This window comes from Ceratotherium simum, chromosome 11, assembly GCF_057802395.1.
Source record: "Ceratotherium simum simum isolate JZ-2026a chromosome 11, ASM5780239v1, whole genome shotgun sequence".
In the NCBI taxonomy this organism is placed as follows: domain Eukaryota; kingdom Metazoa; phylum Chordata; class Mammalia; order Perissodactyla; family Rhinocerotidae; genus Ceratotherium; species Ceratotherium simum.
The window spans coordinates 50,917,672-50,989,760 of record NC_141910.1 but is presented as its reverse complement, the minus strand read 5'-3'; the positions used below and the strand labels follow the sequence as shown (position 1 = coordinate 50,989,760).

General features: G+C 43.1%; 1 protein-coding gene across 2 annotated transcripts; it reads left to right on the top strand.

Annotated features, from left to right (window-relative positions):
* Window positions 1-33,076: 33,076 nt before the first annotated feature.
* YPEL5 (yippee like 5) lies at window positions 33,077-48,497 on the top strand. Of its 2 annotated transcripts, none has more exons than XM_087436963.1 (3): window positions 33,077-33,199; window positions 44,879-45,043; window positions 46,598-48,497. In XM_087436963.1, the coding sequence occupies exons 2-3, from the start codon at window positions 44,903-44,905 to the stop codon at window positions 46,820-46,822; spliced, it is 366 nt and encodes a 121-aa protein (XP_087293089.1). In that variant the 5' UTR covers window positions 33,077-33,199; window positions 44,879-44,902; the 3' UTR covers window positions 46,823-48,497. The 2 variants fall into 2 exon arrangements, with proteins under 2 accessions (XP_087293089.1, XP_087293090.1); XM_087436964.1 differs by lacking the exon at window positions 33,077-33,199 and adding an exon at window positions 34,234-34,384.
* The last annotated feature ends 23,592 nt before the right edge of the window (window positions 48,498-72,089 follow it).

Below are 72,089 nucleotides of genomic sequence, written 5' to 3'. Positions count from 1 at the left end.
GCTTCACTGCCTGAAGAATAGTCCCTTTTCCCTCAAAGTAAAACAGCATCCAAAAGACCAAAATTTAATATTTATTCTAACGCGGTTTGCTTCCTATAGATATATACTTGTAGCTTAAGACAACCAAAAATACAAGTATATACAAAATTTTTTTTTTTTTTTTTTGGTGAGGAAGATCAGCCCAGAGCTAACATCTGATGCCAATCCTCCCCCTTTTCGCTGAGGAAGATCGGCCCTGGGCTAACATCCGTGCCCATCTTCCTCCACTGTGTATGGGACGCCGCCACAGCATGGATTGACAAGCGGTGTGTTGGTGCGCACCCGGGATCCAAACCCACAAACCCTGGGCCGCTGAAGCAGAGCGTGCACACTTAACTGCTGCGCCACCCGGCCGGCCCCCTATACAAACATTTTTAAAAACAAAATAATTGCCTGATTTTTATCTTATACAATTAAAAATATGACAACGTAAGGGGCACCAAAGCATAAAATTACATTACAAACTGGAAGACTCTGGTTTACCAATTTCCATTGCCGATCAGGTGGACCCCTGAGAAAATCTCTTTCTATGTTTCTGTCTCCTCATCTATGAAATGGAGAAAATAATTATTCTGCACCTTTCACAGAAGGTTGTTGTTTCACAGGAATGATGTGCATGAAAGTGCAAGATCAACAGAATGCTATGTTAACATTATTTTGTTCCTTATTTATGCTCCCCTTATTTCACAGAGGGAGAATTAACTAGTATTAAATATTTGCTGCTTCAAAGTTTATTGAATAAATCTTCCTTCTTAAAGAAAGTCTATCAGAGAAAGTGTGCCAGTCAGTGAGCTGTTTTCTCTCGGCTTCAAACTCATCTATCTTTCCTGCTTTGCGATGCTAGGGCTGGGGCTCTGCTTTGCCGTTAGGCTCTGGCAGTGGGAACTCTGGAGGGAATCTGGAAGACTGGGGGAGGAAAGGGGACGGCTCCTTGCTGGCTGCTTCCTGTTTGTGCATTAGCCTGCTATGCTGCGTCACCCGGGCAGCAGCAGTTGCTTGCAACAGCAGCAGCCAAATCCAGTTTGCAGTTCTTCCAGCACCTGGAGAACCAGCTGGAATGGTCATGCTGCCTCAGCGACGCCGGCACCGGCCTGTGGCGCTCCCTCCTCAGAGATGTGGCTCCCGGTCCGTGGGGCCGCTCCTCTGAGCTCACAGACCCCAGCGCCAGCTGAGCAGTGTCCCTTCCTCTAAGCTTCTCAATGTTAATCATCCTCTTTTCAATTTTTTTTCAATTTTTCATCACCCTTCTCTTGCCCCCAAGATGGAGGAGTGATAAGTCCTCCCTCCAAGTTTATACCCTCTTCCTTTTCAGTTCTTTAATACTTGGTAAACAATTCTTTATATTAAATCTTCTCTCTTAAATGAACTGGTGTGGTTTCGTCTCTTGACTAACCAGTACTGCAAGTCCCACACTGGATGCCCTGAGACCTCTTAGCCTTCCACCAGCTCCGTGTGGTTGTTGCTAACGTTGACTGGGTCCTGTCAGGAGCTGGGAGGCACCCTTAAGACGCCATGAGATGAGAGCCTTATAAGCAACCAGTTCAAAGAAAGTTCACCTGAGCCAGGCAGCAGGCGATGATCCAGGACCTTGTTCAGACCCCCTCTACCTGGCTGTGCCGTCCCTGGGTCCTGCTGCCTGCCTGGCTCTGGATTATGGGCTTCTTTCTTAGAGCCTCCTGGTGAACTCCTTTTCCGGCTCTTGCTTCCCACACCTGACATTTCCTCCAATCACCATCTGGCCCTGACTGTCCCGTGGGGCATGCCTGCTGTGAACCCTGGGTTTCCTTTCTGCCTACCTGCCATGTTGGAACAGGCAGAGCATACACATCACTAGGAAATTCTGTACGTTGTCTTCTTTTTGTATCCATGTCTACTGTGATAACCATTAGTGTTGTTTATAATATTTCAAGTTCTCCTCCTGCCTGGCACACGGTAGAATTATACCTCCCCGCCCCTTATGTGACTCATTTTGGTCAGTAAAATGTGAATGAAAGTGAAGTGTGTCATTTCCAAGCAGAAGCATTTAAGAGTTGGTGCACAATTCTCCCTTTTCCCACTTTCCTTGCTGCTGGCAACCAGGGATGCTCCAGAAGGTCAAGCTTCCTTCCACCTTGTCCCTGAGTGAGGTGACATGGAACAGAAGCCCCCACCTACCTCAGTGAACGAGTAGAAAAAGCAAAAAATAAACCTTTGCTTTAAATCCCTGGAATTTTGATCTTTTTTTTAACCACAGCACAGCACAGCCTGTCCTAACCAATACTTAAGATGGCTGAGAGCACTCATGTCTTGTTAGTAATTTTGAGTTTGATGCTTTCTGGTTAAAGTCAGCATTGAGGATTAGGGGATGGTTAAACACTGCTTGCACATGATGGTCCATACCAGTACAGTGTAATGGCACCGCTGGGAAAACGACACTCCCCTGGGAAGTGAATTAATGCTCCTGTAGGCTTGAGGAGGCAATAATGAGGCTTCTCAGAACTCAGGGTGGTAACTTCCCCCATTGAGAGTTAAAGTACAAACCAACACAAAATAAATAGGAGCAGAGATAAGCAGTCACCTTAAAAGACAGAACGGCTCCTGAAACAGAAACACTAGTACTATCATTTGTTTTATTCCATTAACATACCTAAGGAAAGAATGTAAATTGAAAAAGGAGTGTTCAGAAAGGGGAGCATAGAAAGGAGTGTCAGAGAGACAAACTTATTCAACAAATGTTTGTTAAGCATTCACATGCTTGGCACACCACTAGATGCTAAGGATACAGCAGTGAGGTTGACATTCAAGGCCCCTGCCTTCAAGGGGCTTACAGTCAGAAGGGAACACAGGGCTTTCGTGTGCACTTCTAAGCAAGCAAATATAATGAAATGGGATATTGACCATAATATAGAAGTACCTAGTATTCTGAATCTAGAAAAGGATAGGAGTTAAACAGAATGGGTGGGATGGGCTCAGGGGGATGAGGTATAAAGTTTCAGTCATGTAAGATGAATAAGTTTAGAGATCTGCAATACAACGTTGTGCCTATAGTTAACAATACTGTATTGTGCACTTAAAAATTTGTTAAGAGGGTAAATCTCAATAGTTAAGTGTGCTTACCACAATAAAGTAAAAAAATAGAAATACATATGTGAAGAAGAGTGTTCTAAGCAGAGACCACTATGCTCAAATTTTCAGAGACTAAACACAACAGGTCCAAAAATGGCAAGACACGGAATTCAGCATGAGCACCACCTATGCTGTGAGGGGAGAGTGGCCAGAGGAGAGGTTGAGATACAAGAAGGGTCCAGATCTTTCGTGGCTAGAAAAGCTGGGTTAGGAAGTTTGGGCTTTGAAGTAACAGAGTCAGATTTACTTTTTAGAACAGTTAATTTGATTACTGGGAGGAGAATTGACCGGAGGTGACCAGGTCCAGACACAGGAACAATTTAGGAGGGAGATGATGGTGACCTGACTTGGGTAGTACCAGTTGGATGGAAATAAGTGATAAATATGCAGTGAAGGTGGCAGGACTGGGTGACTGACTGGCTCTAGGTGTAAGGGAGAAGAAAGACCTAAGCATGATCCCCAGGTAGATGGCGATGCCAATTGCTGAGTTGGAGAACCCAGGAGGAGGATGGGAGTATAGACAACGAGTTCTGATTCAGGTGTGATGACTTTGAGGTTCTACAAGATATCCAAGTGTCTCTATGGGTCCAGAGTTCAAGAGAGGGGTCTGGGCTCATTTAAGCACTGCCCAGATGAGAAGGTGCCCAATTTAGGCAGAAACAAAATCCAGTCTTCAGGTGTTGCAACTGTGATTGTCTTAGTCATCTTGGGCTGCCATAACAAAACACCACAGGCTGGGTGGCTTAAACAACAGACATTCATTTCTCACAGTTCTGAACTGGAAGTCCAAAGTCAGGGTGCCATCGTGATGGAATTCTGGTGGATTCTCTTCCTGGCTTGCTGATGGCTGCCTCGTTGCTGTGTCCTCACATGGCAGGGGAAAGGAGAGAGAGAGAGATCTTCCTCTTCTTATAAGGCCATAGTCCTATCGGATTAAGGCCCCACTCTTATGACCTCGTTTAACCTTAATTACCTCCTAAAGACCCTATCTCCAGATACAGTCACATTAGGGGTTAGGGCTTCAACATATAAATTGGGGGGGCGGGGGGGACACAATTCAGCCCATAGCAGTGGTGGAATGGTGGGTTGGGTTATCTCAGCCTAATATCATTAAGCGTTCAAATGAGACAACTAGTTCTCCGTGTCTGGAGTCCATGCTCTCCAAGCCACCTTCTGATAATCTTGCTTCCTGTGATCTCTAAGGAAAGAATGCACTGGTCTGGCCAACATGGAAGCCTGGCATACCTGATGTACATTAAGTATTGTGGCTTAATCAGTGTGGTCAGAATGCTCAAGACTGAAAATTTCTGGCCCACTGAAAGATTGGTTTTGGACCTGCAAAATTGAGAACCAGATTTTGGACCTTGGTGAATTCACTATAATACATACAACTGCATGAGGTGTCCTAATGGGTCAGCCAGCCTCTCCCAAGGAATATTCCTCTGTACCAGTAGTTTCCGTCTTGCCTCGGTCATTTAAAAGGAGGAAACAACAACTTCACTTATGTAGGCAAAGTAACAAAGTACAAAGAGAAAGGGCTTTGACGCAAGCGAATGAGACCCCCTGGAGTTGTGCAGTGCCCAACCTGTGCTGCTGCACACAAAAGACCTGCTTGCAGTCACCAAAGCAAAGTTCAAATGCCAGGGCCTCTACTTACCAATTGTGGGGCCCTAGGCAAGTCACTAACTTCTCTGTTAATATCTACCTCAGAAAGAGCAGATTGAGAAAAAATATCCACCTCAGAAGAGTGAATTGAGTGGAAAATGCTATGCAGAGCCTTTAGCCCAGTATCTTGCATTTGGGAGGCAATCAAAAATTATGGCTATTTTTATTTTTAGTGGGGAAGAAGACAAAGGATAAATAAAAGGCATGGGCGAGGCATTGCGTGTTTTGTATCAATGTATAATTGCCACTGTTGCCAACCTAATATTGGGATGAAACGGTTACTCAGAACCACTCCCTAAATTCTGCAGGGGCCATGGGAGGTAAAGGACGGGGAGTGGTAGATGGAATTTCTCATGAAATGGCACGGAGTCCATGTTTCTGCCCAAAGGGCATCCATTTTCTATTCTGATCACCACTCCCCCGTCAGGAAGATACTCTTACTGCAAAATGCAGCTAAAAATTCCCCCTAATTGGCATGAGGAAACTTCCAGGGATAATGTATACGTTCATTATCTTGATTGTGGTGATGGTTCTATATATACATATGTCAAAACATCAAATTAGACACTTCAAATATGTGCAATATATTGTATATCAATTGTACTCCAATGAAGCTGTTTTTTTTTTTTTAAACGCTCTACAATCATTGCCACAGTTTGCCAAATACTAATCCAGGATGAGAATGCCACACAAATGGGGGCGGCAGCGGGGAGGGGTCTAAGATGCAGGATAAAATGTACATAGGTTAGAAAGAGATTGTCAGCATTTTGAAGCACGTATTAAAAGGAACAAATTTCTGAGAAAGAGAGTGATTAAGACTGCAATTAAAATAAACCTGGAACTACTTTTATATGGGATTAAAGGTCCTGAAAAGCAAAGTGCCACCCTCCCCACAGAATGGGACAGAAATGACACGAGACACAGCAAAGCCTTAAGAGAAGTCCCTTAGCAGTCTCCGGTCTGTGTAACCCATCCTGGATACTGCTGTCAGAATAATCTTCTCAGAGATCATTTTCATCACAAGCGCTCACTCTCCCATTTCCTGTGGTCCCCCACAACTTACAGGGACAAATACAATACCTACCTTTTCTTCTCTCCAATTTTTCTAATGGGTCTCACAGGCCCACTGGCTGCTCTCCCAGGGCTTCCTCAGCTCTCCTCAGGTTACACGTTCCCCCCCACGCCGCCCTCCCCCTTCTCGGTTAGAATCCAAGTCCTGCCCATCTTTTTAGGCACAGCTTAATTTTACATCCTCTGCAAGTCCTTTCTTGGCTTCACCACTAGACGATAATTTATCTTTCCTTTCATTAAAAACCTATCTATAGAGACTATATTTCTAAACCCAAAATTGGGACATGTAGATGTAGAATTTTGTGCTGTTGACAGTTTGGGAAACATTGCTTGAATGCTCAAAAATTGGACTTTGGCGGACATCTTGATAGTGTATGGAACCAGGGAACAAAATATTTGAAATGGTGGTTATATAGGGCATCCAGGGTGCAGGCTGTGTCTGTCATTTGGCTTTTGGCATGAGCTATAAACAGTGCATTATTAAGTTCCTTTATTCATATTGTTTTTCTAAAACTAAGCTTTAATTACCTTGGGGACAGGAATTGTGTCAATACCTAAGACATACTCCCAACACATAGGCAGGTCCCAGCAAATGCTATAAAGCAAATAAATGGTTATGATTTAACAACTTCAAATCCGTAATCTCCATGGGAAAATGACTCCCATAAAGTGTCATCATCATCCACACTTCCTCATCCATTCTCCTGTGAACAGCCCCCCACTCCTGGGATGCAGCTCATATGAGTAACACAGTGGAGAGACAGAGTCAGGAGGCGACCCTCAGGATCCTCTGTCATTTACATCATCCTCTAACCAATACTTTAGGGAGGGTAAAAAAAATGAGGCACTGCTATAACGTAGAGTGAGTTTCTGAAATTTAATATGCAGAAGAATCTCCTGGAGAGCTTGTCAAAATATGATTCCAGGGCCCCACCCCTACAGATTCAGTAGGTTTGGGATGGTGCCTGGAAATTTGCTTTTCTCAGAAACTCCCAGTTAAGGCTGATGCTGCTGATCTTTGCACCACACCTTGAATAGAAATGACGCAGAACACATTCTGAAGGAAACAAGCATAGGAAGACCTCTTCGTGCAAGCGGTGGTCGAAACCCAAATCAAACCATTCTAAGTCAGAAAAGGGATTTGTGGAAGGAAACTGGAGTAAGTAGCTCCCAGTGTGAGTGGAAAAGCCACAGAAGCAGATCTGAGGATCTCAGGGACTGAATTTGGGGACATCACCATCACTGGAACTCTGTCTCTCTTTTTCACTTTTATCTCTGCTTGGCATTGTTCTCCCCTACCACCAATAAATTTTCTTCATATAGCTGACACGGCTGCTGGAAATTCCAAATTCTTATTACCAAGTTCCATGTGTCGGTTATTTATTGCTGTATTACAAACCATCCTAAACTTGGTGGCTTAATGCAACAACAATCATTTATTTTGCTCACGAATCTATAATACTTATTACCATTATAATTTGGGCAGGGCTCTCATCTTTAGTCTTTGTGGCATCAGCTGGGTCTCAAAGGCTAGGGGTGATGACAGCTGGGATCTGGAATCATCTGAGGGAGCCCTCACCCACTTGTCTGGTGATTGATGTTAGCTGGTGACCGGGATCTCAGCTAGGGCTATCAGCCCAGAACACCTATCCATGTCTCTCCATGTGGCTTCTTGGGCTTTCTCATAGCACAGTGGCTGGGTTTCCCAAGAGCAAATATCCCAAGAGAACCAGGTGGAAACTGCATTGTCTTTTATTACATAGCCTCAGATATCACAAAGCATTATTTCCACTATAGTCCCAAACTTATGCCAATTCAAGGAGAGGGAACATAAACCCTACTTCTCAATAGGAGGACTGAAAAAGTCACATAGTAAAAAGAGCTGTAGTCTGGGAGATGTTGTTGTGAGCATCTTTGAAAAGTACCATCTACCACACTCCATAACCTGCGATATCAGATTTTCTTAATTACTGTATGAGAAGTCCCAGGGAAGAACTTTGACTGACCTGGCCTTGGTCAATGCTCATTCCATTGACCAATTATTGTGGCCAAAAGGGTGAAGTACAATGAGGAGCCTAGCCTGACTCACGTGCTCATTTTGTGACTGACTAGAGAGAACAGTCAAAATGACATACATCCACTATAAAATAGAACTTCCCAGGTTTGAGTCATTCTGGACACCAGAGTCTTAACTATAATAATCAAGAAGCATTCTCAGAGTTCAGATATCTGTATGTGAAAACATCTGGAGAGGAATATTCTCAGAAACGTGTAGGTGTTATGGGATGAATGTCTGTGTCCCTCCAGAATTTATATGTCGAAATCTAATCCCCAGTGTGATGGTATTAGGAGGTAGAGACTTTGGGGGTGATTAAGTCATGAGGGTAGCACCCTCATGAATAGGATTAGTGGTCTTATAAGAAGACACCAGAGGGCTAGCTCTCTTTCTTCCATGAAAGGATACAATGAGAAGTTGGCAGTCTGCAACCAGGGAAAGGACTATCACCAGGTTTTGATCCTGATCTCAGACTTCCAGCCCCCAGGACTGTGAGAAACAAATGTTTGTTGTTTGTAAACCACCCAGTCTATTTCTCATAGCAGCCTGAACTGACTAAGAAAATCTCAACAAGAAAGACAGAGAAGGAGGAACTAGGACTGGGTGGTGGGTGAATGAGAAGAGTGCTGACAGACGTGTAAGTCAGGTGTGTCAGGCCAAGTCCTGGAAGAGGCTACAGGACCAGAAGGAATCAGCCACGACAGATGGGGACAGACATATACCATGGGCATGGCAGGCGAGAGACAGAGTTCAGAGAAGTCAGGATGGAGAGGTTGTTGGGTTTTGTGGTGGGGAAGGGGAGGCTCCAAGGCAAGTGGGTACTGTGCAATGTGCTTCTCCTTATGTTATCTCACTAATTCTCACAGCAACCCTGTGATGTAGATATCATTCCCACTTTCAAACTAGGAAATGGACATTCTGAGAGCCTGAAAAGTTCTCCCCAGGTCGCCCAAGAGGTAAGCAGTAGGGTTGTTTGAACAGGGACAAGTCCAGGTTCTAGGAGCAAATTGGAGATCACACCAGTAAACAGGAGACCCAGGTGTGTGCTCCAGTCCTAGAGCAGCTCTTGACCACTCTCATCCTAGCACTGCTCACAGTGTGTGGTCCCCAGACCCATGTGCAAACCCCCGGGCTCCACCCCAGACCTACTGAATCGGAATCTCTTGGGGTGGGGTCTGTGGACTTTTTAACAGCCTTCCAGCTGATCTTGAGCACACTCAAATTTGAGCAGCTCTGCTCTACTCCATGTTTTACCCACAAATAGCCTGGGTCAACCCAGGCAAACTGTGTCCAGTTTATGAGACCTGCAGAAAACCTGAGTAAACAAGGACAAGACGTTAGGATTATCCATGGTTTACCTTACGTGATTGCCTTGAGGGGGACAAAAAAATCAAACGTATGGACATAAAATTGACTTTCCAAAAAATCTTCCTGCCCTGCCCCTAGCTGGAAGTTACTTCTCTCCTTACTCTAAATTCCTTAAAATATATAAAGTTTGGATCACTTACCTGTTATTTTTTACGGACAGCCTTATGTTAGTGATCTGCCCACGTTTATGTCTTCCCTCCCAATTAGGTGGGACACACTTCAAGGGCAGATGCGAGCACAAGGCCCTCTTGATGGCAATATATCCCTAGTGACTAGGAAAGAACGCAACAGAAGCTCACAAAAACGTATGCTTTATAAGCTGATATTTGTAGGCAATTGATAAGCAATTTTGCTAAATGTTTTATATGCATTATCTCATCAAATCTGTACAACCACAATCCTATAAGCCGTTGGGGAAACTGAAACTCAGAGGTGTTAAGAAATCCATTCAGCCTCACACAATGGTGTGGAACCAAACCCAGGCCTGTGTGATACCAAAGTCCCTGCTCTTAGCTAGTACAGTGTAGGACTCCCACATTCATTGTGTTAAGGTCTCATTGATTCTTACAGGTCCTTCTGCGAGAACTGGATGGTAAAGTGCTTAATACAGCAAGTGCTCAAAAACTGTCAGCTACTTTTAACGTTCAACTTTCTATTTTAAAACACCTGGTCACATCCATCATTTGATTTGTTTCTCAAAACAACCCTAAGTGGTAGATAGAATCCCTATTATTATCCCTAATGTTATAGGTGAAGAAACTGAGTCTCAGAGGTGTTAAAGGGTCTAGGTCTCTTTTCCTCCTGTTCAGCAATCTTTCCACTCTACTACCCCCACGACTTATGTCACATTTCTATCCAGTCTGGGACATTCCCAGCAGCCCTGCAGCAGAGAGTTGTCCTCAGCTCATACCCTATCAGACTCCCACCACCAGGGCACAAGAGTGAAAACCTTCCTCCAGTGCCAAAGAATCTAAGAAAAAGCAGATACGACTTCATTAGGCATCAAACTCCCAATCTCTGAAGGACGAGAGCATCTTCGACGTCTGAGCTGAAGCACCTTTGGTGACGCCTCTACAGAACTCTCTCCTCAAAACTTCCTCATCTCTGACACTGGTGACTCCATTCCAGGCTCACAACTTGGAGACCTCTTTTGACTTGTTCCTCTGAGTTCAAAAGACTTGGGATCCAGGACAGGAAAAGTGTATCTTCTGATGGGGCTCTGCCAGGAACAGCCGTGTCCACTTGGGTTTACTCATCCTGCATCATCAGCTCTAGGGAAGGCCGTTGTTTGACTTCATCCCTCTGGGCCTAAAAAATTGATCTGCGATCTTCAAACTTGTATTTTTTAATAAGGGATTTTTTTTCAAACTAAATTTTTCCAGAGCCCATAATAAAAGTGGTAACAGTTTCTTCAGACATTTTAAATATTCTATGTGCAGAATCAAACGTATCACTGTTTACTGTTACCTTGGGGTAACCCCGTGGAGAGCTAAGACTCTCCAACAGTTTGAAAAGCCCCTGGACCGCTGGGCCACTGAGGGCCGGTCCAGCTCCACCATCCTCTGAGTTAACGAGTATGGCTTGTGAAGGGCGGCGTGTTAATCCTTCACTCAAATAAGTTTTGAGGGGGGTGGACAGTAGCGTAATTTGTGGACTTCATACATTTCATATTAGTATTTACTGGGATTTATGGGGGGGCAGATGCTTAAAGAGAAAACTAGAGTTGCTCAGATAATACTTTCTCCGTGAAACGTCCCTTGGGCTCACTCACAAAGCCCTTATAATGTGGCTCCATTTAAAACCAGCTGGGACTCACCCCAAGATCATGCCACTCTCCTTTCTCATCTCCTCCCTGCTCCCTCCTGCCAGCTCCAGCACCACAGTGTTCTTTTCTCAGAATATAAATTTAGCTCCTCGAGGAGGATGAGCAAGCTCATAGCAACTGTGCTCTCTGCAGGTGGTATGAGTCATTCAGCCTCACAAGGGGCCTCTGCCATAAGCTTGTCAGCCTGTCTTCAGCCAGTCGGCCCAGCCTGGTTAAACCCACCTGAAGGGATCAAAGTCCCCCTTATTGTGCTGTTCTCTCACCCAGAGAACCAAAGGTATAATTAAGTTGGCCCAGAAGATCTTCTGTTCCATGCATCTGGCTTCTCTAACTCCAGTTAGCTTTTTTCCTCCTTTATACAATTTATTCACAATGGACATGTTGTCTGGATCAGATGGTGAAAGTAGACCCACTTTGCAGTGAAATAGCATGCGTTTCTTCCCACTCTAAATTCTAAGTGCTTGAATTTTAAGCCAAATCTGATATATTTCACTTTTTACCACTTTCCATTTCACTAATCTGCTTATCCCAGTCTGTCCCATAAACATATATATTTCACTTCTCTCTCTCTCTTTTAATCCTCTGGCCCGTGGTTTTCCCAGATGGTTAGCACTTTTGAAAGGCCTGTTGAGTGATATTGGCCCTCTTTGTTTCAACAAGGGGGGAGATGCTGCCATCTAGTGTCCGCAAGGGGACATGCGGGCATGAAACAAGTGAAAACCACGTCTGAACAAGTCAATTTTTTGCTCTTAACCTGCTAATTTCTGGGACGTTGGTGAAAGTTTGCCACGCAGTCAGACAGGCTGCATATATTGAGAGCTAAAGAAATGGTATGTGGATGAGAAAAAATATTCCTCTGCCCTCTTCTGGTGTAGAAGGACCACCCGCCCAGGTTTACTTGGGACTGAATGGGGACATAGGACAGAGGACTTCCAGTGCTAAAACCAGGAAAGCCCCAGGCAAACAGGGATGAGTTGGTCACCCTATCTGGAGAGATGAAATGGCTCAGGAAGCAGAAACTGTAGGAAAGAAGAGCCCTTGGGCACGTGGCTGGGGTAGAAGACTCCATTTGAGAAAAAGAATTTTTGCTTTTATGGAAGAGGCTGGGCTTTGTGGATATCAGAGGGCGGAGGCTCAGCCACGAAGCAGAGAAATTACTTGGGGCACTAGCCCAAAATATCTTGGATCAAGAGATCAGGCTGAGCTCAAGGAATTCTCTGGGGACCTCCAAACTGAGGGATCTCAGTTAAAATTGTTGGTCCCCTACTGGAACAAAGGAGGGTTCTACATTGCCCTTACAGACTTGGATTTGCGATCTGGGCAGTATATCGTTTGTATAAATCCCTAGTATAGCCTCAGTGCTTCAAGTAAATGCGTTCGGCTACACTCAAGAAGTGAACGAGAACTTGGTGCTTCATTGACCATCTAGGAATCCCCAATAAGCAAGTGGACTTTGGGGTTGCTATGGAACTAATGGTCATGTCCCCTAAGATTCACATGTTGCAGCCCTAATCCCCAATGTGATGGTATTCGGAGGTAAGGCCTTAGGGAGGTAATTAGATTTAGATGAGGTCATGAGGGTGGGGTCCCCATGATGAGATTAGTGTCCTTATAAGAAGAGGAAGAGACCAGCGCTCTCAGTCTCTCCACCATGTGAGGACACAGCAAGAAGGCATGAAGGCAGCCGTCTGCAAGCCAGGCTCTCACCAGAGCCTGACCATGCCAGCACCCTGATCTCAAACTTCTCAGCTTCCAGAACCGTGAGAAATAAATGTCTGTTGTTTAAGCCACCCAGCCTATGGTAATTTGTTATAGCAGCCGGAGCTGTCTAAGTTAGGGGTCACTTTGGGCTCAAGTTGCAGCTCTGCCACTATCCAGCTGTGTGACATGGAGCAGATGACTTAACTGTTCTGAAGTTCCTTTTCCTCAATGGACTGTTGTGCAGGTCAGATGAAGCATGCATATGTGCATGTCAGCCCAGTGCCCCGCATTTGCCTAGCACCAGGTAAACCCTGTCTTTTGTTGAGAAAGCAACCTGGAAGCACTTCCCAGCCCAGAAGCCAGAGTCCTGGGGCCCTCTCCCTTTCTTGGAGCAGACCCCAGATTGAACCTGCTTTTCTTTCTATTTAAAGTTGCCACCATCTTCTTGGTTTTCTTCCCACCTAATACTCATCGCCCACCCCACCCCCAAGACTGGCTGCAGAGTGAAAATAATAATAGCAATTGTGGGGATTAAATAAGATCATTCATGTAAAGAGCCTTGAACAGATCCTGACATAGGTAAGAGTTTTAAAATATTTTTATCCTCTTCTTCATTGTTATCTTGCCTTCCCCTTCCTAGCCGCAGGCCCTGTTCATTTCAACAATTACCAGAGTCAAAAAAACAAGTTAAAGGGATCCCCTAAATTTCACCGTACAATCTAAACAGAAAGGCCACCATGTGACCAAGACAAACACAGCCCCTGCCCTCAGGCAGGCCAGGCATTAAAGGCAGATTAAAATGAGGTGCAAGAGATGGGAGGTCTTGGAGGGCTGAGGAAACATGAACAGAAGAACCTGTGTCCCAGGTGGGATCTCTGGGAGGCAATCATAGTTAAACTGAGATGTGAGGGATGAGGATAGAAATGAGTTCACCTGCCAAGGAGGAGGGGCAAGGGGAAGGGAGGACAGAATTCCCAGCCAGGGAGAGAGACCCGGATGGCCAATGCCAGGGACTAAGAGAAGGCAGGAAGAGAGCGAGAGAAGCAGAATGGTCAGGGTAATGCTGGGAGAGGAGGAGGGAGCTAGAACTGCAGGGCCTTAAAAGGCTTCGTAAGGACATCGATCTTCCTTCTGAGGATGATGGGGAGCCACGGAGATCTGGGAGTGAATGCTCAGATTTGAATTTGGAAAGCTTGCTCTTTTATTCCTAAGGGTGAAGCTAAGCAAACGTCATCTACCCCTTCCTTTACTAATTTCTTCAGGGAAGGTGTAGTTAGGGCGGAGCCATAAGTATGAAATATGGGCTATTCAGGCAGGTAAATCTCATTCCCAAAAGACTTCCAGACCACGAGGCTTGACTTGCAAAGGGCCTATTAGGCAAGGCAGCACATTTCTTCCCAGCAACTCACCACTGAGGGAGAGGGTAGGAGAATGGGGCTCTGCCCCAGGCCCCAGATGGTGCGGGCTGGCTGGGAGCCAGCATAAGGCAGCTGCAGTGCCTGCCTTCTTTTCCTTTTTATAACTAACTTTATTGCTAGTTTTTACAATTGGTCAACAGATCCAGCTTATTCTAACCTTGTGTATTTCTTAATTCCCTACCTTCTATATCAGTTGATCTGTGATGATTTAACAAAAATGGCCTCAGTGCTTTTGGGTGTGGGTGGATGGATGGTTTGGGAGTGTGGAGAAGTTAGATATAAAACAGAGACCTTATTCCAGTCTTCACAGAGCTTACAATCTTGTGAGGAAGGAAAAAAAATGAATTCAGCAGGAGAGAAGGGCAATGACAACCTCTGCAATTCGTGGGCAGGGAAACTGAGGCTGAGAATGCAAGGAGCTGTTTGCCCAAGAGGGGATGGAGTCAGTGTCAGGGCCAGGACCAGGGCTGGAGCCCACCAGACCACGCTGGCCGTGACCCACACAAAAGCCCCTGGGAAGAACCTGGGGCGCCTTCCCTGCTCTGTGGGAGGCTGAAAATAAGTCACGGGGAAATTCTTGCCATAGTCCAGCAGCCCCACAAGAGCCCCCACTTCAGTCATACAGACCTTCCTATGGTTCCTCCAACAAACCAAGTCCATTCCCACTACCTCAGAACATTTGCTCTTATGGTTCCCTCTTACTGGAATGCTCTAACCCCCCAGTCATTACTGGCTTCCTCCTCCAGGTACAGCCCAAATACCACTCCTTCAGAAAAGCCCCAGGAAGACCCCTCCTGAAAAGACCCCCACCCATACACCCATGAGTCTCCCTCTGCCCTAGCATAGTGCTTGTCACCATTGTGCTCAGCCACCACCTGACATGATCCTGTTCGGTTAGTTCTCTCTCCCGTGCCCCCAAGTCCTGGCCCACAGGATCTAAACTCAAGAGACTAGGATCTTGTCTGTCTTACTCACTGCTGTGTCCCCTGTCGAGGGAGGAGGCCTGGCACATAGCAGGCACTCAATAGCTCTAGGATGAATTAATGAAAGAAATGTTGTATAAACAAATTCACATCAAGTAGACATGGAAAGTATTATTTGTAAGATAACTAAATTCAATGCTAGTATAGTGGAAAGATGACCACGTTGAGTAGTCATAAGACATGAATTTAAATCTTAGATGGACTTTTTTTTCGTGAGCAAGATCAGCCCCGAGCTAACATCCGATGCCAATCCTCCTCTTTTTATTTGCTGAGGAAGACTGGCCCCGGGCTAACATCCATGCCCATCTTCCTCTACTTTATATGGGACGCCGCCACAGCATGGCTTGACAAGCGGTGCATCGGTGCACGCCCAGGATCCAGGCCTGCGAACCCACAGGCCGACGAAGTGGAGCGTGTGCACTTAACCACTGTGCCACCCGGCTGGCCCCACTAGATGGATGGATTTTTTTCTAGCTGTGATGATAAGGGTACTGAAAATTCGAATCTCAGGCTGGTTCGGTGCCTGTAAAAAGAAGCAAGCAAGCAAGCAATGTTTGCACATCGATGTTGGGTGGGTCAAACTAGAGGGTATATATTAAAATGCTTTGTAAACTGTAAAGTGCAAATAAACTTTACAAAGGAAATTACTACAATATTTACTTATGTAAGTACTTTCCCTATCCTATTTAAAATAGGCTTCACCTTAGAAAAAACTAATTTAGAATCCACATTTCAGAAACTCATCTAGTACATAAATGGAATCCTTTCTACAAATGAGGGCAGAGTCTATAAGTTGAGTCTATTCTTGGACCCTGTTATTTTTCTTTCACACTTTCCCCACTGACAGCTGGCTTCGTTTCTGAAAATCTTTTTTGTCTGACTGTTTATTTTCTTTGTTAAAAGACTTTTTCCTATTTGTACATGTAATATACGTCCTTATAAAATTTTTAGAAAACACTGAAAAGTATAGAAGCAAACAAAATCACCCGTAACCCTAGCCATCTGTAGATAACCAAAGTAAATATTCTGAAATATTTTCCTCCAAATTCTTTTTTAAAACTGAAATTGCATGTGACAGTCTCATTTTGTACAGAGCATAGAGGCAACGTGCTACATAACAATAGCTCTCTTAAGCTGCCTGAGACCCTAGTGAACGGGAGGGAGACGGCACGGTCTGGTGGATAAAGCACAAGAGTTGGATTCTGAATCTGCTTCTTGGTAGCTTGCAGATTTAGGGCCAGTTATTTAATCTCTCTCTGAGCCTCAGTTTCCCCATCTGCAAAATGAGGAAGAATATTACCATCCACATAGAGTGTCTGTGAGCACTCAATAAAATAAAATGTGTAAATTGACAGAAACATAGTGATGCTTGGTAAATGATAGTCATATTACTAGTAATGTTAATAATGTTTTTAAAGACTGGCCGCTTAGTCTTTTTTTTCCATTTTTTTCTTGAGGTAACATTGGTTTATAACGCTATACAAATTTCAGGTGTACATCATTATATTTTGATTTCTATGTAGACTACATCACGTTCACCACCCAAAGACTAATTACCATCCATCACCACACACATGTGCCCTTTTACGCCTTTCACCCTCCTCCCTCCCTCCTTCCCCTCTGGTAACCACCAGTTTAATCTCTGTATCTATGTGTTTGTTTGTTGTTGTTGTTGTTGTTGTTGCTTTTATCTTCCACTTATGAGTAAAATCATATGGTATTTGACTTTCTCCGTCTGACTTATTTCACTCAGCACAATACCCTCAAGGTCCATCCATGTTGTCACAAATGGCAAGATTTCATCTTTTTTAAGGCCAAGTAGTATTCCATTGTGTGTATATATATCACATCTTCTTTATCCATTCATCCATTGATGGGCACTTAGGTTGTTTCCAAGTATTGGCTATTGTGAATAATGCTGCAATGAACAGAGAGGTGCAAATATCTTTCAACTTAGTACTTTCATGTTCTTTGGATAAATACCCAGAAGTAGAATAGCTGGATCATATGGTAGTTCTAGTCTTAATTTTTTCAGGAATCTCCAGACTGTTTTCCCTAGTGTCTACACCAGCTTACATTCCCATTAAAGGTGGCAGCTCAGTCTTGAAGAAAGTGAGTTTACATTGAAGCAAAGCTGGTGGGAGCCAGACACGAGGGGGTAGGACAGGGTTAGGACACTGCACTCTTTGCTACAATCTAGTCTTTTGTAGCCAGAGAAAACTTCCCCCATCCAAGGCTTACCCCTTTCTTGAAAAAGTAATCAAGAACACAGAAAATCAGTAGGGAACTGAGAACCCCCAGGTCTGGCCACAGCTTAAGGATAGCAATCAGAGCTCTCTGTCATTAGCCCATTGCAGAAAGGCACGTGTGGCAAAAGCTGTGGTACGTCACCCAGAGCACCCTTCAGGATGACAAACTTATTCTCCAGCTGCTGGAAGCACTGCTGGCAGACCACCCTCAACTGTCAGCCCCCTCCAGGGATGACCTCAGTGAAGAAAACAGCCTTGCCAAAGTTCACACCCCTTTTCAGGATGACCCACATCCTGTGACTGACGATGTGGGAGTATAAAAGGCTTGACCCTCTCTTCCCAACTCGGGACAGCTCTGAAAGCTCACCTCATCTTCAGATTGCCCTGTGGGGTCGGCTGAGGCTTCCACGGAGACTTGACATCTGCCTCTCCGCAGTCCTGCTTCCCTCCCTTCCCTTCTCTTCCCCAGGTGTTGATCCCGTAAGTGCTCCCTGCTGAACTTCCTACATGCGAGCCCCATCTCAGAGTCCGCGTCCAGGAGGACCCAGCTTGCGACAGCAACCCCATGAGCTCCCCCTCCTCACCTCTTCTGGTGTGGTGACAGCTGCAGGGCCCAGGGACTTCTTAAGGAAACAAAGGGCTGAGCTGACACTAGATTTTATTCTTACATTTTACATTTTTGAAAATGTTACAAAAGGACTTCTCCTTCCAGGAGGATGGAGTAGGCGTACTTTTCCCTATTTGTCCTGCTAAATACAGCTAAAAACCCTGGGCATTCTATATAACACAAACAAAAAAGACTCTAAATGTAGAGAGAAGGAAGAGAGGCTAGAGACCTTGGGACACAGGGAATGACACAGTGCTGAGTTCCTTGAATTTCCTTTTGCCTCATATAACCCAGACTTGGAGCTGAAGAAGCCAGCAACTCAGAAATGGCAACAAGTGCACATAAAAAAGCCATCAACAAAAGCCTACTTTCTCTAGCCAAAAAACCAAGAAAAGTGCAGTCTAGCAAAAGAGAATCTTATAGACACTAAACATTCAACTCCAGCCAAATACCACAGGAAAAATCCCCATCCCCACCCTCACCAGCTAAGGGAGCCTAGACCTCCACTCTCACCAGGCTGTAACAAGGTGCCCCAAGCCCCCTGCCAGGGTGGTGTCAAAGAAGTTTTATTGGGGTGCTAGAACTTTCCTTCTCCCCCTCCACCACCATCCAGACACGTGGCGTCAGTAGAGGCCACATGGGAACTTGGACTTCCACCCCCATTCTGCAATAATGAAATATGTCTCCTTCTCCCAACTGACCTGGTGTCAGAGGCTCAGAGGAGGCCTAGAGGAGCGTCAGGACTTTCACCACTGCCCAGTAATAAGGAGGCCACTCCTCCTATGGTCTCAGTGGAAGCCACATGGGGAGTAGAATCACTCCCACCTCTCCCAGGCAGGGTGTGTAGTACAGGCCATGAGGGGATCAAGAACCCCCACCTCTACCCCTCTTGCCTCTGCAGGTGTTTCTTCCATTAACTGTCTTGCACGTCTAATCCCATCTTGGCGTCTGCTTCTTAGAGGACGTGAAATGACCCACAAGGAGAATTGGTGACTGTATGATGGAGAAAGAACCTGGCTGGGGCTCAGCCTGTGTGACCCATGCCCTCTGCTATGGGATGGGGAGATTTGATCCATCCTCCCCAGATCTTAGGTAGGACGTTCCCCACACCAGTCCCCGGATTTTGCTGTTACTTCTGATGAAGAATTCAACTACCATGGTACCTTGATGATAAAGTCTGACTGATTGTGGGGGTCTGACTGATTGCAAAGTGGCAGTGTGCTTCATTAGACTGTGCTACCACCCTTATAACTCACCTGGGATCTAGACAAAATCCCTTGCTCTTGCAGAATCTTGATTTCCTCATCTGTAAAATGAAAGAGTTGGGCTGTAAGTGAGCATAAGTGAGCCCATCTTGTTACACTAAATGGCCCCAGCCCCTCCTCTGTGTGACTACTCGCTGCTCCGCACATACTCTAAAAAATTGACATGTTCTCCTGATTTATGGCCTCCACTTACGTGTGTACTCCCAGATAGGTTGATAAATTAAAACTTTGTTCTATGAGTTTCTCTCCAGGAATAGGCTGCCCACAGGCAGGAAACACACCTACAAGGTATCCTTCACAGCTGACAGAAAAAAAGGAATAATAAAAGATCCTGGAGTCCATCATGCCTGAAGGAAACCCCTTTCTTACTCAAGATTCTGTAATTTTTGAAGATGGATTTTTTGAGACATTAGTCTGCCATCTTCCCGATTATGCCAGCTAATCAAATTAAAGCTTCCTCTCTCAATCCGTAACTCATTGTGATTAATTGGCTCAGATCGCAGCAAGCAAAGTGAGCCCATTGCTCGGTATCAGGGCTACATAATCTCCGGGTCCCTTCAGCTTTATGGTTTCACAAACCGAATTTGTTAAGATTTCCAATTTGTGGATTTGGTCTTTATTATCAAAGAGAAAGATGGGGCCAGCCCTGATGGCCTAGTGGTTAAAGTTTGACGTGCTCCACTTTGACGGCCTGGGTTTGGTTCTGGGGCATGGAACCACACCATTATTCTGTTAGTGGCCATGCTGTGGTGGTGGCTGACATAATAAAAGAGGAAGATTGGCAACAGATGCTAGCTCAGGGCAAATCTTCCCCAGCAAAAAGAAAAAAAAAAAAAAAGAGAGAGCGAGAAAGAGATGGATTTTCTTTATTAACCAATAAAGTTAAACACAGGGATGAGTCTTTCTCATGAAGAGTGCAGTTATTAATCCCAGGCAGAGGAGAGCATAAATGGATAAGAAATGGATAAGAAAGGAGGGGCACTGAGACCTCAGGGTGCAGGAAGGAGACAGCTGCCTTGGGTTCCTGCTGGAAGCAGAGGTGGTGCAGAGACCACAACCCACTCTTACTTGCATTGACTTCCTTTTTGAAACTACAAAGGTTTTACAGGCTCTTTATTTAATTTAAAAAAAAAAATGCCAATCCATACATAAGTGTAAAATTTAAATTGCTTAAGGGTGATCATTGTTCACAGTTTGATGTTTCTTTTTCCAGACTTTTCTCTATTTTACACAAATGCATATATTTCCACTTATACACATTTTCTTTTTTGAATTTTAAAAATTCTCAAAGAAACAGAAGCTTACTGCAAAAAAAAATTTTTTTTAAAGATCCAGAAGCTTATGAAGAAAAAGTGTAAGTTCCACTTCACCTTTTTCCCATTCCAGTCAACTCTTGGGAGGTAACACATACATGTGGATATACAACCACCTCCTATATCTTTACTTGTATTCCAAATAAGCAGCTTAAATTTAACAAGTCCAAAGCAGGCCTCTTGACTCTCGTCCACCCCTACTCCCCAAACCCCTCTTCCTATTCCTTGAGGCATCAGGGCTTCCCTATCACTAAAGGGCCCCAACATTCATCTCGTTGCTCAGACTAAAATCTGGGAGTCAGCCTGGGTTCCTCACTCTCCCTCACACCCCACTTCTTTTTTTTTTTTTTTTTAAAGATTTTATTTATTTTATTTTTTCCCCCCAAAGCCCCAGTGGATAGTTGTGTGTCGTAGCTGCACATCCTTCTAGTTGCTGCATGTGGGACTCGGCCTCAGGATGAACGGAGAAGTGGTGCCTCGATGCGCACCCGGGATCCAAACCCGGGCCGCCAGCATCGCAGTGCACGCACTTAACCACCAAGCCACAGGGCCAGCCCCCTCACACCCCACTTCTAATGCATCAGTAAATCCTGTTGATTCTGTTTTCAAAATATATCTCAAATTCTGCTGTTTCTCACAGTGTCCGTTAGCACCACCCTAGTGTAAGCCACCCTCTACTCTCACCTAGATTACCGCATTCACTTTTTGACTGATCTCCGTGCTTCCAACAGCAGAGGAATTGTTTTAAAATGCAAAATGAAAATGCAGTTTAATGGACTGCACTGACTTTCCATTACATTTGGATTCAAATCCAACCCCTTTGGTCCTACATGATCTGCCCTACTTCCAAACCCCTTCCTTTCACTCCCCGCACCCCGGGCTCACTAGCCTTTCTAGGCTACAAGAAGCTCCTTCCACGCAGGGACTTTCAATTTTCTGTCCCCTTTTCTGGGACACTCTTCTCTGGCATCTTCACATGGTACCCCTTCTCAGATATCCCTTCCCACACAACCGCAAATAGCCATCCCATCCCTACCCTAGAGGCTGATTGGTTTTTACTTCAAGGCACTTGCAATAATCTGCAAGTATTTACTTACTTCCTTCTTCGATTTCTCTCTCACTAGAGTCCATCACCCATGAGGGGCACGGACTTGATCTTAATCAGTACCACATCACCAGTTTCTAAAGTGGCTCTTAGTACAAAGTAAGTGCTCAGTAAATATTTATTTAATGAAAGAATGAAATCCTACGTATGTATCCAAGATTTTAAAAATAATGGTTTTGTGCTATATTTACTCTTTGCAACTTGCTCTTTTCACTTAAAAAATATTACACAAACACCATTCTATATCAATGCTTATAAACCCACTTCCTAACACAAGATACCATGCTATGTTTGTACCACAATTTACTGAACCATTTCCCTACTGATAGACATTTAGATCATTTCACAATTGTTTGTTTGTTTGTTTTTTGTATCACTAACAGTGCTTGAAAGAACTCTCTTCTACATATATTCTTGCACCCTTGGATAAGTGTTTTCACAGACTAGGTCTCACAAAGTGGAACTATTGGTTTAGAGTCTTACTCGACTTTAAAGAGAGAACTGTGGACTAGGAGAATGAGTGTGGGCCTAATTTCAGAAGATCTGTATTTGAGTCCAGGCTTTGCCACGTGCTTGCTCTGTGACATCTGGAGTCATTTTGAGACTTAATGTCCCGACCTGCAAAATTCACCTCCTGTTTATACATAAGAGATAATATATAAGACATAAGTAGAAGTATCTTCTAGACTGGAAAGTTCTGTACAAATGGAAAAATTATTAATCAAGTAGTGTGGCATAGCAGTTAAGAGCACAGGTTCCAGAGCTGTACTGCCTGAGTGCTAATGTATGCACCACTGTTTACTGTGGGCCATGGGCTGATTGCTTAACCTTTCTATGCCTCAGTATTGTCATCTTGTTATAAGATGGGGCTAATAATGGTAGCCATCCCATAGAGTTGTTGTGAGGATTACACAAATTAAAATCTGGGTAAAATAAGTAGAATACTGAGTAGCACATAGTGAATACTATATAAGTACTAACTATCATTGTTATTATTGTTGTGATTTATTTGGGAGCACATAAAGCAAAACTTCGTGAAGAACAGAGCTAACTAAATACCTCTTGATACTTTTTTTGGTTTAAAAAAGTCCTCACATCTTCATAAATTATAAAAATCTCTTTCTTACCATTTCCTTCCCTTTACCTGAGCCTTCTCACCCTTTATTAACTTTGTAATCCTTTTCAACTTGTTCATGTGTCACATAGAATATTACATATGATCTACTTTACATTCTACATATGTCACTCAAAAACTAGATTAAAAAAAGAAAGCCCTAATATTTCTCAATAATTTCTAGGACATAAACACAATGACATAGTGCTGCTCTGAGAAAATTAAAAAAAAAAAAAGACTTCCAGTGTATCGTAGTGTCACATACCATCACCGAAAGGCACTGGTTATTATTCATGGTGTGTTCATCTTGAAATTCAGAAGGCACATCCATGAAAGACGAAGCTCAGCCCTGCTTGAAGTCTGTCTGCAGAATTCTCACTGAGCTAAGCTGCACCAGTGAAACAGAGCTGTTGTAGTGAGCACAGTTAACCCTACTTGCCTGGTGCATGTCATGAGGTTTCCCAGGAACACAATGGCCATGGTGCTGGGGAAAGAGAAGGCTATTTACAATTTGATAAACAAGTATTGATCTATGTTTCTATCTACTATGTGGTCATTATCTTTGTATCTTTGAAATCCTGTAAATCTCTCTCTCTTTCTTCTTTTTTTTTTTTTTTTTTTCCTCCAAGAGATGATCAGTTTGCCCGTTCTCCAAAGTCCATTTTGGAGCCAGAGAACACATCCTTAGAGGTCAAAAATGTGCTAGCCATGAGCCACCTCCCAGATTACTGATATAATTACAATCTTTTTCAAAACACAGTTCTTTCTATGAACTCTATAGGATGAAATCTTTTCAGATCAAAGTTTATTCAGCTGGTACCAGTTAAAATTCAGAATTACAGTGAGGATGTAAAGGTATTGTCATAGTTAATTTTATGGGTCAAGTTGACTGAATCATGGGATGCCCAGATATCCGGTTAAACATTATTTCTGGGTGTGTCTGTGAGGGTGTTTCTGGAAGAGATTAGCATTTGAATCAGTAGACTGAGTAAAGCAGATTGCCCTCCCCAATGTGGGTGGGCATCATCCAATTTATTGAGGGCCTGAGTAGAACAAAAATGTTGAGGAAGGTTGGATTCAACTTCTCTCTGTCTGACTGTTTGAGCTGGGACATCAATCTTCTGCCCTCGGCACTCCTGGTTCTCAGGCCTTCAGACTCAGACTGGAATCTACACCACCAGCTCTCTGCCTTTCAGCCCTCTGAACTACATCACTAGCTTTCCTGGGTCTCAAGCTCGCAGATGGCAAATGCGAGATGTCCCAGTCTTGATAGTCACATGAGACAATACCTTATAATAAATATCTTTCTAGAGATTTATATATATGTTCTATTGGTTCTATATCTCTGGAGAACCATGACTAACACAACTATCTTGATACAAGTTCTAAATCCATCAGTCCTGTCACCGATGTATGTTTAACAGACTCAATTGATATTCAACAAAAATTTGCAATATAGTACTCCCTTTCCAATAGTCAGGCTTCTGTTCCTAAAAACCTAGGTTTTGAAAAACTTGAAATTGAGGATCTTAAGACCTTAAAGTCTTTGGGATTAAAAACAAACTTACCTGTAATTAAACTTTAAAAGAAATGTATTGGTCCAGTCAAATTTCTTAGACTGGCCCTTATGGTCTATCTACTATCTATTATCAGCCTGGGTTTCCAACCTTGTCTCTGGCTACTGCCCATTACAAACTATATTCTGTTAAACAGAGTCCTTCAGTCTTTCTGTCTTCCCCAAGCAAGCTGACACTTCCTGTCTCTGAGCCTTTGCTTAAGGGCAAATTGGTTACTAAGGAACTTCTACAACAGATGCTGGAATGCATCCTGGCAACCTCTTGAGCAATAAAAATATATGGCTCTGTCTGCCCAGAACCACCCTTCTTTTGGGGAATGCCATTGCTATGGACTGAAGGCTTGTGTCTCCCCACCAAAATTCATATGTTGAAGCCCTAATCCCCAATAGGATGGTATTTGAATGTAGGGCCTTTGGGAGGTAATTAGGTCATGAGGGTAGAGCCCATATTAATGGAATTAGTGCCCTTGAAAGAATAGGCCAGAGAGCTAGCTCACTCTCATGTGAAGATACAAGATGTCAGCAGTCTGCAACCTGGAAGAGGGCTGTCACAAGAACCTAACCGTGCTGGCACCCTGATCTCAGACTTCCAGCCTCCAGAATTATGAGAAACAAATTTCTGTTATTTATAAGCCACCTAATCTATGGGGCTTTGTTATAGCAGCCCATATTGACTAAGACGGCCACTCCCCCAACTCCAACCCTATGGTAACTGTGGAGGTATGGGGACTGCGAATCACAAAATCCCACACATCTGACCATGGTCATTGGTCCCTCATCCAGCCAGACCAATCAGAATCCTTCTCTGAAACTGTCCTAACTGGAAATTACAGGGAAAAGACTTTCCTTTTTGGTCAGGAAGCCATTATGATGTAAGCATGGAGCTGCTGGAGGCCATGGCAGGAAAGTGCAAGGAGTCAACTTGCAAAGGGAAACAGAAGCGGAGACAGAATCAGCTATTCTTATTTAATAATAATCTAAGTTTCCTAAGGCCAAATCAAACCACCCTTCCTGTTCTTTGGTAATGTAGTAATAAAATAAATTTCCTTCTTATGCTTTAGTTACTTCAGGCTGGATTTCTGCTACTCACAACCTACCATGTTGACTGATACTGATAGTTTTGCAGATGATGCAAATTCTTCATATGATCATTTTTTTGTATCAATCCTCAATGACAGTTCAGGGCAAACTAAACTTAAAAATGCTTGTGGCAATAAAATTTATCTTTATCAGTTTTCTGATTGCTAAAGTTATACATTGTAAAATATGTTTGTGAAACCAGGGCAGTATGGAAATTGAATATTTCAGATTTTTTTCGATACATATATAAATACATATAGTGATATTATTATTTTACAAAAATTTGGATCCAACTATGCACATAATCCTGCAGCTTGCATTTTCCACTGACTATATTTTGGATGTTATATTAGTTCATATAGATCTGCTTGGTGCTTGGTGGTGTTTAAAATGTTTATTTTGTGTTCAAAGTACAACCTCCTAAATGACTATCATTAGTATTGGTAGTCACTAAGAGTGTATGTTATCTAATTGATGGATCCCCCTTAGGGTCCAGAGACCTTTGCTATTGACTTTTTGTGTGCAGATGGGTTTTGAAAGGAGTTGAATGGCTCACCTCTGTGACATAAATCATGTCAGACATTGGCAGTATTTCAAGTACTCTCTCGATTCAGGATTGAACCACACAAGAGAGCTACCAGGCATTTGCCTGGCAGTCTGCGAGGTGACCTTAACACTCTGTAATGTGGATGGTACAGGGAAAACAGCAAAACCTGCTCACTCCAGACTCAGCTTCATAATCAAGAGTCATGGAAATAATCAAGAACCAACACAACAGCAACTTTTATCAAGCACTTAATGGGTGCCGGGGACACCGGCTAAGCACTGGACATCAGCTGCTTTATTTAATTCTCATAATAACACTAAGACTATCATTATTTGGAGTAATTAAAGTTCTTACCCATGGTCAGACAGCTAGGAAGTGGCAGTGCTGGGGTTAACTTAGGCTAAATAACTCTGAAACCACTATTTATTCTGCTCTCCAATTTGCCCCACTTGACTTGAGACATTTATCTATGACTCAGATTTTGAGATGTAAAAGTTTTTATTGTGCGGAAAGATTGTGGAAATTTTACTAATGTTTTTGTTGTTGGTTTTAAATAAATTTAGGTAGGGTATTACAACACCCTCTTGGTCTGATGCAAGTAAGGGTCAGGTGTTTGTTGGCTGAGGTTCTTTTCCCTGACCACTTCAGTGTTTGCTGAGTTAGACTTATGGAAATAATATACACTAGAAAGAATATAGTTACGTGTGGTAACAAAATTAAAACTAATTATAAACAGCACCAAGTAATTCATAAGACAACTCAAAATACGACTTTAGGAAAATCAGGTGATACGTTAGTTTCCTTTTGCTGCTGTAATAAATTACCACAAATTTAGTGGCTTAAAATAACATAAATTTATTATCTTACAGTTCTAGTGGTTACAAGTCCAAAATGAGTCTTACAAGGCTAAAATTGAGGTATCTATAGAGTTGTATTCCTTCTGGAGGCTCGAGGGGAGAATGTTTCCTTGCCTTTTCTAGCTTCTAGAGGCTGCCCGCATTCCTGGCTTGTGGCCCTGCATTACTCCAATCTTCACTTCCATTCTTACATCTCGTTCTCTGACTCTCACTCTCCTACCTCCCTTTTCTTGTTTGTTTTTTTGTTAGAAAACCTAGTTTAGCTTTTAAATAAAATACACTTAACATAAAATTTATCATCTTAACCATTTTGGAGGGTACAGTTCAGTATCCAGTACATACACATTGTTGTGCAACCAATTTCCAGAACTTCATCTTGCAAAACTGAAACTCTACACCCATTAAACAACAGCTCCTCACTTCCCCTTCCCCTCAGCACCTGGCAACCACAATTCTACTTTTTGTTTCTATGACTTTGACTACTCTAGATACTTCATATAAGTGGAATCATACAATGTTTGTCCTTTTCTGTCTGGTTTATTTCGCTTAGCATAATGTCTTGAAGATTTATCCATGTCATAGCTTGTATCAGAATTTCTTTCCTTTTTAAGGCTGAATAATATTCCATTGTATGCATATACCACATTCTGCTTATCCATTCAACTGTTAATGGACACTCAGAATGCTTCTACTGTTTGGCTATTATGAATAATGCTGCTATGAACATCGGTGTACAAATATCTCTTCAAGACGTTGCTGTCAATGTTGAGTATCTTTTCATATGCTTGTTGGCCATCCTATCTTCCTTTTATAAAGACCTTTGTCATTACATTGGGCCCACCCAGATAATCTCCCCGTTTTAAGATCCTTAACTTAATCCCACCTGCAATGTCCCTTTTGCCATGTGAGGTAACATACTTACAGGTTCTGAAGGTTACGACATACACATCTTGCCCCAGGGTGGGGCAGGGGGAGAGGGAGGCGACGTTATTCTGTCTACCACAGGTGACTACTATACTGCCAAAGCCAAGAGAATAAAAATTTTGAAGAATGAATGTTTGCTTGATGAATTCAGATACAAAAAGGTTTGGCTAAATTTTATGATCAGTGACCTTTGAGATAGCTTTTAGTAAAATAGCAGGGCAATTCAGAATAAGTTATTAATATTTTTTATGTTAACTACTAATTTGTGAGTATAGCTGCATATATCTGTTTCTCCCCTAAAGGAGCTATTCTGTTTAAATTACCCAGAGTTCTCATAAGTAAAAGTAAAAGTTAGGTTAAAGTAAAAAAATCCAGGCTAGTATGGCAGCTCTACTCCATGCAGTGTTCAGGATCCAGGTTCCTTCCAGCTCACTGCTTCACCATCCCCAGGATGGAGTCCTGGTCCTCATGGTCCAGGCAGCATCCACGGTCCAGGCAGCATCCACATTCCAGGCAGCAGGATGGAGGGAAAAAAATGAATGTGATGGTAATATAAAGCAAGGGAAGAGATAGAGAAGTTATTATAAGAGGTCACGGGTTTAAAGCTGGGTGTTAGATGTGAGGGCAGATGACTTGCATGTAGGGCCCAAACAAGAGGAAGATGATGATAAACAGTTGTAGCAACTAAAGGAGTTTGGGAGATTGTGGCCCATTAACAGACACGAGAAGGGAGTGACAATCCTAGGTCTAAGCAAACGTTTGTTGTTTGTCTCTGCTATTGAGAGAAGATGTGGATTCTGTTAAGGACTGGCTGAGTTTCAAGATCCAGATTGTTCTCCAGGTATAGGTATCCATCAGGCTTTGGAAAAGAAGAGAGATTGTCTTTCATCCCATACGGGAGGAAGTAAAAAGAAAATAGGTGATGTAGGAAAAAATATTGAGATAGAGAAAATCTGAGGTAGCTCATTTCCAACAGTCTTAATCTGACTCTAAATTATGAGGCACAACTATCTGCAGAGAGTGAGACAGACGGGTGTAGGCCCAAGTGTTTCAGGGCTTGGGAGCAAGGAGAAGGTTTAGTAGGCCATGGGAAGCGTGAGGACGCCATGGGAGACTTATAGCTGATTGTGCATGATGCACTCACTTGAAAGGTGGTCTTACCTCTAAAGGAGCAGCTCCAGCGTGAGAGCCCTTCAAAGCAAGAGAAGGAAAGTCAGCACAAAGGAGAAGCCCATGGAAGCACCGGCAGACGGGCATTGGGAAAGTCTGACCCAGGGTTTGTAGTTATTAGATTGAATCACCTTTTTGGGGCAAATCAGATAGTTTCAGCCAGAAAGTATAGTCAGCAACCAGAATAAAGCACCAAGCTATGCTGGTAGTGTGGGGGATCAGAATTGGCCACCCCACAATGTGTCTCTTTGGCTTGATTATTTTTAAGAACAAAAGACTCTGAAAGAAACTTTGACCTTCCCCCTAACTTCCTAAAAGAATTTAAAATACAAGGGCCTGTTCCAGGAAAGAGCTAATACCATAAGATAACTGTAATGTAATGTAAAATGTGTCTCTGAGGTCACATTGTCTATAGTTGGCCCATTTGCATTTCCATCTCCATGTAAATTACCTTCCTCCCCCTCGAAGTCCCAAACCACTACCCCCAACAACCTCCTTTGTTTTTAGCTGAAAATGGTATTTCAAGTGGCAGTTTTGGCCATTCTGTGAGTTACTCAGACTTCCTGGGTTTCTCCTGTGTATACACGTTATAAAGCTTTGTTTGATTTTCTCCTGTTATTCTGTTTCATGTCAGTTTAATTCTTGGGCCAGCCAGAAGGACCTAGAGGGTAGAGGAACTGTCTTCCTCCCCTACAGTATATACTGGTGTACTCACGTTTCTGATTTAATGCACTCAAAGAACGTCAGTTAGCACACGTCAAATGATAAACAAGTTTTTATCCCAAAAATGCAAAGCTGGTTTAATGTCATATAGCATATAAAGAAATAGAATGAGAGCAGAAAATGTTTATCTCGGTAGACACTAAAAAGGTATTTGATAAAATTGCATACCCATTCTTTATTTTAAAAAAGAAATTTTACAAACTAGCAATAACTTCTAGGAATTTGTTTGACAGAAATATTCACATGTACTCAAAGATATATGTGCAAGGATATTTAAACAGAAATAAAAGGCAAAACGACTAGAAAGAAGTAGGCAAAATTATGATCATTTGTAGACAGAAAATTCTTCTGTAAAACTTAACTACAAAATCATTATCTTTCCTACAAAATAACAATCAAGTAGAATTATAATGTATAATAGGAAAAGTTCCCATTCACAGTAACCCCATGTACTAGTTTGCTAGGGCTGCCACAACAACATACCACAGATTGTATGGCTTAAGGGAAATTTATTTCTCACATTCTGGAGGCTAGAAGCCTAAGATCAAGGCATCAGTAGGTTTGATTTCTACTGAGGCCTGGCTCCTTGGCTTGCAGGTGTCATGTTCTCTGTGTCCTCACATGGTCTTTTCTCTGTGCACACACATCCCTGGTGTCTCTCTGTGCGTCCTAATCTCTTCTTTTTATAAGGACACCAGTCAGATTGTTTTAGGGCCCACCCTAACTACCTATGGTTTATCTTTGAAAGGTCCCTCTTCTTATCCACCTATAAACAATCAGTGCTGTGCAGCCATTTTTGTTAAAGTTAAATCTGCCCCTTCAGTTACATTCCTATTTGCCCTCCTTACCTCACGTTGGGATTCTAACTCTGCACATCACCATCATCTAGATTAATCTTTTTGAAATATGATTCTCATCATTCTCTTCCAAGTTTGCAAATATTGTATTCAAGAACTCTACTGAGTGACCTTGGACAAGTTAGTTAATCATTATGCCTCAGTATATTCATCTGTGAAATGGGAATGATAACAGTATCTATCTCACGGGGTTGTTATGAAAATTAAGTGAATTAATAATTTTAAAGCACTTAGAACACTAAGCATTTTATATGTATTTGTTAAATTAATAAATATCTTCCCCATTGTTTTACCTGGTACTTAAAGTGCTCACTTTGAGAAAAACTCATTCCTGGGGATTTAGGCATTGTATGCCCTTTTCAAATGATTATATTCAGAAATACTTGACAAATATCTTATCAATGAACATATATTCATTACAGCAGTATTTTTTGTTGTTTGTTTTTGCTGAGGAAGATTCACCCTGAGCTAACATCCATGCCAATCTTCCTCTATTTTTATGTGGGTTGCTGCCACAGCATGGCCATGACAAGTGGTATAGGTTGGCACCGCGGAACTGAACCTGGGCCACCACCGAAGCAGAGTGCACCAAACTTAACCACTAGGCCACGGGCTGGCCCCATACAGTAGTATTTTTCATTTTTATTTTATTTATTTTATTTTTTTACTTTTATTTTTTATTTTTTTGTGAGGAAGATCAGCCCTGAGCTAACATCCATTGCCAATCCCCCTCCTTTTTTTCCCCAAAGCCCCAGTAGATAGTTGTATGTCACAGTTGCACATCCTTCTAGTTGCTGTATGTGGGACACGGCCTCAGCATGGCCGGAGAAGCGGTGCATCGGTGCACGCCCGGGATCCGAACCCGGGCCGCCAGCAGCGGAGTGCGTGCACTCAACCGCTAAGCCACGGGGCTGGCCCCCATACAGCAGTATTTTTAATAGCAAAAGATTGAAGGCAACCTACATGTCTCAGTAGAAAAAAAATGTTTAATAAAAGATGAAGTCATACTATGAAAAACTATGGAGACAAAGATAAATTTGTAGATAAAAGATACATTTAACATGGAAGAACGGCCATAACATATTGAGTGAAAAAAGCAAGTTGAAGAGTTAGGGGTGCAATATGCTTTAACACACATTTGTTTCAGGAAGGATAGAAGGATACACATGAAGCTGTAAGCAGAGGACAGAGGTCTCTGTTATGAAGGCTCTATGACCTTCCTACAATGAATAGGTGTTACTTTTGTAGCTAAAGTTAAGTAAAAACAAAAGAAAAATGAGAAAAAAACTCAAAAACGTTCAAAACTTCCTTATCTCTTGCAAAACTCACGTATTAAAAGACAATTAGTCCCTTTGCCTTTGACGTTCAGGTTTTTATCTGAATTGAGTGAAAATACTGGTGAATTTGGAGTTGATGAGTCAAATGCTACGATTTGCTTCAAAACCTCTCTCCCACTAAAGATTGCTTTAAACACCTTGCCAATTAACCTCAAATGTTAGTCTTTATTTTTTACCTGAGAAATAGGCATATCAAATATTCATGCTTATTCTTGAAAGTCCCCAAAGATCATTAAGGCAATTACCTGGGAAATTCTAATGGAATAAGACACAAAATCTTCCATCTTAAGCATTGATGAGGATTAAGGGAAGAGCTACCCCTGTCAACAAACACATCTCAGACTCTCTGAGGCAGAAAATCTCCACGTAGAAGAATGAATTTTCTCATCTTTTTGATAATCACTTCCACTACCAAGAGAAAACTTAGGGAGTTGTAAATAAAGTCGGGCACACTTGAAAAATCCTTTCTTCAGGAGTTCCTATATGCCCAAACTCAAAGGGTTTGAGGTTTGTAAAAAAAAGCTGGCCTTCTGGCAAGAGTAAGCAATCTCAAAGAAATTAATTACACGGTGCATTTTAACTATCTAGGCACCTGCTTTGCCTAGAAAAACAGCCTGTTTTCATTTGTCATCTCTGGGCCTCAGAAAGCTAGGCCTTAGCCACCAGCTGGTGACGCTGATGACGCGCGATGTTGCACAGCTGCCTCAATTAGAAAGGCTCAGCCTTCTCCTTTAAGAAGCTGACTCACGTGGATACTGTGTTGTGTGCTCCCAGCTGGGAAGGGGGGGGTGTACCTCAAGCCTCTCCACATTGGCCGCCTCGGGAGAGGGGGCAGAGTTAGCCTCTTTGATTGGCTGTACGAGCCAGAGGTGTTGGGTCAGGGGCGGGGCGAGCGACCGGGAGCTCGCCCTGGGTCTGTAGCTTCTGGGTGGGGTGGGCCGGGAGGCGAAGGGGAGCCGGAGTGGGGGAGGGTGAGCTAGAGAAGGGGCGGGGCCCAGCGGAAGGGGGAGGGTGTCGGGGAGGGGGGCGTGGCCTAGAAATGAAGGGCGTCCTGGGCCAACCGGGAGAGCCGACTGTTCGAGGGGCGGAGCTACGCTGGGTGATTGACGCTGAGGCCCAACCAGGGAGAGGCGGGGCCAAGGCCGGGGCCTGACTCAAACCTGGAGACTGGGGTGGCCGAGGGGCTTCATCCCAGCTGAGAAGCGAAGAGCCGCTGGCCGCCGCGGATCTCACAGCCGCTCGGGGTGAGTGCGGCGGGCGGGGGCTGGGCTCGGAGCCCGCTGAGAGCTGAGGCGCCCTCCAGGTCGGCGGCTTCGAAGCACTGGGGGATCGGCCCGGGGCGGGGGTCCCAGGCAGGAAGTGCCTCTTCCTCGCCGCGCTCCTCTCGGGGTCCCAGCGCGTCGTCCCCGGTCCCTCTGGGCGGCCCCCGGCGCTGGGCCGACGAGCTGGACTGTTTCCTCTTTGTGAGGCCCAGGCGCGGCGGCCGCCGTCGGCCCGCCCCCGCAGCCGGAGGACCGGCGACCGCGACAACCGCGACCCCTCATTCGGCGCCCGCGCCTCCCGCCGCAGCCTCCGCCCCGGCCGGTCCGCCCGGCGTCGACTCGGAGGCCCTGCTCGTCGCGGCGAGGCCTCCGGCGCCCCCTCGGCGGGCAGTTTGGCCGGCGCCCCCCCCCCCCGCCTCGGCTGCCCCGCCCCCACGGGCCGCGTCCCCGCCGCAGTGTCGGGGGCGCGCCTGGGGCTCCGCGCCGCCGTGGTCGCCCCGGAGGCCTGCCTGCCTGCCCGCCCGGCCCCCAAGTGAAGTCCGAACTCGACTCCGAGTTGTGGGCCGTGATTACGCCATGGCGGGGCCCGTCCTCAAAAAGGGCCGCATCCCCGGCCCACTGGCACTTGCCATGGGCGGGGGGCGGCGCTGGCTTTTGTGTTCTGCCCCGCCGGCCCCCTACGCTCCTGCTCCCCAGCTGGCCCCCGGACCCGAGGAGGGGTCCCCGCCGGCCTGGCGGAGGGCGGGGTGCGACTGCGGGGCTGCCGTCGGGCGTCCCGGGCCGGGGGCCGCCCGCTCAGCTGTTTCCGGCCCGTGTTTGTTGTGCCGGAGGAGGCCCCGCCGCGGCCCGGCCCCTCCCGATTGGCCCGTGGCGTCACGTGCCCGCAATCAGCTGGGCCCAGCCGGGCTGCGGGGCCTGGGCGGCTGCAGGCCGAGCGCACCGGGCGCCCGGGTCGTGTGGCCCCCGCGGCCCGCGGCGGGGCGCGTCCTTCCTCTCCCCGCTGATGGGAAGGTAGGCGTGCTCTTGGCACCGCTTTATTCTCCGCTCCTGTGTGACGGGAAGGACAATGAGTGTTACCAACAGCGGGAACTGGAAAACCGAACTACTACAAAGACGTGTTGAATCCTGGCGTCTCTTTATCCCCCCTTCAAGGGAGAGTCTGCGAAGGTGTACAGCTCATTTATTTTTAAACTTTTTCTGTTTACAGACCCCTGTTGGTAATCTGAGAATTTTTATTCCAGAGCTCCTCGACAGATGGAAAACCTGAAGTAACCTCAGGCTAATCTTGTGATTTTGGAAAATTAGACTTGCTGGTGAATTAACTGGGGGTAATAGGGTATTAGGTAACTTTGTACAGCCGCCCTTACAGTGTTTCAGCTGCATTCCAGCAAAGATGAACCAACATGCATGAAGTGTTTCCAGGGTGCATATTTGTGCCAGATGTGAAGTGTCTTCGTGGATTCTTTTCCTCACAGTTGAGTGCGTAATTGTACTGTGTTAGGTAAGAAGGAAATTACAAAGAACTTAGGATCTTTTCTCTAGAAGCTTACAGTTTAGTAAAAAATCATAGACAAATGAAATTGAGTCACGACACAAAGTTAAATATTAGTAGGTTATGGAATGAGTGTTATTAGAATTCAAAAATGGGGCCATGAGAAATAAGTGAAGTAGAAAGCATTCTGAAGTGGACTGGTACTGATTAGACCTAGAAAATGAAGCGGCTTTGGGTTGCTTGTGGGCAGACAGAAGCCTAGGAGGAAAAACAGAGGCCTGGAGCGTTTACAAATAGTGAGAAGTGGAGCTTGTGGAATTGGGCGTACAAAATATTTTCCACATACCCTATTATCTTTCTGGGTATGTCCTGGAACACCAGGTAGAATGTACGCTCCTCAGAAAGGACTGATGTCTGCCTTTATCACATCCTCACTCACCTCAGTGCCCAGTACAGGCCTCCTGATTGGCTTTTTCTTTTTTTTAAGTTTATCTCCAGCAACCATCTTATCTAGAGGCGAGGGAGATGATGAAATGTGCTCAAGTAAATTATTTAACTCTACAGGGAACTAAGTAAATTGGATTTTAACAAGTTTTCCAAAAAAGTAAAGTACATGTGGCTTCTTCTAAAATATCTGGTTGGATCATCGAGGACTTTTCTCTAGACTTATTTGCCTTTTCTTTTGCTCTGCTTAAGTGGTGGGAGAGAGAAAAAGGTTTAGAAGTGATAAAGAGGGAAAGAAGGCCAAAATTAAGTCTAAAAAGAAGAGATTAAACTAGCTAGCACCCTCCAAGAAAAAAGCCTATGAGACATGAAGCTAGTCCTAAATATATTCATTAGATGGGGGGATGATCCTAAGTATATTTGTGCCCAGAATATCGTTTTAGGTTTTATAGTGCCTAAATGGTTATATAAACCAATATTATCAGTTTCTCTGGTAATTCTGTTTAGTAATGTCGGAATTGAACCTTAGCTATGACATGAACTTGCTACTTGACATCAGAATCTGGAAACTAGACAAATTAAACTCCAGTCCATCCAATTAGAGCCTTTTTTAACTCACAGTATTGTATCACAACAAATGAGAGATCTTGAATTTGTCTTACCAGAAGGTGTTTTGGGGAGATTACCAACTCAGATTGTTTTCCCTGACTCACAGAGGTACATGACTGGTTTTATTTTCTAGTGATGACTAAACAGTAAGTATTATAGAAATATAGTAAACTTGGAAAACATTTAACAACAACAACGGCGTTATTTGAGGGGCAAGAACAAAAATATAAACGTTACCGTCGAATGAAGACCTGATTCCGCAACCAGAACGTCATTTGACACACCAATAACTGGTCAGGTATTGCAAGAGAATTAGTAATGGGAAAGCACAGCTTCCGTGTGTTACCAGAAAGCCTTGGCCTGGTGAATATTTTGTACAAATATTGGAAAGTTGGTTTTATGGATCAGACTTAATTTGTTATTTTCCTTTGTAGGTTTTCAATAGAAATTTAATCACAAATCAGAGTGAAAATAGTTGATAAAATTACAATAGCACTAAATGTTAATTATAGTAATAAACCCAGCACTGTTAAAAGTTCTTTGGGTTTTGTTCCTTCCTTTGTTTTGGAAAGGGAAGAGACTGAAACCCGGATATACAGGCATGCTTCCGCATGTTTCCATTTTAGGAGGATCATTACAAAACACAACCTGCCCTGGAAGGGCAGATTCCTTTAACCTTTCTGCACTAGACTCCTGCACAGTCACTTCCCTGCAGGAGAGAGTCTGTACCTTGCGTTTCCCCACCACCTTCTGGTGCAGTGGAAAAGCCCCTCTCACCTGTCCAAGGGTAGAGTTCTAGTGGTGTGTGTGTGCTGTGGTCTGTGGAAATGCCCTGAGGAAATAATTTCTTTTTCAAAGGAAAAGTCTATCTGTGAACTGGGTGTTTTCCCATCAGAGGGTCCATAGAGATGCAAATCAATACCTACTGTTCTTCTCCCTGGTATTTTTAGGGCTGGGAAGAGTGAGGCCTCCTTTGGGCAGATTCTGCTTGCCAGGGTTGAATCTTAACTAGATTATTAATTTAAAAAGTCATTGCCGTACCCAAGGTCATCTAGGTTTTCTCCTATGTTATCTTCTACTTTTACAGTTTTGCATTTTACTTTTAGGTATGTGATCCATTTTGAGGGAGGGCAAGTATCTATTTTAAAACCTAGAACTGTGACACTAAGAATTTGAGATGCTTCAGAAGGTTTCTGACTTTCCTCTTGCTTGTAATTTCTGTCACCTGGTCACTTAGCTTTGCAATAATTAACAGGAGGTGAAGCCAGTTAATTGTTATTGTTTATTTCATATCCTTTCTGAACCTTGCTTTCTTCACCTGTAATAGGAGGGGGAACTTGGGGTGGGGAATGTTGAAGAAGATAATCTAGTTTTACTAGATTTACCTTTATTTAGCATTTACTGTGTGCCGGGCACTGTTCTCAGAATGTATTATCTCCGTTTAGTTCTCTCAACTCAGATGGATAGTGCTATTGCCATTTTACAGGTGAAAAAGCAGAGGATACCTTACCCAAAGTTTACACAGCTTTTAAGGGGCAGAGCTGAGATCTGAGCCCAGGCAGTCTGACTCCAGAGTTAAGTATCTGGGCTATGTTGTTTAAATCCTGGAGGTGGGGAGAGAAGGAGGCAGCAGCTAGATATATATTATCTGTTTTTATAATCTTTTTATAATTGATCTTCAGCATGCTGAACTGATTACAGAAAGTTAAGGATTTTAACTAGAGAATCCATGAAGAAAAGGGTAAGGGGTTAAATTGATCTTGTCACGTACACCTATTGATCCTTAAACCTGAGAGGCAACCAAGTTCACTTTTTCTCTAAGAAAAGTGTCTGCTTTCTAAATGAAAAGCTCTTTCACTGTCTGGATAACTTTTTAAGCAGTGTTGGCACACTTTCTGTTAACAGTCAGATAGTGAGTATTGTGAACTTTGCAAGCCACAAAGTTTCAGTCACAACTACTCAAACTGCCATTGTAGTGAGAGGGCAGCCTAGTATAAACAAATGGCTGTGGCTGTGTCGCAATAAAACTTTTTTTTATGGGCACTGAAATTTGTATTTCATGTAATTTTCATTTGTCACAAAATATTCTTCTTCTGATGTTTTTTTCCTGCCATTTAAAAGTGTAAAAACCATTCTTAGCTTGTGTGCCATATCGAAACAGGTGGTGAGCTGAATTTTGCCCACAGGCCTTAGTTTACTGACCCCTGCTTTTAAGAAAAATATTTAGCAATGAGTCAGGCTATTGAACAAGATACCATATTTAATTTGTTAGTGTATATATAAATATACACATAGATGTATATGTATGTATGTGTATGTATATATACATACACAACAATACCAGCAGTGAATAAGTGGAATTTTAAATTAAAAACAATACCATTTACATTAGCATCCACAAAAATGAAATACTTAGGTATAAATCTAACAAAATGTGTATAAGATCTATATGAGGAAAAATACAAAACTCTGATGAGTGAAATCAAGAACTAGATGAATGGAGAGAGATAACACGTTCATGGATAGGAAGACTCAATGTTGTGAAGATAGCAGTTCTTCCCAACTTGATCTATAGACTCAGTGCAATCCAAGTCCCAGCAAGTTACTTTGTGAAGATCAGCAGACTGAGTCTCAAGTTTCTGTAGAGAGGCAAAAGACCCAGAATAGCCAAGACAATAGTATTGAAGGAGAAGAATAATATCAGAAGACTGACATTACCTGACTTCAAGACTTACTGTAAAGCTACAGTAATGAAAAACAGCATGGTATTGGCAAAAGAGTAGACAAATAGATTAGTGGAACAGAATAGAGAGCCCAGAAATAGACCCACATCAATATAGTCAACTGATCTTTGACAGAGGAGCAAAGGCAATACAGTGGCGCAAAGATAGTCTTCAATAAATGGTGCTGGAACAACTGGACATCCATGTGCAAAGAAATGAATCTAAACATAGACCTTATACCCTATTCACAAAAATTAACTCAAAATGGATCACATACCTAAAAGTAAAATGCAAAACTATAAAAGTAGAAGATAACATAGGAGAAAACCTAGATGACCTTGGGTATGGCAATGACTTTTTAAATACGACACCAAAGTCATGATCCATGAAAGAAAGAATTGATAAGCTGGCTTTGTTAAAATTAACTTCTCTGGGGGCTGGTCCGGTGGCGCAGTGGTTAGGTGTGAGCGCTCCCCTTCAGCAGCCCAGGGTTTGCAGGATACCACTATACACCTATTAGAATGGCCAAAATCCAGAACACTGACGACACCAAAGGCTGGCGAGGATGTAGAGCAGCAGGAACTTGCATTCATTGCTGGCGGGAATGCAAAATGGTACAGCCACTTTGGAAGAGAGTGTGGTGGTTTCTTATAAAAGTGAGCATACCATACAATCCAGCAATTGTACTCCTTGGTATTTACCCAAAGGAGTTGAAAACTGAAGTCTACTAAAAAACCTGCACCTGGATGTTTGTAGTAGCTTTATTCATAATTGCCAGAACTGGGAAGCAACCACAGTGTCCTTCAGTAGGTGAATGGATAAACAAACTGGTACATCAGACAATTGAATATTATTCAACACTAAAAAGAAATGAGCTATCAAGCCATTAAAAGTCACGGAGGAACCTTAAATGCGTATTACTGAGTCAAAGAAGCCAATCTGAAAAAGCTACATACTATGTGATTCCAACTACATGACTTTCTGGAAAGGGCAAAACTATGGAGACAGTAAAAAAGATCGGGGTTGCCAGGGGTTTGGTGGGGGGAGGGATGAATAGGCAGAGCACAGAGGATTTTTAGGGAGGTGAAAATACTCTGTAATACCATAATGATGGATTTGTGTTATTATACATTTGTCCAAACCCATAGAATATACGACACTGAGTGAACCCTAATGTGAACTATGGACTTTGGGTGACGGCGATGTGTCAGTGTAGTTTCCTGGGTTGTAACAAGTGTACCACTCTGGTGGGGGATGTTGATAATGAGGGAGGCTATGTATGTGTGGGGGCGGGGGATATATGGGAAATCTCTACCTTATTTTGTTGTGAACCTAAAACTGCTCTAAAAAAAAAGTCTCAATTTTAAAAAGCCTTTTTTAGAAAATTATTGTATTGACCTGGACTCAAACTAGGAAATTATATGTCCTCATGTCTAATTTTTTAAATAGTACATTCCTGGAGACTTTGTCTTTCATGGATTTCTGAAAGAGAAAAACCTTTTCTACTCTTACAGTTGTGTATTCTGTAAATTTTTTGAAAATTCTGTAAAAAGAAAGGTCCTAAAAATGTGATTGCTTTACCAGAGTCTTCCTATTAAAATAGAAATTGAAAATTCTAGGTAGCTGAATGTGCTGGTTGTTGAAGGAGGAGGAAACTGAAAACAATTACTAAAATATGAACGACATATCAAATTTCACTTACCTTTTCAACCTGGCCCCTCATTGTTGCAGTAATTTCAGATAAACTGATAAATAGGCTCCCAGTTCAACAACCAAGTTGTGCTTTTCTTATTTCAACCTTTTAAGGATTTTAATAACCTGGAACTAAGAAAAGCTAATACCAAAGAGGCCTTATTCATAAAATTATCTGGGGAATGGTACTTATAAAACTTAAGATTATTAAATTACTATTTTTTGCTTGAAATGTTGAAAAAGAAGAAAGCATCTTAAAGCTTTAGCTATGATGAGTTTAGCCCTAATTATGGTTATAAACTTGAACTTCAACACTGACAGATACCAAAGCACTCATTTTATTACTTAGGGACACAGGAAGATGCCCCCAGAATCAACGCAGAGAATATTAGTCATCTTTGAAAGCAGCGTACTCTTAGGATGTTTTAGAAATATGTGGCTGAAGAGATTTGGGACTCTTTCAAGTCCAAGCAAGGTGATTAGCATATCTGGGAAATATTTTGAATGTAGAGACAATCAGAAAGTAGATCAGGGGTTGCCTGTGGCTGGGGGTGGGAGGAGAGATTGACTGCAGAGGGTGTTGTGGGAGTTTGGGGGAGGAAATATTCTAAAGCTGCTTTGTGGTGATGGTGGCACAACTTTATAAATTTACTAAAAATCATTCAGTTGTACACTGACTGGCTAAATTTTATGGTACGTACATTATTTTTAAAATCTTTTTTTTTCTTTTTTTAAAAGAATCAGCTATATTCTATCCTGTCAGAGAAAAAGTTTCAAAGTTTGTAGAGGAGTGGTCTGTGTGAGCTCTTAGAAAGGGATGGCTGAAGCCCATGCCTTTGACCTTATTTTTGTAGCACTATCTAGCACAAATGTAGTGGCACCTGTGAATTTATGTTTCATTTAATAATACACACTCCCTGACCACAAGAGGTTTATCTAGAAGTGATGAGAATTTGAATTAAGACATTGTTGAGGGGGAGGGAGGAAAGACTCCAAAAGTGATTTAGGAGGTATTGTCAATTTTGTGTTTTCTTTAAGAAGTTGCCACAGTTTCTTGTTTAGGAGAGTGTGTGATTGGAATTGCCATCAACCAAGATAGGGAATATAGGAGGATCAGCATGGAGGGGTCCATGATAAATCAGAGGGAGAAAGACTGAATCTGGATCCCTCTCGTCACTGGAGAGTGAGAGGAGTGAAAAGAACTGGAGTGAGATTCAGTTCACAGCCCGGCGTGGCCAGTTCCGGCAAGTCACACAGTCTTTTTCTTCCTCTACAAAAGTGGGGTAATAAATACCTACTTTGGAAATTGTCAAGGTTAAATGTGGGATGTAAAGTACTGACTTCAGTATCCTATACAGTGTAGACACTAAATAATTATTAGATCCAAAGCGGAGTTCGATATATCATCCAGGTCCAGAGAAGCCTGATTGAGATGTTCTGTCTTAGCTTTTTAATGACCTTAGCCTCTTCAGTCAGAGTGCTGCTGAGTTATTTATGTCAGCCTCTTGAGAGTTTGGGTAGTGAGAGTCAGTATTAGGTTGCGTTTCTAGCCCCTGCAAAGCTCAGGCTTACCACCTGGAGCCTAATGCCCTTGCAGTGATTTTTCTGCTTCCTGAAGACCTTTGACAGCAAGTGATGTTTTGCTTGCTTTTGCTAGATTCCCTGGCATTCTAGCTTATCTCTTGGCAAATGAGAACTACATTTTACAGTTTTATATACATATATAGTACTCTATAAATGGCAACAACAACTAGGAATAGTGATTCTGCACAGATATTTTTGGTCTTGGTAATGAATCATATAATTGAATCCAGTAAAAATACATGGGTAAAAGAGGTAAAAATAGACTGAATTTGAAGCGGGGAAGAGAAAGCGTGTTGAATCTACCCATTTAGGAATAAAAAGCTTGCTTGTATCCAGTAGCAAATGGTCACAGCTATATTGTAATTTTGAACCAAAGATAGAATGATGTAGGCAGAAAGTATAGGGAGAGTTCATTTTGTAGGCAGAAAGTATAGGGAGAGTTCATTTTGAAGTTCAGTCCATTTTCCATGATAGCATTGTATCTGCCATGGTCAATCCAAAAACATCCAGTTACTCCTACATTATGATTGGAATAAATTACAATATGAATATTTTATTTAAAAGTTTGAAGGAAAATTGGCTTTAATGTAATGAATCCCAGAAGCCCAAATTAGAGGCTGACTGCACAAATTGTAGTTTTCAGAGAAATACAGAATCTGAGGACTGTGTCTTAAGAGGTGAGACTGGAAAACTTTGCTGTTGATTCCCTTCTGTAAATGACCAGTATTAAGAAACATGACCAAAATCAACTCACAGGGTCGTTGAATGCTTTATTTATATCAAGAGTCATAAACTCAAATGTGTTACAGGTGAAGTAGTTACGTGAGGCAGAGTAGAGACAGCAAATGAAATGGCCTCGCAGGGGAGGTTGCAGCTGCCACTCAGCTCTGGTCACTTGTTGCCATAGCGGGGTACAGGCCCTGTGTTGCCAGATCTCCACATTGGTAAAAAAGCCCAACATACAGACTCTTTAGTGAAATCTCTCAAATTTTAAATGGTGGCTCAACTGTTTTTTATTAAGAATAAAAAACTGTGTGCCAAATAAAACATGTCCACGTATGTTTTGTGAGGGAAGGGTCATTTGTCTGTTTTGTTGGCACTGTATCCTACGCCACCAAACGAAAGCATCTGGAAAGACGAACGCTGTCATCTTAAAGACTGAAACAATAGGCAGTCTTACCTCTTGTGATTTTGCAGAAATGTAATCAGAAAGCTAAATATCATTTCTTAAGTCTTGTGTTTTTACCCGGGATTTATTCATTGACACTCTTGTTAATGCAGTGGTTTTCCTTTTACTAGCTATAAATTATAATTATATTCACTTGTATTTATGTATATAACTGTTATATATTATGAATATATTGTATTTATATATATATTATGAATATATTGTATTTATATACAAGAGAATATATATAATTCAGTTATGTTTATATTCATTTGTTTTCCTTCCTTGTTAAACTTCCATATCATATTGTTTAATGGGAGTCATGATCTTCATGATAATGACTTTTTTTTTATTAATTTTTTTTTTGTGTGAGGAAGATCAGCCCTGACCTAACATCCGATGCCAATCCTCCTCTTTTTTTTTGCTGAGGAAGATCAGCCCTGGGCTAGCATCTGTGCTGATCTTCCTGCACTCTATATGGGACGCTGCCACAGCATGGCTTGCTAAGTGGTGTGTCGGTGTGCGCCCAGGATCCGAACCTGCGAACCCTGGGCTGCCGCAGCGGAGCTCGTGCACCCGACTGCTGCACCACCGGGCCCGCCCCAATAATGACATTTTTGAAGACATTAGGACTGTCTAATGTCTGAAGAAGGTCACAGATGTGAGAAGGAATGGAATTTTCATCTTAATTTGTAATGGAATTTCCCCAAATTTAAGATGACAATGGAGTCTTATTACAAACATAGATTGTAGATTTTTTTTCATAGTAGCAGCTAAGCTTATCAGCTCTGCATGCCATTTTAAAGACGTGTAATATTATATATTTAAAACACAGCAGCTGATAACTATACCCAGGAATAAGTTCTTTTTTAAATGAAAGCTATAGTGTATTCTTGACTATATCTAGATATTTAAAAATACTGTTTTAGGGAATTAATTGCTGTGAATTTGAGTTGCATATATTAACTCCCAAATATTGAAGTATGATTATCCTTGTTTCAGAAGTTGAATTCAAAGCTTTTTTTCCCCCAATGTTTCAGCACTTCTGTGATTTATTGAATCAGTACAGTTTCTTAAATATAAGTTATATAATAATGGCTCATCTTTCCCTTCTCTGTTCCTGTTTTCCTAGCGTTATGCCAGGCCTAGACCGTCTTGTGTGTCCTCTTAGAGGAGGCAGTGTAGGGTAATGGAAGGATTTTGGCTTAAAGTTGAGTGAACTTCATTCCAGTCATGATTTTCTGTACTTGAAAACTGTGTAACCTCTGACGTGTTAATAACCTTGGATAATCTATGCAATGGGCGTGATAACCTCATAGAGTTGTCGTGATGATTTTGAAATAAGTAAAGCACCTAGTGGAGTGCTCCACAGACTCAAACTTACTAATTTTGGTGCCATCCTCCCTATGTGGGAGGATGTAGATGCACCTGATGACCAGAGACCCGCTCACCCATGCTCTCAAACCAGACTACTCTCTTCTGGTTTTCTGATTGCCCCTTTTTCTACTCTTACCTGATCATCTCACTCATGCCCCACAAGCCTCTTCTCAAATTATACATACTCAGAGTGTGTACTTAGCACTTATGCTAAACCTTTTTTCTCACCTTTCTGCGTGTGCTTCTCATCATTCAGTTTCTGATATTCTACTTTCTTCCTATTTCTTTCATACTGATCTAAAGAGAAGTGATAATATTCCTTGGCCTTGCCTAAGCATGTTTACTTCCTTGGCTCACTGCTTCTAAAGTGTTCTTAGCTTGGGTATGCCTATTTATTTGTTCAGTGTGTGAACTTTGGATCCTTTTGTTCAGAGTCAGCTATTGCACATATTGAGTACTACAAAGCAGAGATCACATATATAGAAATGGTTCTCTGTGACCCCCACCAAATAGATACGAACACATTTTTTTTAATCATAATACATTTCTTGTCCTTTTCCCTTTGCTCCTAGGTTTTTAGAACTTCAGCTCTAAAAATGGGCAGAATCTTCCTTGACCATATCGGTGGTACCCGTCTGTTTTCTTGTGCAAACTGCGACACGATCCTGACCAACCGCTCAGAACTCATCTCCACGCGGTTCACAGGCGCCACTGGCAGAGCATTTCTTTTTAACAAGGTTAGTGGGAAAACCAGTTTCATTTCCTGAGTGGGTTTAGTGGATATATTTGACAGCAGTACCAGAATACCCCTCAGAGCTTGGAAATACCAGGAAGAGGCAGAATGAGAGCTGCAGGCTATAGAAATGATTGCTCACGAGCTTGTTTTTGGGACCTCAGGAAGGCATTCCTAGAATATGATTTTTAACCTTGGAAGTTTAAAGACTGTTTTAATAAGAAGGGTCATCTCCATTGCTTCAGAAAACATTGTGTGTAAGAATTTGGTAGTGACTTCACGGACTGTGGAAGAAGGGGCTGAGACACTGATGTATCCTTATAGGGAGGTAGCTGCATTAAGCTATCGTAGCTTGACAACGCAAGTGAACAGGATCGTCTAGCCAACTTCCCTTGCTCTAGTTTATGCTCACCAATCATCCTTCTGATTATGATTTGGATTATTACATAAGTTTGCCAGCCGGAAGAACATTTTCCTGATTTACAAACGAATGTCTAGTCTGTCTGCTCTACTTTCTGGCTTGCTTTGAAATTGGTTGATGTGATTATGCCTCCTGGAGTCTAATGTGTACTAACCAAGTTGAATTTCCAAATCTTTTAGGCAAAGGAACAGATCTAGTCCAAGGTACTGCTCTTACTCAACTAAACTTCCCCAGTGGACACCCCCCTGTTCCACTTAGAAACAGGTTTTTCTCTCAGAGGATTGATACGTACCCCTTGATCTCTATTTACGTACCCCTTGATCTCTATTTACATACCCCTTGATCTCTATTTAGGTATAGAGCAGAGGTTAGCACACTAGGGCAGGCCAGCTGCCTGTTTTTGTAAATAAAGTTTAGTGAACCACAGCCATGCTCATTCATTTATGCGTTGTCTATGGCTGCTTTTGTGCTACAATAGCAGAGCTATATAGTTACAACAAAGACCATACAGCCCTCAAAGCCAAAAATATTTGCTATCTGACCCTTTATAGAAAAGTAACTTGTAGAAGATTGTTGGGGATTCTGAATCATTGGAAATTCTTCACAGATTCTTTGAACCCACTATGTATCACAATGTATGGTCTGTAGTAGGCTTAGTCTCTCCTGGTCTGTATACAAAATGTACTTTCAGAAACAAATATGGCAAACTTTTTTATGGAATACCGATTGTATTCCTATAAAAGAAGCCGTTCTAGGTTCTTTTACATTGGTGGCGTTTGCACTCATCATTGAATGGTGAATGATAACAATTGGACCCAAACCTACATTTTTTTGACTCCAAGTTGAGGACTCTCCACTACAACACGGAAATGTAACTAGTATGTATAAATTGTGTGGTTTGGACTAGTACAATAATGCATGATTGCATTAGATATCCAGTGTAGTGCAATTTCTAGATGTTGACCTCTTCCAGCAGCTTCTAAGAATAGCTCTTGGGTAGGGTATTGTAGGTTTGACTGAAGTAACAACTGCTTTTTGCTTTTCTGAAGTTGCTGTTATTACTCCAGCCAAAAATTGTGTACTTTTTTGACAAATAACTTACATGCCTTTGCAATTTTGTATTCACATGTTTCTTAGGTGGTTAACCTGCAGTACAGTGAAGTTCAAGACCGGGTCATGCTCACTGGCCGCCACATGGTTCGAGATGTGAGCTGCAAAAACTGCAATAGCAAACTGGGATGGATCTATGAGTTTGCCACTGAAGACAGCCAGCGTTATAAGGAAGGCCGTGTGATCCTGGAACGTGCTCTAGTTCGAGAGAGTGAGGGCTTTGAGGAGCATGTACCATCTGATAACTCTTGAAGAAAAAGAGATAACTCCATCTTTTCCCAGGTCTCCTTCACTGAAAACAAAAATCTACTTACATACACTGTCACCTTAGCATCAGAGTCGGATTCATGAACTGAGGAACAAGAGGTTGTGAGAATCTGAGATGGAACCTTTCTTTCTTTTCTTTTTTTTTTTTAATTTTCTATTCTCCATCCAACAGCAGTGTGTAGAGAGAATATTATGCAGATGCCGTTAATTTTTTTTCCCTATGTTTACATCATGAGGCAGAATAGTCTATCTGCAGCTACATGGTGGGCTATGTGAGGAAAAAAATCTGGGCTATTAGAGTGAAAAAGTGTGTTCTCTGTAAATTTTGAAAGGAAAATGTGTCAAGAGCATGGTTTTTAAACTTATTTGGGCTTCATTTTAAAACTTTTTTTTTTAAACCCAGTTATTTCACTTGATTTGCTAGCTTCAGAGAAGAGATCCGAATTTGTGACCAGAGCTAAAGGTTCAGTGTTAGTATAGCTTGTGCTGGCCATTGTGCCATATTCTTGTTGGAGATGAACCGTAGCACCAGAGCCCATTCTTCCTTGTGAGTCTTGACCCAAAGATGTCACCATTCCTAGTTATTTGTTACCACATAATTGGTGTTGATTGGAAACTTTTCCTGAAGTGGGGCAGAACTGCTTGGTTGTCTTTTCCATGTAACTTAAGCATAGTAATATAAATAAAGTAATAGTTGGATGTTTTTGGTCCTGTGTTGCTTTTAAAAAAACCTTTAAAAAGAGCAGGGTATTTGATAAGTAATTTTCATAGTAGTGTTTCTTTTCATCTCTTAAGCTAAATTGACTGTGTATAAGATATTGTTTAAAGCATACTGTTTAAATGCACAGTATTGCATTTAGAAAACAGTTGAACAGAATGTCAATGTGCATTCATGCAGAAAGCATTTCATCTGCATCTGTTTTAAAAGAAGGAGAGAAATGAAGCAGCGTATCTAAAAATACTGCTTTACGAAGCGTTTCAGCCTTTCCTCCTCAGTTTTGCATTGATTTTGATAAGTCTGTAGAGCCTAATAGTTTCATCAAAGGATTAGATCTCTCATTAGCATCATTTTCTCAGATCTTCCCTCAGAAGTTCAGCTATTGAAATAAAAACTGTACTTGGTCCCTTCAAGTGGAAAGGGATCAAATTTGACTCAGGGTGTTATTTTAGCCCCAAATTTACAACATTATGAAGTATTAAAATGTAAATGTTTCTTTATCCAAACTATTTCTAGCTATTCTAGTATTTGCTTCTGGTGGAATAAATGACATTAAAATTGGCTAATTATTTGAATGAATGTTTGCTCAATTTCTAGGTCTTTGTCTAGAAAGGAAATTTGCCTCAGTTTAATTAGCAAAATCTTTGATATTAGAAGTAACTTCTGAGTACACTTAAGATTAAGTTTCTCTTATTTGCCTTTGGGCTCTTGGTTAGAGGCATAGGTCTCTGATTAAGTAGGTGTATATTACTGCATTTGAGATAAGTGGACACAGATTCTTCTCTATCCTTTCACCATGGACTAAATCTTCAAGCATTAAGAAACAGCATTCATTCTCGTTCATTTCCATACTGGCCTTTGATTATACGCAGATTCCTAGTAGCATGCCTACCTACAGCACTATGTGCGTTTGCTGTCACAATAAAGTATATTTTGTCTCTCGTTGGTGCAGTACTGCTACTTATTTTCCACTGATCCTTGTCTAGTGATCATCTTAATTTTTTTCTATAAACACACATACCTTTGAGTAGCTATAGCTTTCTTCAATTGTCAGTAATAAGGTGACGGTCTGGCTTAGTTAACTACCTAGTTTACACCTGGAGATGTTGAATTTGCCAATATTAACTTCTCTGAGATTATTTTGTCTTAGACACAACTATGGTATATATAAACAAAGTCATGTGTTGCTTAATGATGAGGATACGTTCTGAGAAATGCATCATTAGGTGATTTTATCCTTGTGTGATCATCACAGAGTGTACTTACACAAACTTAGATGGTACAACCTACTACACACCTAGGCTATATGGTACTACTCTTATGGGACCACTGTCATATATGCAGTCCATCATTGACTGAAATGTTATGCAATGCATGACTAAATGTCATATCACTAGGTTAACTTTTAGGTGACTGTGGCAGGTACCACAGCAATGAGTTCCTTTATGCCTTCCCTTTGAACACTGTTCCATTTGCCAAAAAGAAAAGGCAATATAGAAGATCCAGTTAGATTGGATTGTTGACAGAAAAGCGAACATGCTATTCACTTGAGATGGGAAACCACTAATGGGAATGATTTTGCTTTGGAGTGGGAAGGTTAACCAAATACAGGTGAATATATTGCGTAATAAGTGGATTACTGAAGAGTATAGAGATTAAGCTTTTCCCTTGGAAGACTTTAGAGTCCTTTCTCTTAGGTTTAGGTGACAGTGACTGTAAGTTGTTTTGATCTTAAAAAAAAAAGTGCTTTTACTTAGACTCTAAATATTCTTAGTTAAATATTTGTTAGTAATTATGTGATGATTTAAGTTACAATTGTGAGTGGCTGCTTTGGGACTGGAGGGGAAAACAGCAGTGCTGTATCTCTTTTCTAAATTTACCTATTCATAAAAGTCATATGGGATGTTTAAATGCAGAGTACGGGCCCCAGCCCAGGCCTAAATCAGTCTACAGGTAATTTTTGATCAGGCAGGAATGGGAAACTACCAATTGTAAAATATTCAGATATGTTTATGATGGTTCATTTCCCAACAGTTATAAAAATAGCTCACAGTTTAAACAGATATCCGCTAATTGTATGTCTGTTTTTAACACCGGCTTCCCACCAGGAACCATATAAAACCAAAACTGTTCCTTCTAGGGAAGGTGTGAATTGGGAATAGAGCAAGATTAAACTGAAAAACTCCTGTTGGGCTAGCACTTTGCACTGAAATGAACATATCTCTATTGTAGAAATAAAGCAGACCTAAGAGGAGAAATTAGGATGGATACTCATCCTTAATTGGGTATGAATTGTTTGGCTTCTTTATTTTAAAATATTGGGACTTCCCAAATTGAAACTTCTATATTAAGGCATAAAATTTTATATACACTCCAAAGCACCGTTAAGGGTTTTGTGATCCCGGGCATCACTTATTTAGATTTTTTAAATCATCTGCAATTTGACCACTTGGGAGGCTTGTTAAACAGCGATTTATGACCCCATCAACACTCCTCCTCCCCCCTTCCCCCCCACCCCTGCCCAATACTGGATTGGTCTCTGAGGTGGAGTGAAGAAATCCGGATTTTTTTACCAAACTGCAAAGATAACCTGTCTGCTAATACATAAGAATCACTATTCAAAGGGTTATTAAAGCTCAAAATTAGGTTGGGGTGTTTTACCACCTGATAAAAGCAGGTGTTTTTTTCATAGGAAGTCCACAGCCTTAGAAGTGTGAATAAGAAAAAAATTAATGTGATTTCCACCTGCTTAGAAATGTACATGTGCAACAGTTAGATAAACTGACTTTTAAGGGGAGGAGAATTCTCTGGGAAAGTTTCTAGGAAGATCACTAGACTAAAAGACCTGTCATCAATTCTGACTGATTTGTTGGCTATGTGAGTTTGTGAAGTGTGTGACTTGACCTCTGAATCTTGGTTTTCTCAAGTATGAATTGTAAAAACAAGCCCTATCTTAAATGATTCGTGTTGGAATATGGTGAAATATATGCCCTAAAAAACTGTTAGGTATTAAGCAGTGTATGGAATAACGACTCAGTAATCCTGAACAACCTTCACAATTTAATTTTAAAGAATGACCAGATGCTTTCAGAGTTCTTTAAATCCTTTCTGGTTTTGACGTGTACTTCTAAACCTTTAAGCAGATTAGGGCATGAAACCTGTTTATCAAATGTTACCGTCTTGACTTTTCATCATAAGGAATCTTTCATAATCTGCTATAATGGACATTTTACTTTGCTTTCAAAAATCATTAAAGCTTCTATTTTTCTCCCAGTGTGGAGCAGAAGGAAGAAAGGTAAAAAAAGTTCATTGAATACAACCTCAGTGATAAAGTAAATAAATAAAAATATACAAGCTTCCATTTTTTTCCTCCCAGACGATGATTTTTGAGAAGAATCCTGCAAGAATTTCCACTAATAGGTACTGACTAGTTACTTTTGAAACCCGATTTTCTTTCTCCTGTGTTTATCTCGGCCTATTGCACACTTCTTCTGTAATGGCGTTAGTCCAGTTTTTGAGGAATCCTAAGGTTGTGAGAGAAATGGTTTATGTATATACAAAATCATCTCATTTTAACCCTCCTCTACCAATTTGCCCTAGAGATGAAAAAGTCATCTGGATTTAAAGCAAAGTACAAAGACAAATTCCTTCTAATAATTCAAAGAACTCATATCCAAAGCAAATTTGAAAGCCCAGCTTTGAAGAAGGTGGTATTTGTGTTCCTGAGGATTGACCAGAGGTTTTCGGGGACTGGTGCAGTTTGAGAAAGCCCTGTGGTGTGCCCCGGAGTCAGGAGGTTGGCTTCAGCTGTTCTCCAGAGTTTCACTCTTTCCCCAACTGTTGTGGCACCGTGGAGTGAGCTGTCAGCATCAGGCCACCACCTCCTTTGCTAACCCACTCTTTACCCGTACCCCTCGGAAAATACTGGGCAAAGTGGGAGCATTACCATGAAAGCATGAAAATTCCATGAGTGTTCTCTGTCCCTAGCTAAGCCATCTTCCTTCTCCCAGATTCTAAGCCAATTGGAAGGTGCTCAGAGGCACTTCTAAAGCCTGTCAAAATACCAAAAGGAATAAAAAGTATTTCAATCCCTTTCTTAAGTAAGACTTAGGTCCTGTTTCAGAGTAATCGCTGTAGAAAAAGAATTTCAAAGATTGCAGGGGGCGGGTTATTTTTAAGTAAAACATTCGAATGGTCCTCCCGAAGTTACACTGAAGAAAATGATTTTTAATATAAAATCAGCTGCAACCCAGGCTACCAGAAAAGTACCAGTAGATGGCATGAGTATGCAAGAAATTGAATTTTTAACTGCCAGTCTGACCCATCTTTTGGAAAAGAATAACATTTGGGGTAGTCTGTTGGCTAACCTGAAGCGAGAAACGAGTTTATTCCAATGGGGCAGAGGTGGTGTGGGGGTCAGGTGAAACTGAGAAAATGATTTGGAAACTATGAAGTACCATGTAAATAATAGTACTGTTTCCAGTTCTTGTGATAAGTGATTTTTTCTGCCATGTGTGTCTTAGTATCTAAAGCTTCAGCTTACACAACTGCAAAAATATTTTTTTAACTCTATTTTAATATTGGCTTTTATTTTGATAATGACAACGTGAAATCACAGAAAATTGAACGTCACAGCGTGACTTCAAAATTAACTAACCTCTTGAAGCCTCATTTCCTCAACCTTAAAAGACAAAAAAATTTCTAGAGAACGGTTGTGAAAACTCTATAAGCCATACTGTGTCTGAAAATAAAATATAATCCTATAAATTGAGTGTCAGTGACTTATTTAACTGATGTAGGCTCCAGTTGCTAGAAAGTATTTGCTCATTCGTTTATCCATTCAGCAATATTTGAGTGCCTATTACATGTGTCAGGCGATAACGCTAATAGTCAGCAACACCTGGCACCTCCTTCCCGGTGACCATATGAAGGATGTTTGCAAAGAAAATCCTCAAAGCCACTCTGTCAATACTGAATACATTCCTGCTGCAGGAAATGAAAGGCGTTCAACATTGGGATGCATAAGCTCATGAAGCAGAATAAGAGGCCTTCGTTCTTCCAGCAATTGATTAATTTCTAAGTTTGAAGAGAAGAAACCTTCCAGGTTAAATGACAACGACAGAAATCATCTTTCCATGTGCAATGGATTCTGAAATTGGATTAACCTTACGTTCTAAAGCAAGCTTCATCTGTCTGCCTTCCAGAAGCAAATATAAATCAGCATTTTTCAGGGAACACGGCTGTAAGAAAGAACACTGGCTCACATCTCGCAGCCTTGCTTGCGTAACAGTGAAAGGCGGGAGTCACGTACAGAGCCTTCTGTGCACAAGAAAAATCCCAGGTGAAGTGTTCTTTAAGTTGGATTTGGTGGGGGGAGGAAGAAAGGTGAAGGTGAAAGAAGAGGAAATACACAGGTCCTCAGATTTAGGTGTCTGATCAGCGATCTCAAACTCAGATGCCTTTGGATGCCAGATAGCTCATTAAAATAAGGAAACTGGGCCTGGTGTAAGACTACTGAAAGTGCTGGTTACACAGTGAAGAGGAGGAGCATATACCACTTACAGACAGTCACTTTCAACTTAAAACACAATCGCTGGCCAAACACAGCTTATTCTTTGGGCCTTAGGGGCTCCAGCTTACATCCGTCATCTAGTCTACGCTCTCATTTTAAACATTTGGAAACTAAGGCCAAGAGAGGTGAAGTAACTAAGCCAAGTTCTCATTGTAAGTAGCGTAGCAAAGACTGTTCAGGGTGAGGTGTTTCAACACAACAAAGAGCACAGCAGAGTACCTAAAGGTTGTACCCATGAACATTTTCAAAGCAGCCTTGGGAGGCAGACTGGTTACAAGCATGGACTCTGTGCCTGGAAGGCCTGTGCGAGAATCCCAGCTCTAACATTTAATAACTGTGCCTTTGAGCAAGTTTTTTAATCTTCTGTGCTTTGGCTCCCTCATCTCTAAAACAGGGATAATAATAGTGCTAACTTCATAGGGCTGTGGTGAGGATAAAATGAACTAACATGTAGAAAGTGCTTAGATCACTGACTGGCCCGTGAGTATTATCACTCTCATTTACAGATGAGGAAGTGCGCGCTTAGAGGTCACACAGCTTTACTTAGAGGTCAAGCATCTGTGCAGGCAAGCGTACACACACAGCTGGTATGGAACCCTCTCGGACACACTCCTAAGCCTTACATCTGCAGTGACCAACTTGGGAAGGAGAGCAAAAGGAGGGACTTGGAACAGAGGCCAGAGCTAGGTGGCTGGTTGGAATTTTCCACTTTTTAGGAGTAGTGTTGACTTCCAGAAAAGCAAGTACAGGGATGAAGCAGTTTACATACACCAGTGCTTCTCAAACTTTAGTATGCATTAGAATGAGCTGGAGGGTGTGTTAAAACACAGATTGCTGGTTCCGTTCCCAGTTTCTGATTCAGCAGTTCTGGGACGAGGCCCGAGAATTTGCATTTCTAACAAGTTCCCAGGTGATGCTGAAGCTGATGGTCCAGGGACCACACTGAGAAATACTGTGGTCCCTGGATTAGAAAACAATTTTTTTCTAGTCCTCAAAATTATCTTATGGGCTTGTCATTTTCTCCATATTATAGTGAAGAAAACCAAGATCAGAGAACCTGGCAGACTTACCCTGTATCACACCATTTGTAAGGAGTGGAAATGGGTCTTGAATCAAGTTGATCTGACTGTGAAGCCTGTGCTTTTTCTAACTCACCATGTGGCATGAGGCATGAGCATTTATTCTCTGACAGGCACAGAGCTGTGGGCCAGAGGCACACAGACGGTTAGGGTCTTTGTTGTGGGCTGGAGTGTGCAGATGGAGAAGAGGTGAGGGAGACTTCACTGGAGAAGGAAAGGCCTTCCTACTGGTTCCTACCATCTCCCCTCCCAGTTCACCAACTGCCCTACCTCCCTGTATTCACAGCCACTAAGTCTGACCAGCTCACGTCCCTGACACTCCCTTCCTTGGCTCCCTACTCCCTGCAAGGCCCTGTCTGCCTCTGCAGGCTCACTGCCCCCAAAGCTTCAGTCACCCTAAGGTCTTGTCCACCCCGAAAGTGACATGCTCTCTCCAGCTCACTGTGCTGCATTCAGTTTTCCCTCTGACTGGGATGCCCACTCCCTTCTTTACCTGGAACACTCCCCCTTGTCCTTGAAGACTCAGCAGCTCTGACCACCCATCCTTCAGTCCCACCAGTGTGGATTATGTGCTCCTCCGTACTTTCCCAAGAATACCGTGGCTTACCTCTTTCAGAGCACTTGCATATGTTGTTGGGTAATTATATCTTTACTGATCTATTTCTCCTGGATACTAAGTTTCTAGTCTAGACCAACTTTTGTCTTTAAGTCCTCAGGGGCTATTCAATATCTGTTACAGAGTGGGGCAGTGGTCCCAAAACTTGTCTGCACATTAGAATCACCTGGCTATCTTTTAAAAATGCCAAAGCCGAGCCAGCCCTGATGGCCTAGCTGTGAAAGTTTGGCATGCTCCACTTCCACAGCCCAGGTTTGGTTCCCAGGCACAAACCACACCACTCATCTGTCAGTAGCCACGCTTTGGCGGCAGCTCATATAGAAGAACTAGAAGGACTTACAACTACAATATACAACTATGTACTGGGGCTTTGGGGAGGGGAAGAAAAGGGGAAGATTGGCAACAGATGTTAGCTCAGGGCGAATCTCTCCCAGTAAAAATTAAAGCCACACTCCAGACCAATTAATTCACAATTTCTGATGGTGGGACAGGACATTAGTGTTTTGTTTTTTTTGTTTTTCTGGTGAGGAAGATCAACCCTGAGCTAACATCCCTGCTAATCCTCCTCTTTTTGCTGAGGAAGACCGGCTCTGAGCTAACATCTATTGCCAATCCTCCTCCTTTTTTTCTTCCCCCAAAGCCCCAGTAGATGTGTCATAGTTGCACATCCTTCTAGTTGCTGTACGTGGGACGTGGCCTCAGCATGGCCGGAGAAGCGGTGCGTCGGTGCGCGCCGGGGATCCAAACCCCGGGCCGCCAGTAGCAGAGCGCGTGCACTTAACCACTAAGCCACGGGGCCGGCCCACATTAGTGTTTTTTAAATCTCCGCAGGTGATTCCAGTGTGCAGACAAGCTTGGGAAGCACTGAAGTAGAGTTCTAGGATGGTTGGATGGATGGACGGATAGATAGATGGAAGATCAGGTTGAAGATTGAATAGGAGAGTAACAAGTAGAGAGAGGAGGAAATATTTTCAATAAAAAGTAACAGCATAAGGGGCTGGCCCTGTGGCCTAGTGGTTAAGTTCAGCACGCTCCACTTTGGCAGCCCTGGTTCAGTTCCTGGGTGCAGACCTATACCACTCATCAGCAGCCATACTGTGGTGGCAACCCATATACAAAATAGAGGAAGATTGGCACTGGATGTTAGCTCAGGGCAAATCTTCATCAGCAAATAAAAGGAAAAAAAACATAACAGCATAAGCAAAAGCCCAGAGGTAACAAGGTACACAGGAACTGATCAAAGATAAAACTAAAAGGGTAGTGAGGGGCTGACAATGAAGAGCTGGTATTGCCATGCTCAGGAATTTGAATTTTATACTATAAGTAGATGGAAACCATTGAAAGATTATAAGTACAAGAGTGAAATAAACCAATATATCTTTTTTAGAATGCCACTTGGCAACTGTGAGATACTACTGGAGTGGGGAGAGGCTGGAGGCAGGAAAAAAGTGATTGCTTCACCCTCCTGCCAGGGGCTGGCCTCTGGGAGGCTGCTGAACTTTCAAGGGAGGCAGCCCAAGTGAAGCTTGATTGTGGGAGCTCTTGAGACTAATAGGGTGGGTGGGGATTCCTCATCTACAGCTACTGGTAAAACGAGGACTCAAATCCAAGTCTTTCTGCCTCCGAATCTCATAATTCTTCATATTTACTTTAAATTATCAGCTCCTCCAGATGGCTTTTTTATCCATATCCTTGTGTGAAAAGTAAAGCTTAAATTCAGACACAAAGGCAAGCAGACATTAGTTCATCAATGGACCCTAACAACCAAAGCTGAACCTGCCAATTAAACCATTAGCTCTGGGGATCAGACTGCAAGGAGAAGCACAGTGGTGAAGCCACCAATTATACTTTCCAGTTTTATCTTCTAGTTAATCAATCCATCAGTCAGCTCTCTGATACTCCAGTGATTATCCTCTGGATAATCTGCTGCTCACCCTGCTGCTGCCCAATTTTACCTGAAACTAGGTTGTCCTCTGGCCAGTTTATGCTGGAGTGGCTTTTCTTCTCCCCATTCCCCAGACTACAGACGGAGGTGGGGAAGGGGACAGGGAGGGACTTGATCTGCTTCCCTGGCGGTTCTGGAGCTCCCAGCCACACATAGAGAAGGTCTCAAGCATAGGCCTCGGAGGACTAATCAGACCCCACCTACTCGGTCTGGTTTTTGTCTTTTCTTTCCCCCTCTTTGCTCATCTCCTAATTTTCTCTCTCCCTTCTTTTTTCTGTTTATTATTTTTCTCCCCTTTCTCTTTCCCTTGCAACCATCCTCTTATGCTTATGATTACCTCTCCCGTTTGTCTACCTGTTAGCTTCCTACCCCAGGGCCACCACTCAGACTTTTTGCCCTGGCCAGGAGCACCCAGCTGAAGAGGAAAATGAGGATTGAGCTTACCAAGCCCCGCACTTGCAGAGCTACAGCCGCCCAGAAGGGGGCATCCTTTCTGATAGGCACAAAGGCGCTGGATGGCCTGGCTACCCTGTTTTTTGTATTCTTCTCTCCTGTCTGTGTCTCTCTTCTCTGTTCTGGAGCAATGCTGCGGGGTGGACAGAGCATGGGTTCTGGATTCACCTCTGTTCAAATCCTGGCTCTGCCATTTACTGATTCTGTAACTTGGACCATGTTATTTGACCTCTCTAAGCTTCAGTGCCCTATCTGTGACCATCTCCTTTTTTGTTAGCTCTAAATGCCTAGGGAGACATTCAGCATAGTCAACACAGAACAAAGCCTTGAATACTGACTCAACCACTTACTAGCTTTGACACCTCAGTACCTAACCTCCCTAAGTCCCCATTTCCTAACCTCTTCAATGGATAATAACCAAGCTTGTAGGATTGTTGTGAAGATAAATGACATAACTCAGGGAAAGTACTTAGCATCTGGACACATAGTAAGCATGAAATAATTGCTAATTGCATGCTATGATTGTTGTTGTTATACATTATTTGTATATTACCTAGCACATGGTAGGGGCTTGTTATAGCCAGCCTCCAAGATGGCACCCTGGGATCCTCACCTTCTGGAATTCATACCCTCATGTAGTTTCCTCCTACAATGAATCACGGCCAGTTTTTGTGTGAATACAGTGCAAGTGACAGTATGTGGCTTCCAAGGCCAAGTCATAAAAGCCATTTTAGCTTCCACTTCAGCTTCTCGAATCACCTGCCCTGGGGGAAGTCAGCTTCCAGGACATGAGACCAGGCAATCAGCTGTGGAGAGGCCCCCGCGGAGAGGCACTGAGGCCTCCTGCCAACAGCCAGCACAAACTTGCCAGCCATGTGAGTGCACCACCTGGAGGTGGATCCCCCTGCCCCAGTCAAGCCTTGAGATGACTGCAGGCCTAGCTGACATCTCATGGCTACCTTATGGGAGACCCAGAGCCAGAACTGCCCAGCCAAACCGGATTCCTGACCCATAGAAACAGGACAAGATAATAAGTTTGTATTGTTGTTTTAAGCCACTCATTTGTTACGCAGCAATAGTTTACTAATACAGTGCTTTAAAAAGTTTCCTCTCACTTCCAGGTGAGAACCAACAGATTGGCTTTTGCGTCTGCAAATCCATGCAGTCTAGTGTGTGAACAGCAGGGAGCACCATTGGACCATTTTCTGGTCTGGCTGTGTGGGCATTTTCTTCCCTCAAGCAGTAGGCACACTGAGGTTGGGCCAGAGGAGACACCAGACCTGCCAGGAAACAGGCTAACCACCTCAGGCCCCTGCTCCTGCTGCACAGAACTGACAGTAGTCCCAGGGGAACAGCCAGCCCCAAGAATCAGCTCAAAGCTGGCCCCTTGCCCCTGTAGCTAGGAAGCCCAGAGAACAGCTCAGAGTCCTGCTTCATGACTTTAAAGGAAGTTCTGGGCAGGCTTGAATACAACTCCCCAATGGCCAGAGAAGGTGCTGTTCTTAGGTTTGAGTAAAGACCCTGATCGGGGGTGCTGTCGCCATGAGGCACCATTTGGGGAAGAGTTTCTACGTCTCTTCCAAGTTACTCATTTGCTCCCGAGAAGAAAGGGCCAAAGAGAGCCTGGCCTGAGTGACAGGTCTTGCTCCCTCTGCTGTCCTGGTGCACCCCAACCCCCACCCTGTCAGCGAGCACCCCTGTGGCTCCCCCACGGTCAGCATGTGAGAGAGTCCCGCTGCAGGAGGGCAGCTGACACTCTCCTCGTGCCTGAGGCTTTGGGGTCCCTCATCCCATACTTGCAGACTCATGCCCAGCCTCAAGGAGCAAAGGCCTGTCAGCTGAGTCTGCCCAACCGTAGAAGAGCTGGGAAACCAGGGACCATGCCTAAGGACCAGACAGCCAGCCCGCAAGAGGGCCACCCAGCAAGCTGGAGACAGCCAGAGTCAGAGTGCAGGGCCTTAGCTCCCCCTGGGAGGTGAGAGAGGCGAGCGAGAGGGCCGAGCATACCTCCCTGCTCTCCTTCTCTGTCCTCCAGAAAGAACAGAGAGCCCTGATGGCCCTCATCACCTCTGAGCCTGAGACCCAGGGCATCAAAGGCCTTCTGGATCCTTCTGCTACATCTTCCTGGCCCAGGAGAGGCAGAGCTGTGCAGGGGAGGGAGTAAAGGGGTAGCCCTGTCCTGGATGCTTCACCTCATTCCTTGTTGGTGTATGGGGTCAGGGTAGGGGCAGGGGGTGAGAGGTCACCTGAAAGGATGAGGGTAAAGATTAATGTACCGAGTGTGAGGGGAAAGATTAATGCCCCAGGGAGTTGTCTGATCTCTTGCCCAGAAATGATCCCTGGTGTCTCCTCCCCTTGCCCATAGAACTGGATAGGAGGCAGGCCCACCCTCCAGGGGACATGTGGAAATGTAGGGAAGGCATGTTTTTTCTTCTAATGTGGTGTGCATTTACACATTGAAATAAGTACATATAAGTAATATTACAAATTGCTTTTCATTTCTCCTTTATATTGCAGGGCATTACTTTTAATTCTTTGAAATTATGCATATAGGTAGCTTTTAATAGTTTTGAGTTTCAACATCATAAAGGGGTGTGTGATGGTTAATTTTGTGTGTCAGCTTGGCTAAGGGATGCTCGGATAGCTGGTAAGATGTTATTTTGGGGCGTGTCTGTGAGGGTGTTTCTGGAACAGATTAGCCCTTAAATCAGCACACTGAGTAAAGAAGATCTGCCCTCACCAGTGTGGGTGGGCATCATCCAATCCCTTGAGGGCCTGAATAGAACAAAAAGGGAAGAAGGACAATTTCCTCTCTCTCCTCTTGAGCTGGGTTATCCATCTTCTCCTGTTCTCAGACATCGGAGCTCCTGGTTCTCAGGCCTTCAGACTTGGCCTGAATTATACCACCAGATTTTCCGGTTCCCCAGCTTGCAGATGGCATATTGTGGCATATCTCAGCCACCATAATCATGTGAGCCAATTCCCATAATAAATCTCCTCTTATATATGTATATATAGCATTTTGGTTGTGTTTCTCTGGAGAACCTTGACTAACACAGGGCATTAAAATAGTTATTGAAAAAGAGGGGTATTAGGTCTGATTGTGTAGAGAAGCGCTGCTGTAGAGGGATCAGTTATTGCTCAGCTCCCCTGGTGGCAATTCAGTTCTACAATAGGCCCTTCTTAGGTGTCTACCAGGTTTAGGCACCTTCACTCCACAGGTGAAATAACCACAGCTCAGAGAGGTGAAATGACTTGCTCAGGAAGCTCAGGTTGTAATGGACGAGATCATCCTGTTTGACTCTGAAGGCCATGTTTATCACACCGTGCCCTGTTGCTTCTAAGAACAAACTTGCACTTGACAGGTACTATAGAGTGAGCGTTTGCCCCCCCCGACCCCCAATTCATATGTGAAGCCTAATCTCTAATGTGATGGTATTAGGAGGTAAGGCCTTTGGGAGTTACTTATAAAAGAGACCCCAGAGAGCTCCCTTGTGCCTCCCACCTTGTGAGAACGCAACAAGACAGCCATCTATGATCCAGAAGCAGGCTCTCACCAGACACCAGAGCCACTGGTGCCTGATCTTGGACTTCCCAGCCTCCAGACGGTGAGAAAGAAATGTTCATTGTTTAAGCCGCCCAGTCTATGGTGTTTTTGTTCTAGCAACCCGAATGGACTAAGACACCAGGCTATAACTTGTTTAGGGAAGCCCCCAGTTGACAACAAGTCTGATTCCATAATTAGTGTCACAAAGTATCCTAAAGCTGAGCTTCTCCGTCCTGTGTCTTGCACTGGGACCCTCCCCCTCCCCAGATCTCGGTCCAGCAGTGAGGTAAATTGCAGTCTCTGGGAAGGTCTGTCCTTAGATGACTGAACTCGCTCTTTTCTGCCCCACGAGTCGCTTTCCGTCTCCAGATACGCCATGTTGTTATTGTAGGAGAGCACATGTTTTAGTATTTGACAGAGTTAGTCACATTCATTCCTTTCATTTTCAGAATTTTCCTGTCACATAGCAGGCACTCAATAAATATTTTTATAAATGAATGCTTCAAGTGGCTTATGGTCTAGAAGAAATGATAAAACTAAATAGATAAAAGAAATGGTGCCAGAGGAATATGTTCATTCAACAGACAATGACAGAGCACCCACTACCTGTAAGGCATTGTGCTAAGTGCTGTGGAGGATTCTAAAGTCGAGTAGCAGAAATCCTCCTCAGGATACTACATGTAAAAGTACTTTATAAAGCACCCTTATCTTCGTCTCCCACCATCAAGGCACACAGAGTGAGGTGGAGACCTGTGTCTACCAGCTGGGTGAGGTATTCAAAACCGTGAAGCTCAACACAATTCTAAGTCATGATTTAGGCAGAAATGCACAGCAGTATGCAAAACGGAAAGTGCTCTGAGACCACGGAGAAGTTGGGGTGGTCTCTTCTGGCCCAGCGAAGAAAGTGGGGAGCTGTGAGGATCCAAGTAGTAGTCTTTGAGAAGAAGTTGGACACATACATTTCAGGGAGAATGATCCAAAAAGGAACTCCCTGGAATATCGAGGTGAGATGGATGAATGTCTACACCCCAGGGACACTCACCTTTCCAGTCCTTAGTCTAGTCAGGGTTTTCTTCCCTGGAGTAGGTAAGAACAAGGAAAATGGCAGAGGCTCCATCAGCCTGTGATGAAGAGGATGAAGATCTCCAAAGAAAAATGGTTGGAAAACCGTTATGGCCCCCTCATGTGAAAAGTCTGTCAGAAATGTCTTCTCCTCCTTGCAAAGAAACAAGCAGCTCTCAGATCAGAATGGCTTCACCCGCTTCCCGCAGTCAGGAAATTGATTTTCTGTTCTCTCTTGACTCCCTCTGGACAGTGGAACTCAGTTGTCAAGCTTCACTTCCTGTTCTCCTGGTAACCCTATTTGGTGAAATTAGAATTAGGAGTTTAATTCAATGTAGTACAAAGCCCAATGAGATTAGCCTTATGGTTTCAAGACCTCCGCTAGGAAACAGAATCCTGCTTTCTCTATTCCTCTTCTAAAAATTGACAGCCACAAGTGGGGGCGCATGATCATGGCGGTCGGTGCCACTTTCCTGGGCTCTGTGCCCCACTCTGCCCTGAACGGTTGTGCCTTTGAACCTTTTCAGTGCCGGATATCTACAAACCTCATTGCTAATATGGTCTAATAGGTTATAGAATTTTATTGACCTGCACCTGTCTTCAAAGAAAGTGACTATGAGATTTATTTTCCACGCTGCATAAAAATAAGGTGGCAAACAGCCAAAACACAAATAGCTGACGTTCTTCAGGCACCTTGCAAGTGGGACACAGTGTATCTGTTGCATTTAACACAATCCTTAGCCGTGGCCACCTTTGGGGCATGTGACCCTAGCAGTTCACAGGGCCTCATGCTCAGAAGGGCCAGGTGCTTTGTTTAGTGCTCTCCTGTTGTTTTGATATTCTTAACTTTTGAGCAAGGGGCCCCGCATTTTCACTTTGCACTGTACCCCACAAATTATGTAACCAGTCCTGTTCTCACCATAACTCTATCATTTGTTAGGCATTGTCGGTCCCATTTTTCAAATGGGAAACTGATGTTCAGGGTGGGTTCAATAACTCACCCAAGGCCATACAGATGGAAAACTGAAGATCTGAGATTTGAAGCCAAGTTCCTGCTGCCAACCCCAAATCCATGCTCTGTTGACTCAGTGATGCTGCCCTCCTGACTTAGTTATCTAATTCAAGTCAGCACGTGTCTCTGAATTAGTATATTAATTCTGGATGCTACAGTTTGAAGTGCATTAGCAGGTAGGTTTTTTTCCCTTCATCATCAAGATGATTATTTTAGATCCCTAAATAATTCTGCACATGTAGTATTTATTTTCTGACAAAATGTTTTCCAGCAAAATATAACAAATTTTGTCTTTGAAACCTAGGCAATCTTTTTATCCTCATACACTTTTAAAATGGCATTACAGACATCGACATGAAGAATATTTGCTCTATAACAAAATTACATTTCTTTCCAAGATGTAGTGATTTAATAATTAAAACAATATCCATGAAATATAAATACAAGGTATTCATAAATAAATTAATTAAATTGTGGCTGCCAAGAGCCAATTATCATGTAAGATATCTCCGATGGTTGAAACAATAAGAGAGCCAATATTAATTCTGGCATTCTCTATAGGCCATGATTATAAATTGCTAAAATGGTCTAATATGTTACAGAATTTTATTGAGATTTGAGATGGCCCTTAAAATATTCATTGTGTTAGAAATTAGTTGTCTTGATTGATTTTAGTTATAATTCCATTATATGTTTACAAGATGGGAGAAGGAGGGGTTCAGTAGACCTGAGAAGAAAAGTCTATTCTACTTATGAAATAATAATAGTAATTAAGACAGTGGCACAATGATTGAGAAGTTCAGACAAACCTAGATTTGAATCCCAATTTCACCACTTTCCAGCTGTGTGACCTTGAGCAATTTACTTAACTTCTCAAGTGTCCTCCTCATTAGAAAAAGGTTGTGATGAGGAATAAATTAGATAATGCGTAAAGCACATAGCACAGAGCCTGGCACTTAGCAAGCACAAAATAAGTGTTCTTATGATTGCTGCCACCACAATGGAGGAACTGGAAGGGCTTGGGAAAATAGTCCTCTCCTACTGATACTAAGCAATGGGCTGGCTCTGCTCGCTGAGATCTGAGCCAAATAATCACAACCAGTTAGAGATAAAGATGGGAAGTTTAATTAGATTTAGATTAGATGACAAATCAGAAGACCAGTGACTAATGTCTCAAAAATTCATCTTTAAAGATTACAAAATCTTGAGGTAGTTGTGTAGGAAAAATGATCAGTAAGGAGGGGGTTCAGAAATGTACATGATGGACTCCAGGATCTCTCTGTTCTTCTGTCGATGATGAATATTCTCCAGGTGCTCTTTCTTTCTAGAGGCCTTCTTATTCCCTGGGAAAATTCATTAAAATTTTTAAGAACAAAGCTATCAGAGTACCTCAGCAGGAGTAGGCGTACAGGATCAGGGCCAGAAAGTCATGACAGTGTGCAGCAATTTATGATGATCACGTGCTAGAAAGGTTTCAACTAAGAAAGGGTTATTTAGTGTAACAAGATGGCCTCACTTATGTTCACTTACGAGATGGCCTTACTCATGTTCACTTACATACCTCAGTTATTATGCTTCAACTTCTATCTCAAGCGCCATAACATTTTCTTTAGCACCAACTTGAGAAATTATTGGGATATTCTCAGTGGTGTGCTGGTAAATGTTTAACAACCAGCTCCAGGTGGCAGAGGGGGTAGGGGAGCCCTGATATGCAGTGTTTGCTGATTTCCACGGTGTAAATACTCCCACCACTAATTTCAAGCTACAAAGTGATGTCACTGAACGTGGAGTTGAGAAGAGATGCACGCACATGCCTCTCAAGAGCTGATATGACCCCGCTCCCACACACCACTGGGAAACCACGGTTCTGGTTCGGGCTCTGCTGTTCTCTAGTTGCGTGACCCTGGGCAATTCCCACCTTCCGGGGCCTCAGCTCCTTCATCTGTAACATGGAGATAGTAATACCTATTTGGCATGCCTCGTAGGGTTGATGTGACAATTAAATAAACAGAGGACAGGACAACTGAAACTGTGAAACACAACAGAAAGGAAATTGGGAATTGTGTTGATGCACAGACGACTGTAGTTACAGAGGTGGCTTTGTTTGATTTAAAGGTCCCAATACACACAATTCCTTTGTCTTCTGATCTGCAGTTCAGCTGGGCCCTGGAACTCCTAGTGTGTTTGCCCTAATCTTCTTTTCTTCTCTTTGACCCTTTAGCTCATAATGATCATCTGCACAATAACATAATAAAGCAAGTTAGTGAGGTTCTCTCAGGCCCTAGGAAACAAAGACGGGCTCCTGTTACTTGAAACCTAATGCAGCCTGGGAGGCAGCTTTGGAAACCATCAAAGCCATGCCCCATCCTCCATGAAGTGTGGGAACAAGGGCTCCTTATCCTTTGGGGACCAACAGCTGTCCTGGTGACCTGGTCACCTTGTTTTCTCCTCAGAAGTGGGTGCCCTTTGGTCCCAACCCTAGTCCCCCTGACAGTCACCAGACTCTGTTTCTCTATCTACTCTTGACTGCTCCCCACAGTGGCCACTTCTGCTTTAACTTCATTGAAAAACAGCCAGTGTCACAGGAGGAGCATGAGTCACACTGCCGGGTTCTGATCTCAGTGCCATCAGGTAATTAACTTTGAACAGGTTATATAACATATGTGTGCTCAGTCTCTTAATCTGCAGAAAGGGAGAATAGGACCTACCTCATAGGCTGCTATGAGATTAAAAGAGTCAGAACACGTAAAGTGTTTAGAAGAGTGTGTGCCATACAGCAGCCATTGCTGACAGCTGTCCTGCTCCCACGCCATCTCTCTGTGGTCCCTCCGTCAAGCCTGGGCTCTGATTAGGTTTCTTTGTCACTGTCCAGCGTAGTGGTTCCCCCTGGCTGGAGAGTTCTCCTAGGCCTGGCTTCCCTCTTGTCCGCCTAAACGTCGCTGCCTTTGGCTACGAAGCACTGTCACAAGACACAAAGCCCGGCGTATTGTGGTTGAGGAGCCTACCTTCATCTGAGGAGGGCTGTGGCTGTGCAGACACCCCGAGTCTCTTGGCTTCTCTCATTTACGGCAAACATCTAAGAGGAGGTGACATCAGACCACGAGCATATCGAGGAAGACATTCCATGGCTGGGCCAAAGAAGGGTCTGAGGATTATAATCAGAGGCAAATACAAGGAAGTTTGGTTACTTTTTCATCAGTGGCTGTTTTAGCAGTTTGTCCTGGTACTCTCCTTGATTCACTGAAAATTCATTCCTCAAAGGCTGTGCCGGTTGTCAATCTTTTCCCCCTGCACCCCTGAGTGGCCCACTCCCATTGGTAACAACCTGTGAGGATGCCAGTGACTCTCAGGCTGGGGTATGGTAATCTCCAAGGGCATGGTTAGCTTGATAAGGAGCAGTCAGCTTCTTCATTTTCCTCAGAGGGAAGCATTAAACGTTTCCAAGGTTCAGCTGCTTGTGTAATAACAATAATAATTACCTTAATGTTCTTCAATAGGGGATTAGTTAAACAAATTATGGTACATCCATGGTACATGATGCCGCCATTAAATTAAATAGAGTAGAACAATACACTGTATTTCATTAATCGTTACACAGCTCTAAAACTGTACCATGTGGGTGGCTTTATAAGTGTTACAACTTGGGGTGGAGGGTTGCTGTTAAGAATTTTGGAACTAAGGAGTAGTGCCCAGTTGCACCTTGAATTAAAATCATACCCCTGGATGTGAGCCCAAATTGCATTTTCATCCTGGCCTCCTGAAAGGGGAGAGAGAGAGAGGACCCACAGGAACAAGTTTCCTGGAACACCACTGAAAAGCCAAAGGGACATTGTAAAGATGAGGCTGAGACCGGAATTACAATTTCTGGGAGACAGCACGGTTCAGAACTGGATGTTCCAAGTGGAGAATGATTATGTGAGTCACTAAATTGAGGAAGTCTCTGAGACTATCCAGCGGAATCAGAGTAGGCTGGTCAGGCTGCTTCAGGGCCAGCAACCTGCTTGCCCACCAGCTGCTGCCTTGGGGACTGAACATCTGGGAAGCACCAGAACAGACTTTCCCCTGGAAGTCTTTCCCCTGGAAAGATTCGCAGGGAGCCCTGTGCTGGGGAGCAGAGAAAAGGTTGGGGAAGGGGTTAGAACATGCTAAAGAAACAGCGCAAGGATGAACAGGCACCAGAACAGGGAGATGCTGCCACGTGTGAGCATTTCCTAGGCCCCACCCAAAGGAAATTGGCAAGAGAACATTTCTGGGCGGGTCACCGTCTCTGCTCTGAAATGAGCATATGGCAGGGTAGATAGCAATTGGGATGGATATGCTGAATATATAGCCTTACAGCAGGGACTAGGGGAACTTTGATGTCTCCCAAAACAGTTGCAGGGTACTTTCTCCCTGGGACCTGAGGAACAGGGCTTGCAGGTCCATGCATGCCCTCACTGAGTTCTTGCTGCAATGACGTGCAGCCAAAAATTAATAAACCACAGGGTATTGGCTCTCGTTTTTATTCTGATGTACCATCTCATGTGAGTGCCAGTGAGCTGAGGAAGAAAGAGAAGCAGCTCCAGCAGCTAGCAAGAAGCAGGACTGACAGATGGAGCGCAGAGCTGAGATGTCCAGGCAGGCCTCAGTCAGAGCCGAGGCTGATGCTGCTGCAGCCTTTGAGGACAGATCCCTGACATTCCAGTTCTCAGGAGGGTGCGGGGGGTAGACCAGCAGGTTCTGCTGCCCAGGACTCTCAAGTATTGGGTACACATCTCTAGTTTGCTTTCCATATGGCAGAATAGTCAATAAACGAGCACGTTGTACTCTAGTCATTCAGCTTCTGACATTTCACAGTGTGAGTAGGTTGACCCTAACAACTGAGGGGGCTGGCAATGGCTTTGTATTAGTTGTCTATTGCTGCATAACAAATTAGCCCAATACTTCATAGCTTCAGACAATAATGATTTATTATCTCTCACAGATTCTGTGGCTGAGAAATTCAGCCTGAGCACTGTGAGGGTGGCTTGTCTCTGCTCCACTGTCTGGGGCCTCAGCTGGAAGGAGCAAGGCTCTGGCTAGAATGATCTGAAGGCTCATCCACTCACACAGCTGACTGTTGACGCTGACTATAAGCTGAAGGCCTAGCTGGGATGTTGGCCAGAAAGCCAACATGTAGCCTCTCTGTGTACCCTGGGCTTCCTCAGAATGTGGTGGTTGAGTTCCACGGTCCCAAGAGAGAGAGCCAGGCAGACGCTGTATCCTCTTTATGCCCTAACCTTAGAAGTCACGTAGGACATCTTCTGCCACATGGCATTTGTTAAAAGTGAGTCACTAGGTCCAACCCATATGTAAGGGGAGGATTAGATTCCATCTTTTGAGAGACGAGTGTCAAAGAATTTGTGGACCTATTTTAAAACCACTATAAGCCTCATAGTTATATGGATTATGACAAATAGGAGCATTTAAAGGCTGCTTGCTCCCCACATTCCCTTTTTCTCACCATAACTGAGGTGTTGAAGCTCAAAGGGGGTAGGGATTGGAAGACATCATTAAGACTTTTGCTGTCTTTTGGTGCCACTCCCTCCCCAGCCTAGTATGTGAGAAGGAGGTGACTCATTCAGGCTCCAGCCAGCAGTACCCAAAGAATTCCCAGAGAGGAATTAAGTATGGCCCTAAGAAGATTATGATGTAAGGAAGGGAGGTTTTAGCCTGTAAATAGGGAGAGTTAATAGGAGGCATCATTAGCCATTGGACGTCTCTTTGGGAAGGTCCACAAAAAATCAACGGAAGGTAAGGGGAAGTGGACAAAACCTATTAGCATGTGAGCAAGAATCTCTCAGATGTCATGGCTTTGACCCTGGCCTCTGGAATAAGCCAGCTTTTTGGATGACAAGTGCTTTAACACAGCTGCTTAGCTTGTGTGAGCTTTAATTTCCTCCTCCGTAAGATGCGAAGGATAGCAGCACTGGGGTCACGGGGTTTGCGTGGGAAGTCAGTTAGATAATGCAGGTAATGCCCAGTGCCTGGCACAGTGGTTGTCACTGTCTTGTCACCAGCCTTTCCCTCCTCCACTTCTAAAGAAGACTCAGTTTCTTCCTCTTTCTGAAGCTCTGAGAGGTCCTGCCTTGCCAAGGAAGTTTCTACGAGATTTTCCTATGTGAGAGGAGAGAAAGACCAAGAGAAAAGGAAGAGGAGCCAGGATTCACATCGAGGCAGAAGTTTTTCAGGGCATTTTGTAGAAGGAAACACAAGATGGTTCAGGTGTGTGAACCAAGTGGATGGGAGAGAAAAGCAGGATTTTCTAAGACAAGCCCTTCATGTGGTTCAAAAAATATGGTTACAAACTTGAGTACATTTTTAATTATCTTTTGGTTGTTGGGGATATTTCTTTGGTTAGGATGCTGCTTGGAATCTGGACCATGTGGAGACAGTTTTATATGCATTACGTATTTCTTTTTTTTTTTTCTTTTGTAAAGAAGATCAGCCCTGAGCTAACATCCGTGCTAATCCTCCTCTTTTTGCTGAGGAAGACCGGCTCTGAGCTAACATCTATTGCCAATCCTCCTCCCTTTTTTTTCCGCAAAGCCCCAGTAGATAGTTTATGTCATAGTTGCACATCCTTCTAGTGGCTGTATGTGGGATGCCGCCTCAGCATGGCGGGAGAAGCAGTACATTGGTGTGCACCTGGGATCCGAACCCGGGCCGCCATAGCAGAGCACGCGCACCAAACCGTTAAGCCACGGGGCCAGCCCTGCATTACATATTTCCAACTAAAGCTAAGGCTCAGAACTATTGAAATAGCTTGCATCCATTCGAGTACATTTTTGCATAGAAAATTTCTAGGAGAAGTACAAGCAACCATTAAAAGTTTTCTCTGGGCTGAGAGATACTATTTTTCATTTTACACCATTTGATTCTACTAGATTTTCCTTTAACTTGGGTACATATCACTTTCTCAACCTACTTGACATAAATTAGGTTTGTTTTTTTAATAGCCGTTTTAAATACCCATTAAATACCCGTATTAGGAATTTCTTATGCATTGTATCTGATCCTCACAAAAACTTTGCAAGATTGATTTCGTTGTCTCCTGTTATATTTTATTATTATTTTTTTTTTGATGAGGAAGATCAGCCCTGAGCTAACATCTGTGCCCATCTTCTTCCACTTTATGTGGGACGCTGCCACGGCATGGTCTGACAAGTGGTGCGTCGGTGCGCGCCCAGGATCCAAACCCGGGCTGCCAGCAGCGGAGGGCGTGCACCTAACCGCTAGGTCACAGGGCCGGCCTCTCATTATCTCCTGTTTTATAAGTGAGCAAACTAAGGCTTGAAAGATGAAGTCAATGTGTTAGTCACAGTTCTCCAGAGAGACAGAGACATCTCTTTTTCTCTCTCTATGTATATATAGAGAGAGATTTTAAGGAATTGGCTCACGTTAAGTGGGGGCTGGCAAGTCCAAAATCCACAGAGCAGGCCGTCAGCTGGAAGCTGGGGGAGGAGTTGATGTTGCCGTCTTGAGTCTGAACTCAGCAGGGCAGCAGGCCGGAAACTCAGGCAGGGTTTCTATGCTGCAGTCTTGAGGAGAATTTCTTCTCCTAGAAGTCTTTGCTCTTAAGGCCTTCAACTGATTGGATGATGTGTTTATATTGAGTTGGATACCGATTATACAGATGTATTCATATGCAAAAATTCATTAAAATTTGTGCATTTTACTGTATGTATAACTCAATAAGAAAAGGCCAAAAATTTTAAAAACCATACTGTTGAGCAAAAGATGTCACTATTTTTTGTACAAATGCAAGGAGGTGATTCTCATGAGAGTCAGGACACTGCTGTCTTTGGGGAGTAGGGGAGGGGTTGTAGTTAGGAAAGGGCAGAGAGGGTAATATTCTGGAGTGTGGGTAATATTCTGTTTTTTGACCTCGAGACGGTCACACGGATGGTCACTTAGAGCAATTCGTTCAACTCTGTATAACATTTATGTTTTACGATGTAAAAGAAGTTTTCAACAATTAAACAAGTAACTTAGTTGTTGCTGTCTTGATGCAGCTGAAGATTTCAGGCTCTGGGAAGGACCCCCAAGCAGAGTGGCTTCAGCTCAGAGGGCCGGCTCCCCAGTCAGGCTCTGCTGCCCCTCCCTGCAGGGACCACCTCCTTCACCAGCCCCTCAGCCTATCAGGGCCCCTGGATATTGCCCCTCCCTCATCTCAGGGCTCCTGATCAAGAGGAGGCACCTCTCATTGGAGAAAGCTGTTCCATTTCACTCAAGAAACAAGCATTTTCTTCCCTTGTCTGACGTGATGATTAGATTTCAGAAAAGATTAGTGGAGTTGATACCATTAAGTAAAATTAAGTAAAAAGTCATCTCCTTTGGAAGAAGCCCAGAAAATCTGGATTCCATTTTTAAAAGCCTCAGATCCCATTAAGATGAAATATTGAGAAACGTGTGGATTCAGATTTGATGGGAGAAGTCAGAACTCCAAGTACTAGCAGGCTCGTGTGGACACCTGAGGGGCAGGAGGAGAAGGTGGTAAATGAGGACAACATAACTTGGCAGTAAGATCAGAGAATTCTCAGCAACTCTCTTCTTCAAGAATAAGTGATCGATAAATCAAATATGGCCCATCTGCCAGGGAATGGCTGAATAAATTACAGTACACCCACACCAGGAAATAGTGTGCATCCATTTGGAAGTAAAAATTAGAGTTACACCAATGGACTTGGAAGGATTTCCACCAGGTCTTATTATTAAGTGAGAAAAGGAAGATACTTTAGCTTATAAAGCATCTAAAATATGATCCCAGCATGACCAATGACAGACAACCTCGCTATTTATGTCCATGAGTACTTAGGTACAGGGATATGTGCCTGTATATGAGTCTATGTGTATGGAGAAAAATATGGAAAGAAATATACCAGCTTATTAATATCAGTTACCCCCGGCAATGTTTTGGGTGGTGATGGGTGCTGGAAGGTGGAGGAGAAAGGAAAAGTAAAACCAAACAAAAGGGAACAACAACAAAAAAGAGCCAACGAGTATGATGTGATCGCATGTATGTGTTTATGTGAAAACAAATAGGGGGGCAGGGAATTAAACTATGTGTTGCATCTCTACTGTCTCTGGCCCTGCCCCAGGTGTTGCATAGAACAGAAGAAGGCTCTGTCCACTGGAAGCTCAAATTCCCTTTGGGGGAAACAAGGCATAAACCCATGCAGCACTTGGTGAGCAAGTCGACATAATTCCCCATTCTAATCCTCTGTCTC

Excerpts from the sequence above, each read along its gene's own strand:
- YPEL5 (XM_087436963.1), top strand. The coding sequence starts at position 44,903 with ATGGGCAGAATCTTCCTTGACCATATCGGTGGTACCCGTCTGTTTTCT. Across the intron at positions 45,044-46,597 it reads GAGCATTTCTTTTTAACAAG|GTGGTTAACCTGCAGTACAG; the intron begins GTTAGTGGGAAA and ends CATGTTTCTTAG.